Below are 72,089 nucleotides of genomic sequence, written 5' to 3'. Positions count from 1 at the left end.
TTAAAAGATTTTGAATGATTCAACTTTGCGTGTCATTCTCCACTGAACGGTGAAGAACAAAACACCACTCTAACGGGTATCTGTGGCTTTTAAATGGCTATACAAACATTAATATCTAGGATGAAATTAAATTTTCAATCAGTTTGCTTGCTTTGATACTTCAGGTGTGGAACTAAATATATGTTAATCTTCAGACAATGAATGATTGGCAGGTATGCATAAGATACCACATTTTCTAATATTTAATTACATTTGGATTCCTATTAATCTTCAAGCAGTAATACAATAATGCATGTTGCATTTGAATTTTAAAAAATAATGAAATATTTTAACTCCGCTAAATAAAACGTCTCTGTTTTTGTAAAGGTCATCTTTCAGATTAGCTGGTCACCGCAGAATGCTGTTAACCAATTTACAAGACAAAATACTCCATTTATTGTCATTTTTTCTACTCAGCGGGTTTCCTATTTCACAGATGCTAAGCAATCATATGCTCCTTGTGGTTATTAATCAGACTTGGCATCTGTTTCAAGCTAACAATTTCATAGGTACCCGTGTTTTCATAAGATCCACAATATCCATTATGAGAAAAAAAGAGAATTCAAAAGACTTTTATGTCATTTACAATACCCAGAGCTTAATCTGCTTTAAGGAACATGAAATTACAAAATACATTAATATTAAATATAGCATTAATTCTAAGACATTCATAAAAAAGGATATAGAAAGAAAATCCCACTAAGTATAATTTGTATCTAAGCAAAATTAGATTTACAAGCTGGACTGAACATGTGGAGGATGAAAATATCCAACTCTCTTGTGTGTCGCATGGAGCGAAAAATACAAGCGTTTCCCTGGGAATTTGGTTAGCACAAATAGGCGAATGCAATCTGTAACTGATGAAGAATCAAAAGCATCGATTTCTATATACTGCTACAAATGTTCTTATTTAAAGAACAATACTAGAATGACATTTCAGAATGTTTTATGATATCGGGACAAAGGGAAGACGTGTCAAAGTAAGTTTAGTTGTACTTAAGTCAGGCATGTCCAAACTATGGCCCTCCAGCTGTTTTGAAATGACAAATCCCATCATGCCTTGCACATTTTTTGCTATGAGGGAGTTCTGAAACTATTGCAAGGCATGCAGGGATGTGTAGTCTCACAACAGCTGGAGGGCCACAGTTTGCACATGCCAGATTTAAGTCATAATATAGACACACCTGGCTGCACACTGATTACACATTAGTGAAGTGATCTGGTCATTTGGTAAAAACATCATATCAAACTCATTTGGTATTTGAAGTAACTACAGAAAAATCGCGCTAATAAAAATATATATGGAATCCTATAAGAATAGGAATCTGTAATAAAAAATGAATATTAATTGTAAAACGATTCTACAAAGAGCTAAAGGTCTCTAGATGTGTCGTGTGTACACACCAGCCTAGCTTGCACCTGGATCTCATAGACTGCAGATTCAGGATTAGGTAGGAAGCAAACCAAAATTCAAAAAGGAAACACTGCGCTGATTAATAGTACTGGGGCACCATGGGTATAGTCACATATATAAATCAAAAATAAAATACTAATAATATTAAAGTATAAATATTTATTGCAGGTTAAATAACATAATTTGGCGGCCACCTAAAATAAATAAAACAATCACAATAACTGTACCACAAACATATGTAAGAAAATATATATATATATATATATATATATAAAAAATATAGATATAATTCTATACTTTAACTGAGCCTCTGAATTAGCCACTCACTTGTAGTGCTACTTGAGCGAAACGCATTAGTGGATATACCCAGCTTTCTGCACCCTTGAACTATCAGCCAACATGTATCCAATACTTCTGATCATCATTGGAGTGAGTAGGATATCTGCCAGTGTAGTGGTGAGAGAGAGAAAATGTAAGAGGTCTACTTCTTCTAAGAAAAATCTTTAATTGTATGCTGTGGTGTACAACACTGCTGACTGTTACCTCTTCTTGCAGAGGTAGGACCAGAGCATAGGATAGTCATCAATAGTGTTTCCTAGATCAGCTAAAGTGCGCCATGTCTCCTGTGCCACAGCTGAACATCACATGGAAGAGACCAGACTGCGGGTGCCGCTAGGAAGGGAGGTAGAGTGTGTGCTTCACTTTGGTGGTGATTGGTTTGTAGAGGGGAGGAGGGGACCTGTCAAATTGGTGCAGAGTTCCATGACTATGAGCACAGCCACATCCCCCGGTTACCCAGGGAGCAGATTTGGGTGGAGGACACTATTCAAAGAACTTTGGCACTTTTTGTGGTGTATAATTTCTACTACTACACCATACTGTATATACCTTTTCTCTTTTGTCCTATACACTCTGAATCAGAATGCCATTCATGCCATAACCTACACAAAAACAAGAGGAACTATCTGGAATCCCACAGTCGATTTTGGACTAGAATACGTATTTATCTTTATTTTTATCTGTACATAAAATACTGTGATATCGGTATATCAGAGTGATCGCTTTATATAGACTGTGATCTTCCTCCCTGGAGAGACTTCCAGCTGCACTTAAGGGACGGGTATGGAGCCATACATAATCAAGCCCCACCCACATTACAGAAAATGACAATTGACATGTGTATGTGAAGAAGGCGGTGCTAAAACTTTGCGATTTGTGTCATTTTAGTCTTTGTCCATTGGAGTAGGAAGATACAAGGGGGGTCCAAGGGCATGTGGGAGGCTTGCCAACCCTTCCGGAGGCAGAAGACGCAATTTTCAGGAGCCTGATGGCCATTCTGGGAGGGTAGGCAGGTATGTACTGAGACCATAGTCTGTATTGCTGCTCCCAGTGTGTGAAGTATGATATTCTGGAAAATCAAATGTTCTTGTTAAAATTACAAATGTTTCTAAACACAATTGGTTGTATATTCACAGAGTAAGAATTGCAGTTTTTTTTAAAAAAATGAACATACACTTGAAGTTGTGAAGCAATCCACCTGTAGCTGTAAAATGTTTCTCCTTCAGATTAAGTCCATGTTAGGGATTAAATTTTAAGCATACCTATAATTTTGACGCTTTGAATTCTTCCCACTGACTATAACAGCCTCCAATACGTATAGCTACAATAAAAGTATAAATGTGAAGGGATGAGCTGAAGTGTTAGAGGTGTAATTCAAAGGAGAAGCGAGTTATTACCAACATACATGAAAAATGTATCCATGTCATTAAACAATAAGAGTGGCTATATGGAGTTGGATAGCAGGGCAGCAGAATAATTCATATATTTTACAGCTGTATTTTCGGTCAGGTGAAAATTAGACACCTAGGGAAAGTAGTTTCTTATGCTGCCACACATCAGACCAACTTTCATCTAACCATCCAACTAGTTGGTTGGATGGAAAAAAAATATGGTACTGGATGGGAGCAAATGACAAAGGCCCTTATTCTGATTGACGCGTACTTTACCGCATACTTTCGGATTGCGTCTTTACGGCGTCTGCGCATGCGTGGAGAACGCCACGCGCATGTGCCACGCCTTGACTCCGTACCTGTTCGGGCAAATCCCGTACAAAACTGTTCACCGCAATCATTCGGGAAATATGGGCGTATTATGGGCGTCATGCGGAATGACACATGGGCGTAGTTTCAAAGTGGGCAAAACGGGGCGGAAACATGGGCGGACACGGGGGAGTACACTTATGTTGGGGGGCGTACATTCGGATACCACTCCGAATGCACGCGAACAAAAAGGAAAGAAATGTGCGGTGTCCAAAAGGCCACTATTGCTTTGCGGACACCACTCGTTCCTGCGGGAGGCGAACGGACCGCCTAATGACTACAAGCATTAACACCTGAACCCAATAAAATCGACTCCTTTACTCATTAATCACTAATAGGACTCTTGTCAGTGCTTTAATTGAAACCATTGCACTTCAATTGCTGTAAGGGTTAATGTGTGCAATGCATGTGTTAGGCATGCTTGTAAGGATATATTGGCATCTAATTGATTCCAATTCCAAATAAGCAATTTTTTATGAGGATAGGTAATTGAATAAGTGGGTCATGTGATGTATTGCAGAATATACATAATAGTGGGTTGTTTGGCGTAAATACTCCGCTTACGGGCGGTAGCACCGCTTGGCTCCCGTTCGGATGCGGTATTCCCGAGCATACTCTGTAATACTCTGTAATACCGTGCAGAATCTGAGTGTTTCCCCCGCACACGCATGGTTTGTATGTCGTCCGTAAACACGCCCTGTTCTTAAAGAGTGAGTCCGTCCGAATGCGGAGGACACGTGGGCGTTTCTACGGACGATGGCCGCACGCGGCAGAACACCGTGGCGTGCGGACCGCTCCGTAAGAATGCGGGAATATCCGCACCGATCAGAATAAGGGCCAAAGAGCAATTTGTTCACAAACCCAGGAAAATGGACAAAAACATTCAGTCAAATTATTAAATCAAACAGATACAACTAAATGACTTTGTCTGAGCGACAGATTTTGTCCATTTCCAAATTTTCGGAGCAAATTACTGAATTACAAATTACATTTGCTCCCATCCAGTACCAGATTTTTATTCCATCTAACCAAATAGTTGGATGAAAGTTGGTCTGATGTGTAGCCAGCATTAAGGATGGGATGCAGTCAGTATTCTGGAGTTCAGGATGTCCATTGCCGTCAGAACACAGACGCCGGAACTTTGACAACAGGATGCAGGAATACTGACAGCCGGCATCCTATATTTCAAATATGCAGGGAGGGTTAGGATGCGGAATTGTGTTTGCGTGGGGGATTGGGTGTGGTAAGCTACAAGGTGGGGTCCGGTTATGTTTAGGTGGTGAGGTATGGGGGGTGGGTAGGTTTAGACACTAGCAGGGAGGGTTAGTGTCAGGCTCCTGCTAAGGGGGGTTTGAATGGTATGGGGAGATAGGGTACATGTCAGGATTCTCCGTATAGGGATGCTGGGGTCAGCCGGCATTCTGAGCGCCAAGATAGTATATGTATCTCTTAGGGATATCTAGCACCATTCATCACAGTAGAAACCTGACAAAAGTTTATTGTTGGGTAAAAAAAATACATAAACAATTATGTTTTCAACATAATTCATTATACAGCTGAAATATTCAGGCAAAAACCCCAGCTGAGCGTGTACCTTATTATCAGTCTTAAATCAAACACAGACTTCTTGTAATCTTGTACTTTAAATGTGCTACTTTAGACTATATTTCTTGAATTGAGAAATTCAATTGAAAAGATGTTAATTAGTATAGTAATAAAGGACAGCTGAATATACAGAGTTTGGTCTCATAAACATGTATTTGTTCTGAATAACATCTTCATGTCTTCATGAAGAGTTGTGATTTTGCTTTTTTCAAAGAGAATGTCGGATAATGAAAATTCCTGTTATACCATTGTCAATCCACGTGAATTGATCAATGTGAATCACAATTAATAGCAACTGAAATGCCAGCAAATTCCACACAGTGAATTGTAAATGTGCAGAACCTTTGAGGCCATCAGTATAGTTTTGTAGACTTAAACGGAAGGTACAATGGTTTACATTAAAGATGCCATTCTTTAAATACTCTATCTACACAGGCAGCTCCCATTGTTCCTCTGTCTGAGCATCATTCCATTCTATTAGTACTGAGCATAGAAAACTACATCTCAGGTGAGGCATTAAAAAGGAGATGATTTATCCTTGAGGATTGACATTCACATGGTAATTTGGTGCCACGCATTGAGAATACCGGTGACGCTTATATTAAAAAAAATTATGTATGCCGCAATGAGCATTCTCTCAGGTATGAATATACTTTATGTACCATCACAGTGCCTTAGAGATTAAGCAACACAATTGTAGTATACATCAATACATGGCATAACATAATTAAATCAAGCAGCCAAGTAGGGGGTCACTGGTAGGAGACAGAGAGAAAAAATCTACTGGTGACAGGAAAAGTGCTAGATGGAGACACTAATGGAAGATGGCCCTGTGCTTTGAGGTCTTAGGCTAAAGATACAATCCGCTAAAGGTCATGTAGATGCCTATAAAGGCCTATAAGGGTCCAGTAAATGAAAAACCTTTTCACTTTACAAAACTTTTGACATGCTGAAATTAATAAGCAACTCATTGTCAGAATGGTCTGTGAATCGAACTCTGTAGATATTGTTGTGAATTCCACATGTGATCAGTCCCTAGACAGTTCATTTTTCTCTTCATTGTTTGCTTATTCGTTGAGGGTTTTCGGGATCTTCTGTACCTACTGCAACAGCACCTGCCCTGCTGTGGTTGGCAAGGGAAGGTGGATAGTCTGAGACTTGCTCTGTTTACTGCAGAAGCTCCTGCCCTGCTGTGGTTGGCAAGGGTAGGTGGATAGTTGGAGACTTACTCTTGCTGCTGCAACAGCTTCTACCATGCTATGGTTGGGAAGAGAAGTGAATAGTTGGAGATTTGCTGTGCCTGCTGCAGCAGCTTCTGCTGTGCTGTGGTTGGGTAGGTGGATAGTTGGAGACCTGCTCAGGCTGCTGCTGCAGCTTTTGCCCTGATGTGGTTGTTATGGGTAGGTGGAACAAGAATTGCATAAACATAAACTTTTGCCCGCCTTAAGACTAGTACTAAATAATATAAGAGGGAATCGAATAAGTCACATTGATTTACCCCAGCTAATTGTGCTATCCAATAAATCCTGAAGTGGAACCAATTGGGAACAGGAGCTGAGGCCGTGATAAAAGGACATGTCTCACACTGCAGTGCACGGTTATGATTGAATACTCTTATTAACAAACAAAAAAAAGATTGATGCGTTTCTAACTGAAGACGAAGATCTTCTTTCCAAACTTTATTTCAAATCCATTCATGCATATGATGGATCATAGGATGAAAAATAAAACAGACCTAATGGAACACCTTCACGATAAAATACATCATAATCTTTAATGTAGTACACATATGAACATATAGAATAAAATTCAACATAAAACAAAAATACCTTTACATGTGTTGGTTTCGAATAGAAGTGAAAAGCAAGACAGAATAAAGTTTGGGTAATCCGTGTCTTAACCATGCCATCCTTCTGCATTATTAAAAGCACCTATGGTGGATTCCCCGCCATAGTCCATGATAGCACCTAGACATTTTACGCTATGACATCTTACTCAATAAATGTTATAAAGGTTTAAAAAATAGAAACTGTAAAAAAACAAACAAAAAAAACAACGCAAACTACAACATATCGGACTCGAGGAAAACCTTCTATATAAACAGCCTCTTCCTTATTCTTTACCAGGATGTTGCAAAGTATGCATTCCATATGGAACCATGGTATCATTTAGAGTGAACAAGCTGAAAGCTGGAAGATTTCCTATAACGCGATGACATCCTGGTAAGCTGCTCAGCAGCAAACACAGCATCATGTAGGAAATTATTACACACATTAACTCTCAAGGGTTAATTTACTAAGATGAGAGTTCTATTTAAGATGGGATGTTGCTAATGGCAAACAGATTCTATTATCTTTTAGAAGGTGATAAATAAATAAGTAGATTCTGATTGGTTGCTGTGGGTAACATCCTACAATATCTTTAATAAAACTCCCAGTAAATAAGCCCCTCAGTAGTTATACAGATTTCATACACGTAAAACACTGTAGTGTATACAGCTCATAATGCTGCACCACCCTTAATACGTCCACATGGTTGGGTAAGTAGTTAAGGTTCCCTGCTGTTATGGCGGGTGGTTATCTTTAGGGAACTCATTTCCTAGCCCCATCAGCACCACAAATAATGCTAGAAAATTAATGCGGTTTGATGAGTAGGGTCCGGGCATTTTATCATTTTAGAAGGTGTTCCCTATGATGCGAACAGAAAGAGAGTCCTGGATAATTGCATGTAAGACTGGAATAAGGTCTCACTTGTAAGAAACTGCTGAAAAATCCACACTGACATGGAACTGAAATAAATTGCTATAATAGCTACTAATAGATCCAGCTAGCACTTGTGTTATTGGATTTATAATTGCTGAAAAACAGTGCAGATTTCTGGAAGCTCGATCGACTCGTTAAGGTCTTTACGGATAACAAAAAGATTAAGCGCAAGAATAGTAACATGCATGGAAGTAACTGCAAATATAGGAATCAGCAGAAAACCCCACCAGCTGAAAAGGGGTTACTGTGATAGCTATTTACGTCCTGTGTTTTTTAATGATTAGATGGCTCTTCATTTTACTTCATGGACAGCACCTAGACTAGAATGGATTACAAGTGCAATGAAGCCTACTTAAAGTAGCACAGAACAAGATGTACACTTGGCCTACACCACATATTTCCATGCATTCTATACGGCAATATATCATTTTAGTCATAAGGGTATTAATCTATGGAAGCAGTTCTCAAACCGTCTCAGCATGGGGTCATGACTCCATGTTGCTGACCAACCAGGTAATAACTTCTCCGATCTCTCAGTCAGTGATTCAAGGAGTCTGAAAAATCGGTTTAATTGGCTGTTACCTCAGAGACTCGCTTCATGTTGTGCCTCCACAATGTTGCCATTCATGTGCGGCTTCAGACTACATGTTTTGCGACCATTCTGCAGTAACTTGCTGGGGTCCTGTAATCATTTTTATTATCTGATGGGGTCCCAGGGCAAAATAGTTTGAAGATCCCAATCTATGATAACACTGTTACATTTCAGACTTGATGTTGTAAATGATTAATTGACAGTACAGTGTTTATTGTAGCGTAATTAATGCTGAAAAAAGTAACACACATAATTGCATTATATATTTTATTTATTAATATACTATTTATATTGAATAATTGCTAGATATATATCTCATAGGAGTATGTATCACACTGTTAAAGATATACATCCTTTTAAACCTCTCCCCTTTCCCTTATAATTCTTTGTTAACTTTTTCACAAATCTTATTAAATTATTTACTAGGTCCATCTGACTGCCTAAATATAAGATCATCTATATTCATTATTATCTAATATTTTTTCATTATTACTTTATATGTTATATATTTGTCATTTCCGGAAATCAGGAAATAAACTTCTTTTGATGCGTGGCATGGGCCAGAAATCCCGTTTTGATGCGTGTCAGTAGCCGGATATGAGTTTCTCTGCTCTCTCTCAGAGGGAACACATATGCCGACTGAGTTCTGTATAGAAGCCACCAGCTGGAAGCATAGGACTGGAAGCCGGAAGTCCATATACTTGCGGTGCCCACTGGATGCCGCATACTCTGTGCTTGCATGGCTTTCTCCCACCACGCCTCCCTCACTCTCAGGGTCCAATTAGCCCTCTCCTAACTATGCCCGCATAATAATGATGTAAAATAAAGTGATAATTACGCTCACCTTTTGGTCTAAATTTTGCGTTACACGGACCGGAAGTTGGACATGGTATGCGTGCCAAAAACCGGAAGTGGTGTGGAACTGCACCAATTTTCAAATGGATATATTTGCTTAAGTTTTTATTTTGTTTTTATAATGGACATACAATTCAGGTCTGCCTCCATTTTGGATTTTTATTATTGAGCAAATATTCTGATATTATTACTATAGAATTATGTAAGATCAATTGGGTAAGGATGCAAATGATGTAGGATGTACTTCCTGTCTTATGGTATATAAACCCTGATTCCATACAGAGGGGGGTATTCAATCTTCGGGTCACGGCAGACGAGCTTGCTCGCCTGCCGTGACCCAGTCCCGTTCTCGGTCAGCTCAACCGAGAACATGCAGGCGGGATTCAATGTCCCGCCTGCAGCGGACGAGAAGGGGGCGTGGCCGCGAGTTGCGGCCGGGAAGTGACGAGCTGCAGCCGGCAGCTCGTCACTTCCCGGCAGAACGAGCCAGACAGCTAAAGATGTCGGGCTCGTTCTGCCAGGAAACCCTGTTCAATGCTGTTGGGGAAGACAGCATTGAATAGGGCCCGTCGAGCATCTCCCCCACGGGAGATGCTCGACGGCGATTGAATATCCCCCAGAGTGTCACACCTTTGAAAAAGTTGTCAAGAGACAATGAAACACGTTAGCAGCACTCTTGTTGATAGATATTTGGGAACACTTGCATCCCACCCGCCTTGGACCAGCTTCCACCCCTACTTTTCATCCCCAGTCCACCGATTTGTCTGGATACAAGACATGGGAAACCACCACCTGCTGAATTCTGGGACTCCAACAAAAGGAAGAGAGCTTTTCTCCAACTGTGGATGTTACAATACAAGCCACTCCACCCAGTCAGGTTTATGGACACCCTACATTTCCAGCACCTATAAATTTGGACATTATCGCTCAAGGAAGCACTCTAGGAACAAGCGGGACTGCTATAAGTATACTTATATTCTACTTTCCATATATCCCGTATCTCTCAAATATTCCAAAGATGTTTTTTCTGTGATTTTATAATATTATTGCATCGCCTTGGCATTAAGTATATATGTGTCTTTTTAATATGACTGTATTTGCTGGCGTATAAGACTACTTTTTTCCCCTGAAAAACATGCCTCCAAGTGGGAGGGTCGTCTTATACATCAGGTGCACTTATATAACAAACTATATTTTGAGTGGAAAAGTTGAGGGGTCGTCTTATACGCCCAATCATCCTATACGCCGGCAAATACGGTACTTAATTTTTTTATTTTAATAATCAATAATTTCATACTAATTTGATACCGAATTGATCTATTTAATTTTTTAAGCGCTCGACTTAACTTTTGTCTATCTACACACACATAGCATATTTAGGTCTATAAGAGTTTAAGATGCATTCGAGACTGCATCAGCTGCAGATGTGTCTGCTTTAAGTGATAGATACACTAAAATTCCATATAAACCCATTTATTTTATGTGCAATAAACACATTTGCTATAAATTAAAATAACATAACTCTCTAATTGAGCAGAAATAACTCAACCAGCATATATCAAAAATAAAATTAAGAGCCAATTGTAAAATGCTGGTATCACTCACATTAGTTATATAAATTCAAATAAATTTTTTTTTGTGTTAAAAGAGATTACAGTATATTACCTATATAAGTTTAACATTGTAGGTCAACATGATGAATAAAATGATTGCTTGACGATTTTTACACCTATTTTGACAAATTCACTTGGCACTCAGAGTTAAATATATACACTACTCTTCAAACCTTTGGCTCACTTAGAAATTTCCTTATTTTTAAAAGAAAAACACTTTTTTTCCAATGAAGATAACATTAATTAATCAGAAATACACTTTATACATTGTTAATGTGGTAATTGACTATACTAGCTGCAAAAATATGGTTCTTAAAGTAATATCTTCATAGGTGTATTGTATAGAGGCCCATTTTCAGCAATCTTCACTCCAGTGTTTTAATGGTACATTGTGTTTGCTAATTGTGTTAGAAGAATGAATGGCTGAGAAACTCTTGTGCGATTATGTTAGCTTAGCTGAAAATAGGCTTGCTAGTTAGAGAAGTTAACTGGCCTTCCTTTGAGCTAGTTGATTATCTGGAGCATCGCATTTGTGGGTTCGATTATACTCTCAAAATAGCCAGAAAAAGGACTTTCATGTGAAACTCGACAGTCTATTCTTGTTCTTTGAAATGAAGGCTATTCCTTGCGAGAAAGTTGCCAAGAAACTGAACATTTCCTACAACGGTGTATACTACTCCATTCAGAGAACAGCCCAAACAGGCCCTAACCATAGCAGAAAGAGAAGTGTGAGGCCCGGGTGCACACATTAAGGCAGGTATTCAATGCTTTCTATGGGGAGCTGCAGCTGGAGCACAGGATGTGTAGGATTCGCTGCACTTTCTCCCCAATTCTCCATGTAGGGAGATTCGCCGGGCAGCCGCCCGTTCTCCCTATTCAATGCCTCTGGGGCTCTCTGCTCCTGGTGGCGAATTTTAACCCCCCCCCGGCGAATGCCGCCGGGGAGCTGGGGGACGGCTGCAGGCAGGGAGATGGAAGCCTCCCTGCCTGCGCCGGACACTGCGGGGGTGAAGGAGGGCTGTGGGGGACAGAGGGAGAGCCCCCAGTGCTGGCAGGGGGCTGCGTTAAGGAGCCGCTACACACTGGTCCCGATCGTGCATGTGTAATGATCGGGACGAGTGTGCAGTGAATATATGAATATTAATGAGCGGCTCCCGGCTCGGCCCCCTGCTGGTGAATGTGTAAAAAAACAAAAAACAAATATTGTTTTAAAAAAAAATTAAAATAAAATGAAAATATATTCATGTGCTGCAAGCACATGAATAAAAATAGCATGCCCCTTCACAGAAAAAAAAAATCAGATTTTTTGACACCAAAATAAAAAACTCTTTATTTTCAAAGATCACATTCCAGTTCTCCAGAAAAAGATGACGAATGTAAAATGGAGAATCCGGGGAAAATCACTGGAGAAAGCAGTTCTCCACTTCAGCATTGAATACACTCTCGACGAATTCCACTAAAAACCCCATTGAAAACCACTGGCGAATCGCGGAGAATCAAACAGAGAATCGCCAGACATTCGCTCTTCATTTGCAGAGAATTGTGTCCATTGAATAGGGCAAATTGTTTTTCCAGTGAGAAAATTCCCTGTAAACCCGGGGAATTGACTGATTCCCCAGAAAATATGGAGAATCAGAGGCATTGAATACTGGCCATTAACAATGTATAGAGTGTATTTCTGACTAATTTAATGTTGTTTTTATTATTCTCCCGGCCTGCATGTACATATCCTTGCCATATTTGACCTAACGTAGAATGCTCCTGCCACACACAGGCAGGCATAAGTGCAGAAGTAACCACTGTTTTGCACAATGCGATTCACACAAGGTAAAATAAGTAAAGATAACTGGGGTACTAGTAAAAGGCCCCCATACACCAGAACAACTTTGGGTCATGAAGGGCAGCCCTCAAATCAGATGTGTTGCACATATGATCCATCAGCTCTCATTACACTCATAAGCAGATCCTACACATTAGGTGGCAGAGGGCGGGCCGGCAGACAGGGACACTCGCGCATCCCATTGCTGAGAATAGGGCCCAGACGCACCCCAATCTGGCGCATAATGCGAGGCATGACAATAGTCGCAACAAGAGCGGCTCCATCTGTATGTGCTTTTTAGGCACATACGATCGATCATTCAACCACTCCACGACCTGCATACGATCAGGTCATCCTGATGTATGGCCAGCTTCACTCTGTATTAGCAATGCTTTTAATATACAAATGGACAAACTGAAAATTAGAGATAACCTTTTAGAGTTTGAGGCAAGTATATTTATGTTAAATGCATAGTATAATACTTTTTGTGTGTGTGTGTATAAAATCATGCCCTTAATAGAATACAGAAATAAACATGGATTGTGGTATAGGCTGTTGCTTAACTCTTTTAGTGCCAAGTAGACAAAATAGGTGTGAAAATTGCCAAGCAAACATTTTTATTTATCATAATGACCTGTAATTTTTACCTTTATATAGGAAATAAAAGTTGTGTACATTTTTTATTTTTGAATTTATATAACAAATGTGAGTGATTGGCATTTTTAGCAGAAACTTTGCATATCTCTCACAGATGTTAAAGGATTACATTACATTACATTAAGGCAGGTATTCAATGTCATTTCTTGCTATGTGCAGCAAATCCGGTTTAGGATTCGCTGCACATTCGCAGGGTTCCCTGAGGGCTGGAGCATTCGCTGCCAGCCCTCCCTCTCACCCTATTCAACATAGCGATTTTTAACCCCTGCGTGTCAGGGGACGGCGGCAGGCAGGGAGATGGAAACCTCCCTGCCTGTCCCAGAATGTGTGGGGGAGAAGGGCTCCCTCCCGGTGACACAGGCAGCACAGTGCTGCCCCCTGGAGCGGGAGCATATGTAATGAGCGGGGCCAGTGTGCAGTGAATATCTAATGAGCAGCTCCCTGCCCCAAATATGTAAAAAAATAAATAAAAATTAAGCAGAAAACAAATGAAAATAGCATGCCCCTTCACAAAATAAAATTACTGCTTTTTTTTACGCCCCCCCCCCCCCAAAAAAAAAACAAACCTTTATTTTAAAGGAACACATTCCAGTTCACTTTAAAAAGATGTTGAATGCAAAACAGGGAATCATGGCGAAAATCATGCAGTTAGAATCCCGGCGTTCAAAATCCCAACACTTTCTCCCTCTATGGGTGTCCACGACACCCATAGAGGGAGAATAAATTAGTGTGCGGAGCGTAGCGAGGCACCGGGCCCACTGCGTGGCCGGGATTTAGTACCACTCTTGGCAAATCCCAGTGAAATCCCCATTAACATACACCAGAGACTTGCAGCGAGCATAAAACCGAGAAAGGGCCGGCATTCACTGTTCGCTTTCGGCGAACAGTAGTAGTAGTAGTACGTTTATTTATAAACAGTGAACATTAAATAGGGTAAATCAGATTTTCAGTGAAAAAGATTCACCGCAGGGAGGGGAAACAGCCTGATTCGTCTAAAATAAACAAAAAACAGTGAATCTGGAGCATTGAATACTGCCCTAAATATGATCTGACCAACAGGCCTTTTATTAGAATACTGTAGAATGATCACTGTACATGATTGCATTTGTACTACCTTGGTTGCATTTGGTCTCAATACAATAACATAACCAGAAAACCATTGTTGTAATCATAAGCATCACATTTACCAATTAGCTTTAAAAGTAGGGACTACATTAGACTATGGAAAGTCATTACCAGCTCACATTACTATAATCATATTATGATAAAAGCCCCACTACGCGGTAAATAATAGAAAATGTAATTAAATCGCCTACTGGGAGATGGAAACAAAAGTGGTTTTATTAAAAAGGTGTATGTTACACGAACCTCCATACCAAATAAAAAGTAAAAGGTTACGGTTAAGATTTATTTGTTAAACCTGATCCCTATTTGAGCCCATTAAAATAAAATAACCAGGTTAAAATATAAACAATTGCATGGTCAGCACTTTAGGTTTTGTTGATGAGATCTTATCATTTGAATACTAAACAGCACTTAATGTGTAAAGCCATGTACACAGGGGGCAATTCTTCTAAGTGATTTTGACGTTACCTGAATCACCCCATGTCACACAGCATGGGCAATAACAATGTGGGGCCCAGCATAGTCGTTATCGCCCCAAACAGACACTGTAGGCAAGAATATTTTGACTAGACGCTGTAGCGTCTATTTGGCTGTACACACGGGATGCTGATGGGAATGGCCACCGGGTTAACTCCAGGAGCAGCAACATCCCGATTTTGATTAGTCAAAATCACCCAGCCTCCAGCGCATGAGTAAACCACAAACCCCTAAACAGAGACCTCAAATATCTGCCCTTTATAAAAGATAAACTCTGGCATCAGTTTTTAGATTTCCAAACACAAAAAGACCCATCTAGAAAACGATTGTGTATCAATATTGATCTGTCAAAGATGAAGCTTAAAGTTTTCCTTAGGAGACAAATGTATCAGGGGGCACCATTTTCAGTTCGTAGCGCATTAAAACAACATCTTCAGTATTCCGCTACGCCAGTGAATGTGAGATATTTTTAGTTCTTTAGTATTCAGTGACTTTAATTAGAATTTTTATTAACAAAGAGTAGTAACATTATTTTCCTATCTCCATGAAGAGTGTTTGATCTAACAACTATAAATCATACAGTATTTATAAAGTTGAAGGTCTTGATGCAAGCAGAACGGACAGGGAGTTCTCCAAAACTAGCTCATAAAGCGATGACGCACTGGCTTCATGCTTATGTATTCTCATATCCCCTTTACGACAAAAAAAGATGCCCTTTTGTCTCAACTGCACAGCATGCCTAGGTGCAGTGCCTTTTTTGGGAATATATATGTAACACTTCTCATTTCTATTTATCCACATTTTGTCTTCGGAACGTTGTTACTATAGCAACGGAGTTGCAGGGTTTCCCCTACCATCCCAGGTTCCCTAGAAGGAATAAAGACAGCTCAGCTTGGGCATTTTTCTTGATGGTAAAGTATTCCTGTGGGATATATCAACTCACATGAGCCTGGCCAAGACAAACACTCTTTATGTGTATATATATTTGTGCTTATATTGCTTTTTCCAAGTTCTTTTTTATTGCCATTTTCCCCATGCCTTTGTTCATCTTGCATTTATTGTTTCGTTCTGTAAATATCAGCCTATGTGTTTCAGGATATAGCAAAGCTTCAGTCTCTGAATGACCATGGCTGACCTTAATATGGCTCCTACTAATGTTAAACGTTGGGAGCTACCCAAACGCATACCTTCTATTAAACTCAATACTGAAATCAATGCTGGATTATTGATCTTGCAAAACATTTTAAAGAGGTTCATGCTCCTCAATTAACTGAAGGTTATCTTACGTTTTCAAAGTTCTTAAAAATAAATTGCCAGTGTTACCTGCAAGCCCAATTTAATTGATTATTTGAAGATGGAACTTACATTGAACATTTACATTAAACCTAATGCTGGCAACAAGTCACCTAAATAAAGATTACAAATTTACAGCTGTGGATCCCATTATAGTAGGTACTAAGACAAATCACATTCTAAAAGAAATTAGTGATCAATAAGCAACAGTCCTTCAAAGAAGACCATAATTCCATCCTGAATATAATGTGACATAATTAATACTGATCACTATTTTCTTTTTGCAACATGGCTTTGTTCTATTTTCGAATGGTTATTTAGCTTTGCTTTCTAACAATATGGGGTGAATGTAAAAGACTGCGAGAATAAGGCATTGGCGGGTTCCTAACTCCTGCTTGAGGGGCAATCATATAAAATGCAAAACCAGGTTGGTTTTACCTTTTCAAATTACATCCATTTGTAATCATCAATGAAACTATGCCTGCATCTCATATGCTACTACTAGAATGTCCATGAAACACGCTTTAAGCAATACTATTTGCCACTTTTTTTTTTAACCCTATGAGTGCCACATCTGTGGGCGATGTGCAAAATATCTGCAAAAAGTTCCAGCGTCGCTCGCATTTGTTTTATAAATTCAAAAATGCTGTGTAAAAAAAAAATATAAGGCAAATATTACAGGTCATTATGTAGAATACAAAAGTTTATTTGGCAACTTTCACGCCCATTTTGACAAATGGGTTAAACACCCAAGGAAAACCAGTTTGGAATTTTTCTGCTCTGAATTCTTTCTTTTAACAAAATAAACTTGTTTTTCAATCAAATTATTAATTATTTAGTACAGCAAGAGTCGACCAAAGACGTGCAGACATGAAACAAAAGTTAGTGATGGCTGAGCTTGTGAGAGCATACACTCACTCAGCAGAGAACAATACTGATGCAATAGGAGCTAGGGGGACTCAGAGGACCAGTGCCAGGATACCGAATGCCATCCTTCCGATTGTAAGTATGCTGGGGAGGGTTTTAGTTAGGCACTAGAACCTTGACACTCCAGCATGCTCTGCATCAGATTTAGCATGGCAAATATCAAAACTGAAGCAGAGCATGCTGGGATGTGTAGTTCAACAATAGCTGGAGTGTCAAGGTTAGCCATCATTAGTCTTCAAACTGTGGCCCTCCAGATGTTGTGAAACTACAAATCCCAGCATACCTTGCCACCGTTTTAACAGTCCCTTATAGCAAAACTGTGGCAAGGCATGCTGCGATTTGTAGTTTCACAACATCTGGAGGGCCGCAGTTTGAAGACCCATGCACTAGAAGAAGGGTTAGGATTAGGCTGTGGAGTGGGACGGTTAGGCACTAAGAAAGCACAGTTAGGGACTAAGGCCCTTATTCTGTTTCACTCAGATCCCCCATGCATTTGCAGATACATTTCTGCGGATGTGCTGACATAGCGTGCATGCAGCCACGGTGAACAGGGTGGGCGGCATGGGCAGATAGTCGCGCCCATGGGAACAACCCGCATTTCATGGTCATCGACCCGTGAAGTGGGTGCGGGCAGCTGACATCACAGGATGTTAGCTGACCGCCCACTTCCTGGCGAATATGTACGCATATATAAGGTAACCTTAGATATGCATGCACCTTCCACTTCACACAATGGTTAGCGATCATCAAATGATTTGGTTGTCCCCCACAGCCTGCGAATGGATGTTTATGTTAAACATCCATTCGCAGCCCGTGCAAATGTACGTAGTGTACGAGAGGGGAGGGGGGCTTACCGGCATTTGATATCTGGGGGACTCAGAAGGTTGCGAATTCACAGCCTTGCTAATCAATCTGAATAACCCCCTAAGGGGGGAGGGATAAGATTAGGCTGCAGGTAGGGAGTGTTAGTATACTTTCCTATTAGGTGTTGGGATCTGGAACATCGGGATGCCGCAGTCTTCCTACTGCATGGCCTCCCGATTGCAGCCCATCTGATGGGAATGTTCAAATACATTGCAGTGGAATATACGTGCGCTATATAAATAAATCTGGAGATCAAGCATGTTGACACAAAAAAACAAAACAAAGTTGTGAAACATTTCAAATGCATTTTATTTTAGGGTGGGGAGGGAATCCTTTCTATCCTTATGATCACAAAACATCTTCACATTTGATGCAAACATGAGAGATTAGTTACAAAAGTCAGTGTTGTGAGTGGCACAGCTGTAATCTTATTACTACTAGAGGGAACATAGACGCATTGCTTTGCAAGGGGCCTTTCGTCCACCATGTAGGAAAGGAAGTAAACATAAAATAAAACAAAGTTAAGATTTTATAGAATAATTCTGTAAAGCTCTAACTGCACTGCAGTTGTGAAAACACAAATTATGTTGTGCCACAAAAAGAAAAAAAAAAAAAAAAACAGCCAAGCTGATCACAAGCTTAGAACGCATTGCATATTTTAGCATCTTACTTTGCAATTGCTCAGATACTGCCGAGCTATAAACATAATTCCTTACAAAGTCTTCTATTTTCTCTAAACTAATAAATATTAAGCTTTATGCTTGTATGGGGTTCTAGCATGTTGATATTCAGCCATCATTTTCATATCATATTTTACAAGGAAAACAAGCTATTGGTTTTTGTTAGGATGTTGCTTTTATCGGGTCCCTGCTGCATTGTGGATTGATGGCGGGCTGTCATGCTCTGACAGGAAGGAAGTGGCTGCAGAGGCTTCTGGAAGAAGAGATGTGAGGACATGACGGCAGACAGGACATGTTCCAGACTGCAAAAAAAAAAAAAAATCAAATACAATATAAACTTTTAAAGGTGATGCCTATTTTACGCATAGGTCTTCATCACTTCTGTTTGTCTTGTAACCTGGTCTTGTTTTAGAAATGGGTTTTGTCCTCAATAGCAAAGCACATTGCAGTACGTGAATGCTATATAAATGTTAATATGTTTTTTAGCCTTTGCAAAAATGTAATCTCCAATTCTACTATGCAGGATTGTAATAATGCACATGACCAATCATTTACTAGTGTAATATAAATGTAATGAGTTACAAGTTTAAAAAAAACCCACTCAAAATAAAAAAAGTTAAATATGCATAATAAGCAATGATAGTTTGAGATTAAATTGCAGGCGATCTGCACTCTGTAACAGTTAGGGAATGCACAATGTGACCATGATTTCCTTTGCCACCCACCTAGAAATGCACTGGAAATTCAGCAATGATTTCATACAGTATTCCAAGAGAACATGTACAGTGTCTAATAGCACATAAATCGAGAACTGAACTGTCCCCATACAGTGTCAGTAATCATTGATAGGTAGCAAGCATTGCAGGGAATACTTTGTATTAAATAAAAAATAAACTATTTTAGTGCAGGTGTAGAAAGCAATATTACACATAACTGGAGAGTTGATTCTGGTCTAGCAAGACTGAGGGGGTTATTCTGATTCACTTGGAAAGGCACAATCACTCTCTAATGGACAAAACCACATGCACTGTAGGTGGGGCAGATGTAACATGTGCACAAAGGGTTATTTATGACACTTACTTTTTGTAACCAAAGTGTTACACATGGCTTATGGAAGAGGTGGTGACATGGGAGCTCTGTAAGTATTTCATCCTTGATGTACTCACTACAGCATATGGCACAGCACTGTTCCTGACCTACAACTTAAACAATATGTATATTAATGACTGTTAAAAAAGGGACATCATACAAAAATGAGCAGTTGTTGTAAAATATTCCTATATAATAAAAGGCTAAAGCTGCGCCTCATCTCTGTGTGGGATTTTGAGTGAGTGTTTTGTATGCTGGTGGCCACTAGATGGCGCCCAACAGAGCAATTCAAGGGTTGAGCAGGCTGCCGGCGCTGAAAGAAACGGATTATAGTTACGATAATTCCTTTTCTTCTGAATACTTCATGGCAGTTATACAATTGGTTCATCCCTCTCTCCCTCATATAGTAGACAGGTAGTTGGGGGGGGGGTACCAAAATCTAGGCTGCCATGAAGTATTCCAAAGAAAAGGAAATATCGTAAGTATAGTCCGTTGCTTTCTTCTTCTTAATTCAGGGCAGCCATACAATGGGAAATACCAAAGCAGTAGGGAGGGCAGTACTTGTTTCCTAGCACGGCGCCCATCGCATACCATACTTAGTGGTGTGTGATTGCGATTTTTAATTGTACAAGCCTTGTACAAGGTACGGAGGACGCGTACCGTCTCCCCTCGCACGCTCGCCACGCTTCGGGTTGGCGTTGATAGTGGGGGTGGTGTTGCCAATGGGGGGTGCATTTAACATTGAAAGCACCCATCAGGGTGCTTGTACAATTAAAAATTGAATCGCATCACATGCCGCTATATTGAATGCGATGCGATTGTATAAGATGTACTACAATCAAAAGATTGGGTGCCGTGCTAGGAAACAAGTACCAGGAGGGCTACAATACCTTAAAACAATGCTTGTCGTAAGACCTTGCTCCCAAACTGTTCCTCCGACACATGTCATGCACCGACGACTATGATGCTGCTGGGCATATGTCCTGGATTGACACATTAGCCTCTCTCGCCCAGGAAACCGCCATTGCTGTAGCCGAGTGTGCCTTTATACCTTCCGTGACTTGGCAACCCACTTTCTTGTAGCTCGCCCACTCTCCTGGCCGAAGTGATGGCCACAAGAAAGATACTTTTCCACGTTAGAAATTTCAATTTGGCCCTATCCAATGGCTCAAATGGGGCAGCCATAAGGCCATATAAAACCAAATTCAGATCCCACGGGGGAACCACTGACCTGATCCTTGGACGAATTCTCTTTACTGCTTGGCAAAATCTTATTAAACTATTCTCTGTAACAGAGTTGCTTTCAGGGTGGCAAACCCTAACATTTATTTAGCACTATTTATTTTCACTATTATACTTTCTAGCACTACACTTTTTAACCCCTAGCTCCTGCTTCTTTCTTATTAACACACTTTTATAGCTTAGTTTTTCACTTGTGTGCTGCCCTAGGGTGACTGGCTTATGCTGGCCTTTTTGGGGTTCCGCGCCCCAGATTCAAACTTAGTATTAGGGACCCACCAGAAATGAGGTCACCGTGAAGCTGGTTGGTGGGCAAATATTTCTTGGAAAATGAATATACCAAGAACCTCTATTATTGATTGATTTGATTAATAATATGGAGTGTGCATCTGCACCATGTGTTTTTCTTTGCAGAAATACAAGTCCCAGCATGATAGCACCTCATGTAAATCTGGTGTGCATTCTAAGATCCTTCTCCCCCCAAAACTATTCTCTAGTAAAGCGCTCAACGCAGAAATCTGCACCTTCAAAGTTGAAACCACCAGGACTTTGTTAAATCTTTCACAAAGGAACTGTAAGACATGCTTGTCATCAGCTTTTGGAAATTCAAATTTTCCTTTAGCCCATTCAGCGAAGATCCTCCAGATCCTATGATAGATGTCAGAATAGACCTTTTTTCTCGCTTGCAGAAGAATATCAATGACTACTGTAGATAGGCCTTTATCCTTCAGTTGCTGCCTCTCAATCTCCAGGCCGCTAACTGTAGTTTTTGTGGGTATTGACACAATACTGGCCCCTGTCTCAACAGGTCGGGAGACACTGGGAGAGACCATGGTTCTGCCACCGCCATGGTCTCTACCATGGGAAACCAAGCCCTCCTGGGCCAGTATAGAAAGATGACTGTTCCTGGTACTTGCTCTGATCTTCCACAGTACCCTGTGAATGACTGAAAATACGTACACTAGAGGAAACTGCCAACTCCGGGACAAAGCATCCACTCCGCAGGACCCCATGGCTGGAAATTTGGAGAAGAACTGACGAGTCTTCTTGTTGGTTGCTGTTGCCATGAGGTCTATTTGTGGCTGGCCAAACCGTTGTACGATTAGTTGAAACACAGACTCCTCCAGCTCCCATTCTCCCAGGAGAATGCAATTTCGGCTCAGAAAATCTGCCAGCTGGTTGTCCTCCCCTGGCACATGGGGTGCAGAGATGGACAAAAGATGTTCTTCGACCCATAGCATAAATTCCTAGAACCTCTTCTAAGAGAGACTGACTTTATATCCCTCCTTGCCTGTTGATATAAGAGACTGTAGTGGCGTTGTCTGAGAATACTCGAATATGCGACCCCACGATGTCTGAACTGAAGAGGTCTATTGCCATACGGACTGCCTTCAATTCCCTGTGATTCGAAGACATTTTTTTCCTCTAGAGGGGACCAGACGCCATGACTGGTTCTGCCGAGAAAATGTGCTCCCCAGCCTGAGGCACTAGCGTCCGTTGTCAACACCACGTACAATGTGATTTGATAGTCCAATGGCACTTGGTCCCTTGGTATATCTGAGGAGATTTCACTGTAGAGCCCTCATGTTCCACCTGGCCCAGGGAATTACTTCCGCTGTCTATGCCATCATCCCTAGCAGACTCACTGCCAACCTCAGTGTCACTTTTGTATCTTCTTGTGCTATGTGAACCAGTTGCTGAATTTTCTCGCATCTATGATCGAACAGTGAAATCTCGAACTTTACTGTATCGATGAGTATACCTAGGAATTGGAGCCTCTGTGTTGGGACCAAATGCCTTTTCTCCCAATTCACCAACCAACCATGGTCCTGGCGAAAGTGAATGATGGTATTCGCGGCTAAGATAGCTTCTTGCTCTGATCTTGCAGAGGATTAACAAATCGTCCAGATAGGCCCATATTGAAATCTTTCTTTTTTCTGAGACATTCGATAAGACCAGGATATTTGTAAACACTCTCGGTGAGGACGTGAGACCAAATGGAAGGCATGTAAACGGCTTTCTCCCACGCAGAAACTTAAATATTTCCTGTCTCGCACCCCAATAGGGACATGGAAATAAGAGTCTCTGAGGTCTATTGTAACGAGGTAATCGTTTTCTCTGAGACCCATCAGTATGGATTTGGCCGTCTCCATGTGAAATTTTCTTTTCCACATACTGTCGTTTACGTTTAAGTCTAATATTGTTCTTAGACCTCCTGAACTTTTCTTTATCACGAACAGGCGTGAGTAAAAGCATAGACCTTTTTCTGCTTCTGGGACCACTTTGACTGCTCCTGAGTCTATTACATCCTTTACACTTGACACTAAAGCTTCCCTCTCTGCACCTGGGCAGGGGAGCCTTGAAATTATAAATCTTTCCCTTCTGGGTTTTGAAAGAAACTTTAGCCGATATCCCGTGGAGATCACTTCTAGCACCCATTTGTCCCGAACAGTTTGCTTCCATTTCTGAGCAAACTTTAGCAGTCTCCCTGCTACTGGGACCTTTCCCACGGGTCACGATCCGTCACTGTTTCTAGGTGCCTCTTAAATGTCTGATGCATATCTGTCCCAAAATGGCCTACCAGGCCTATATATGACCTAGCCTGTCTGAGGCTTTGTCTTGGGAAATAATTCACCAAATCTTTCTCTTTTATCTTGAGGCAATCTGACGGATTTGCCACCAGACATATGTTGTATCATTTGGTCCAATTTACTCCCAAAAAGAAAGTCACCTTCAAATGGGAGGGACGCCAACTTGTTCTTAGAGTGGGAGTCTGCACCCCAGGACTTAAGCCACTGGGATCTTCTTGCCACCACACCCCTGAGGTGAAGCCTCGCAGATATAGTCCACCGCCAACTGGATCTGGGCCAACTTTTTGCTAATTTGCTCCCTGGCCACCTTCTCCTGTAGATCCTCTTGAAGAGAGGCAACACCAGATTCTTAGAGCTCTAGCATAGGAGGCTATGGCTACTCCTGATCTTATGGATACGGAACCAGGGATATGCAATCTTTTTTAGTGAACTCTCCAATTTCTCCTCCATGGCTTCTTTTAAAGAGGCACCATCCTCTAAGGGAATGGTTGTCCTCGTGGTGACTTCGACTGCAGCATCAATTTTGGGAATACCACACCATTTCAAAAATTGGATACATACGTTCAACATGCTTAACTGAGCCAATACGTTTATCCGCATTAGCCAACTCCTTTGTAAGTATATCCTTCACCACTTTATGTACTGGGAAACATCTCCCTTTTTTCGACCTATCTTCAAATAGGGCATCATATTCAGACTTAACTAGCTGTCTATAATTGAAAGTCTTATATAGATCCTTAAGGACAACTTCAACCAGCTCCAAATTAAACACACGCTCCTCCTCCACAAGTTTGACAGATTCTGCACTAGAAGCAAGGGAACCTTCTCCCTCAGACCCTGTATCCTTAGAATCAAAGTCCAAGTCATACTTAGGCTCGTCTGTGACCTAGATCTCTTATTGCTGTGAAACGCCTCTTTAGTCACAAAATTCTTTTTCATCCATGACATAAGTTCATTCAATTGAGATGATGTACAAGCACCAGCTGTAGAACTTTTAGCACAATCCTGACATAAGGACTACAAAAGGGTATATCAAAAGATGGACATGTCCTAGCACATTGCTTTTTCTTGGATGCCTTTTTCTTAGTAGCAGAAGGCACACTAAAATGACAAGAGAAAGAACTAACTAACCTACAGTATCTTCAAAAAAGAAAAAAACAGAAAGAAAAACAGTCCTCATATATGAGGACTTACCTGGGCAGCGATACTCTGGCTTTTTGGGAGGCTTCCTCCATAGTTCCTTGCTCAATTCTTGCACAAAGCAGCCTGAGCGCCTGTAACACCGGCCAGGCGCTATATACTGAGGCACTTCCGCCTCTTGGAACGCATACGTCCCGTCGCGTCAGTCGGAAAGGACACGGCGCTACTACCAGCACTCAGATTTCCGGCTTTGCCGGTCCCTGCTTCTGCCACCGCACAGGAGACCTTGAGGACGCCTGCCTTAAGCCGCAGCATCCCGCAACAATATGCTGGAGCCCGCGCCTCATGTTCTTTATGCAGGAGGGGGGATAGTCCATGCCGCCGGCCCAGCCCTGCCGCCACTGGGGTGAAGCGCCGCCAACCCCATGCTGCCCAGCCCAGCAGCATACAAGCCTATTGGAGGTAAGAGAATAAAAATAACACCTGCACTAAGAAGAGGGGCGTGTAGTAGGGAAAAACTACCTGTCTACTATATAAGGGAGAGAGGGATGAACCCATTGTATGGCTGCCATGAAGTAAGAAGAAAAAATTACTGTTATTTTGTTCCGTCACTTTGATGGACTGTAATTAAGAACAGTAAAACACCAAAATCCTTTCATTTCCAACTACTTTACTACCACAATGGTATTGCAATAAATGTGTAGGCTGGATACAGTACAGTAGAGGAACAGGAGAGGAAGACAAAAAGGCTTACGTTCTAGCCAAATGCACTTTTTACAATTCTTTATAATTTGGATTAAATCAGGATTAGGATTATAGCAACACTGTACATGCCAAGCTAGCACACACACACACACACACACACACACACATTACTCCATACTTAGTATCTTACTATTGGGGTCATCTGTGATAATGATCTGAGGAAGACACTCAATGCTTTCCTTTGTAGCTGGAGGGTGAGCCTGCTCCACATCTACTGCCAGGGACTCCAAATGTGCCAAAGCAGTCTGCAATCAGATACATCAGATATCGTATGACAGCGTTTTAAATGTAATTTGCATCATTTTGGAATTTATAAATCACATTCAGTAATACTAAGAAGACAAAAGTTTATTTTTGTTTAACGAACCGATGTCAAATTATGAGCAATAATCTAAAGACACAATATATTGCATTATGCTATTCTTAAGGTGGCCATACACGTTACAATTATTGTATACAATATTGTATACAATATCGCATCTCATCCGATCTCGGTTTTGCGATGACATCAGATGAGATGAGATCTAGTACAAAAAGTATGTGCAGCACGTACTTTTTGTACTAGATCTCATCTAATCTGATGTCATCGCAAAACCGAGATCGGATGAGATGCGATATTGTATACAATATTGTATACAATAATTGTAACGTGTATGGCCACCTTTAGAAAAGAATAGCAAAATGCAATATACAAAACTGCCAGTTACATATCATGTGCCCAGTAGTGCTGTTACAGATGTCCTCAGTAGCGCTTTTAGCAAGAATTTTTTTTTCACTTTCTGGAATTTATGGTTTTTAGAATAATTTTGATAAGGGATACTCAAACTCTAATAAATCCCATTAACATTAGCCCCCAACTTTTTAGTAGTAAAAGAAAGCCTGTTGTAAAACACCTTTATGATACACAAACTAAAAACTTAATAAATACCTCCATGGCCTGTGCAAGACGCTCTTCAAGAGCCATATATGTAAGAAACTGAGGATCCATATAGGACATGGCTTGGGCCACACCAATACCATCACCAAAGTCATCAAGTAATCTGAGAAGAAAATTAGAAAAAAAAAGGAAAAATTAGTTATAACATTTCATACAATAAACAGGAAGATCCTATACCATGGTGAGTCAACAGAGACACAACCCCGACCCAACTAGCAAACGTGCAAGTTTTAGATGTTTCAGGGCCTGTGAGATTTTATGCCAATGTCTATAAGCAATACAGCAGGCATTCCCAACCACGGTCCTCAAGGCACACCAACAGTGCAGGTTTTAGTGATATCCAGGCTTTAGCACAGGTGACTTAATTAGTACCTGAGTGATTCTGATTAAACCATCTGTGCTGAAGCCTGAATATCACTAAAACCTGCACTGTTGGTGTGCCTTGAGGACCGTGGTTGGGAAAGCCTGCCATACAGTGTGAGACACTCGGCATAACTGAACCGATCATAGAAGTGTAGAGTACCATAGTTTTGTTCACATTTCTTGTGCTAGGCGCATTGCCTAACAATGTCCAAAGTATGCACGCTCCTGCATCATTGTTTCCAGCAGATGAGCAGCTTTGTGGACAGCTTTCCATAGCACTGCATTATGGAAAGCCGTCTGCCCCCCGCTGACAGCGCTTGGCAGGGGTAAAGCCGCTCAGTGTGTATGCACTGAGCGGCTTTCCCTCCCATCGATGACAACGACATCGCTGTCCATACACTCTGGGCAAAATCGCCCAGTGTGTTTAGACCTCTATACTTCAAATTGAGCATTATAATCTAGCAGAGTTTGGGGTCACTTCCATTTGTTTTATTTATGTGAATAAGACAGGACCTCGGACACCAACAAGGGCCGTTTGGCGTGACTGAAGCCAGTGTAGGGCTTATCTGTACGTTGTACACTCATTAAAGATATGCAATTCTTCATCTCCATTCCCATGTGCATGGAATCGCGCATCGGACCCGATGGGATGTCAATCACATCCGATCCATCGGAAAAGGGTTAAATTGTCCCTAATCGGACCGTATGAGGACCTTTAGAAACAAGTCTCTCCATCCTTCCACATGCAAAGTAGCAACAAGATGAGTGTGCACGTGTAAGTCTTGTGTTTGCGGTTCTTCCGTTATTCAGTGCTCAAATACACAGCAATGTTTTACAAGGATGATTAAAAAAAAAAAATTCTACAGTTTAGGTTCTGGAGGACCACGAAATGCAATGGACTTGACAATCATACAGTACCTGCTAATAGCTGTGTAACTGCTCTGGTAATTGGAAAAGGACCTCCTGGGATCGGTGTCTTTGAAATTAAAGTAGTTTAGCTTAAAAGCATAATGATCATTAAAAGGTCAGTATGTTTTTTTTTTCTTTCATTTAAATCCCAAATGGATTATCAGTTAATTCTTCCCTCCCAAACTCTGCATGATCTTGCTCAAAATGGCTGCAGTAGGTGAGGAGTCATGGACCTGTGACAAAATGTATGGCACTGCTACTACTACCGGTGATACTGCACTGGAAAGTGCAAAATAAAAAAAAGGTGCAAAAGTGCTCACTACTCTGGGAATGGATATAGGACTAAAAGTCTAATGGTGTGTACACACCTGAGATGTGCCGTGCGATACGGAAGCGTGCATAGGGATCACAAGGGTTAAAACCCTTGTGATCTGCATGTGATACCGATGCGATTCTGACTATATAGTCAGAATCGCAGGGTGATTGTAACAAGTGTGTACACACCATTAATATACCAAGATCTGATTAAAGCAAACATACCACCATTTTATTACGTAATTCTAATTTTCATAAACATAAATAAGAAACATATAAAAACGTACATATAATGCCATAATAAGTACCAAATGCTTACCTCCATTCAACTTCTAAGTCCTCACTCATACTTGAATCATCTTCCAAATTATTATTGCCATCCAAAATGAAAAAACCTGGAGGTAAGTAGTGAGTGCCAATTTCATTTTCCTCATCTGTGCTGCTTTCAATGTCCTCATGATACTGTAGCCAAGGGATTTCCCCATCTTCTAAAGAGTTTTGTTCCCTAAAGAATACAGTACACTTGTAAAAAAGCAGGGCTCTGTAAGATGTGATTAAAAAGAAAAAAAAATGAATGTGGCTACTGGACTAGGGGCCAGATTCTCTAAGCTTCAAAAGTGATAAAATGGAGAGTGATAAACAGCCAGCCAATCAGCTCCTACCTGCCATGTCACAGACTGTTTGAAAAATGTCAGGCAGGAGCTTATTGACTGGCTGTTTATTACTCTCCATTTTATCACTTTTGAAGCTTAGAGAATCTGGCCCTAGGTGCTGGAACAGTGGTCATGTATGTACAGTGATCAAGCAAAAATCTAAGTTTTGTTCCAGCACCTAGTCCAGTAGCCACATTCAGAATAGAAAATAAGATAAAGTCAGCTGCTTAACAGCTGTGTGGAAATAATTACGCTACATACTGAGTCACATAAGCAGATTAAAAAGCCATTAAACAAAAAAATAGATGTAAGCCGGAGAGCAATATTCATTGCATTTCTATTGAAAATAGGCTTAAACACCTTTACGTAAATATATATATTGATTATACCAAAATATACCAATGCTACAGAATCATTTTCTTGTTCTGTATGCTGCAAGCACTTTCTCAAACTAAAGGCAGTATTGAATTAGTTAGCAGTAATATATCCCCAGGGATATTCGATTGTCCCTGATGCTGGCAATAATCAGGGATTTTGTTTTTTTTGCCTAAGGCATGAAAAGCAGAATCCCCAATAACCAGCTCGATCAGCTCAGTTTTTCTTTGCAAAAAACACATAGATCTGGAAACTTATCCAAGATCCTACAGTATGTGTTTTATACACACACACAAAAATGGAATTGAAAAGCTTGAAGCAAATCAATCAGTCAAAACATCGGAACAATGACATTTTTTGTGGGCAAAAAAAAGAATTGAACAATTGAATACCCCAATAAATGTGTTTCAGGGCATTTTTATTTAACTTTAACAACTCCAATAAAAGCTAATCAAGTCAGCACTGACTGGAATTTAATGTCAATATGAAATGTGTTTGAGAACACTTGCCTAATTCAAACAGTCAGCTGCTCTGTCAATACCATTCTCTGAAATCTCCATTTGCATAATGTATACTACTGTAGATAGTAATATACAAATAAATTAATAAGTAATGACTGGTAAAACAGTGCATAAATAGAGTGCTGAAGAGTGCACTCCAACTCAAGTAAATTTTATCTAATACTGAACTTGAGCCATTATTAAAAATGTTACTTTCAATGCAGGTTTTCTATTTTTTTTTTTACCATTTTTAAATCTGTATGCAAATGATAATTATTTTGTTTTCAGATAAATCAGGCCACAGGAAATACTGCACCTTGATCCCATCAGTAGCACTTGAGCTATCTAATTTGGTATCAGAAATTCAGGTCACCATACTAAACTACATCAGGAGTAAGAGCAGGAAGGGAAAATGTACAAATTCACTTACAGGGCCAGTTGCAGACAGGCAATAAAAAATTCTGTAAAATTAGCTCTGATTAAAATATTCAGAGTTTTGTGGATTGCAATTCCAAAATACTGCAATCAATCAAATACTAGTAGAAGGATTAGAAAAAACACTGTTAAGAATGTTTTTCATAAGATATGCATTTAGTTTGTAATATAACAATTTTCAATAGTGCTAATGGGTAATCAGCCACAACAGGAAACAAGATCAGAATCAATTATGTTATACTAATGCATTTTCTTCTGCAATTAAAAGACAAAGAACACAAAAAAAATCATTAGAGATGTGGTTCCCAAACTGTGTGCCTAGGAACACAGTGGTGCAGTGAGACTCTTGCAGAGGGGGCCTCAGATTGGTGAACATTGACCAAATCAAATTATTGAAGGGCATTTTCAAAATGTATCAATTAAAAAAAAACAACAAAAAAAAAACCACCAAAACAATTTGATCATAGATGTGCCGCAAAAAAATGCTGATACTCTGGTACCCCTTTCACACCACACAAATAACCCGGGTCTCTGTGTGGTGTGAAAGCACCATATTGAAAAAAACCTGGGTCCAGTAACCCGGAAATCCGACCCGGGTTAAAAGAAGGGTTTTACCCGGATTGGAGCCGGGTTGCTGGGCAGTCTGAACAGGTAACACAGATCAGTGCTGCCTCCTCCCCTGCACCCACATGTTGCACGCTATTACACCCCACCCCCTTAGATGAAGTCAGCGACCTGTCAATAAGCCGGGTCGCCGACAGCCACAGCTAGCGGAAATGCCGGGTCACCACCGGGCACCACCAGTGCCCAAATCCCGGGTGCGACCGGGCATTTGCGATCTGAAAGGGGTATATGTTGCTGTGATTCATTGGGAAACAGAGTGTTCTTTTAACTACAGAGCAATCTGTCCCCAACAACTAAATAACCAATTAGATTGAACATAAACCAAACAGGTCACAGCTATATTTTAATGGTGGACAACTGGTCACTGTAGCAAGGTTTTAGAATGCAGCAACAGAAGAATGAACTTAAATTGTAACTGCAGTAACCCATTGTGACTATATTTAAGTTTGAATGTGCAGACCAAGCGTTTTAACACACCATGAACGATCCTTCTCTACAGTTTGATATCCACATAAAACACAAGAGTTAATGTCACAATGTACCGTTCATCGGAAATATCAGCAGAGATTTGTATAGGTATAAACATGGTGGATTGTCAGGCAATTTAAAGCCAGAGCTTTGCAGAACCTGAATGAAGTGAGGCCTGTATGCTATATTAGCACTGTAACACATGAGATGCACTCAGAAAAACAAGAATTGCATGTGAAACCCCTCGTCAAAGATATATAGATCTATTAATTGTATATCTATATTTTTATTTCAATATCATCTCATAACCATCTTAGTAACTAGTATTTCTCTGGTTAACTAAATTCCAGATGATCGGAGATTATGAAAAACAGGATATGCTATGTAATGTTGCATAATCATCAGTTCCTTCTAGAATAATCTTTGCACACGTTTTCAAATCACAAGACAGGTTTACCGTCCACCAGAACTAAAGGTTTTGTGCTAAAGTTAAATGTAGTTAGAAAACACTATATATGGACAGAAGGTATGTCCAATATAATGGGTCAGCAAGCCATAGTAGGAGTGTCTACAGAATATATAATTGGCTGTAACAACCACACCCAGGCCAGAGTGGGGCAGTATGGACGGTGGGTACTTGTTTCCTAGCACGGTGCCCAATTTTTTTTTAATCTTATGCCATTGCATCGCATGCCATATAGCTGCATACGATGCGATAAGATTTTTTATTGTATAAGCACCCACTATGAACATGAACCTGAAGTGTGGCGGGCGCAGCAGTACGCGTCCTCCGACCTTTTTTATACCCCCACTATCCACGTTGGCGTGGAGTTGATTTTAGATAGTGTAGCGAGCGCAGCGAGCCCCGCGAAGGGACGCGTATTACTTTACATGTATTCCGCAGATGCGGAATACATGTAAATTAATACGCGTCCGCTCGCCACGCTTCGGGCTCGGTGGCTCGCCACACTATCTAAAATCAACTCCACGCCGACGTGGATAGTGGGGGTATGAAAAGGTCGGAGGACGCGTACCGTCGCCCCTCGCGGTCTCGCTGCGCTTCGGGTTGGCGTTGATAGTGGGGGGCATTTGACATTGTAAGGACCCATCTGGGTGGTTGTACAATAAATAAATCGTATACCATCGCATTGTATGGCATAAAATGGCATACAATTTTTTATTGTATCGCATACCATATTTAGTCTTATGGTATACAATGTGATGGGCACCGTGCTAGGAAACAAGTACCAGACGGTGTAATGGTTAGCATTACTGCCTCACAGCACTGAGGTCACGGGTTCTATTCCCTCCATGGGCCTAACTGTGCGGAGTTTGTATATTCTCCCCATACTTGTGTGGGTTTCCTCTGGGTACTCCAGTTTAGTCCCAGTCTCTGTAAAGCGCTGCAAAATATGTGTGCGCTATATAAGAAATGGTTAATAAATACATTTATATTTTGCCATCCAACAATTAGGAGCTGTGTGACCTAACGAGGTCTCAGGATGTGGTATTGTATTAAATAAATAATGATTTTAAGAATTGTACTATAGCTTAATTTCTTTCTTCAGCATCACACTGGCAGCATGGAAATAAATGTCAACACTTTAACACCTCCTTTAAAACAAAGAATGTTTATTTACAGTGTGAGTGGGAGGAATACGTTTACCAACTGTCTGTAATGCCATTACATTTGTTGGTGTCCATATTCTACAGTTCTCTTTGTTCAAATAGGACTAGGTAGAAATAAAGCCATGGTAACTTGCGTATACAAAAAGGAGTTGTAAGGCCATGGTGAGTCCTTCCACTTAGCAAGAAATCTAAATTTCAAGTGCAAAGTCACTGATGACTTTGCATTAGCCATATTTAACCACTGACCTGTGAGTACAATTTATTGTGGGGTTGCGGGGAACAAATAGATTCTGCCTAATGGACCTGATACAGTATAGATTGCATATGATAAGCTGCTGCATACCACCTAATGTCTGCACTTCTAATGCTGAAAACTGCAATGCGATCATAGTTTTAGACAACTGATTCACTGTGCGACTGCAGCCTAACTTTACTCGGGCTGTCCGTTGCACGTTGCTTGTGGGGCTATAGAAACTGCGCCCCGCAACGCAATCTTTAGTCTAGCCATCTATGGGTGACAAGCTACCATTGTTTGGGAAAAAACGGCTACCCCTGTCCCTTCCTCCGAACTACCCTATTAATCATGCAGAAACTATCGCAGAACCTTGAACTTGGCCCAAAATGCTTAATACAGTCAGTTTCCCAAGCATGCATTTTAACTCACAATGGTCTTCACAGCTCCTGAACCTGCAAGGAAAGGGGCATCCTCAGCGCTGAACGCGATGGGGATGTAGGACCTAATAAACTTTTTACAATTTTTGTTATTGAAGATAAATGTTCGACATTATAAGAGTGCTGGAGTCTAGAAATGATTCTCCTGATCTGTTAACATACATTCAAATGAGCAGGAAGAGTTTATAATACACTTTTTTGATCAACAAATTAGACCAATGAAAGCAAAGCCTGAATGTATAATGGAGTTCCTGCATGGTCAATTTTAAATTTGCAGGACAGTAATCCCAAAATCACCAACAGGTTGAGAAGACCAGACTCCACTGGAAACTAGCAAAGAACATTTGCAGCCAAGGAGTCTTCACATGCAGATGGAGCAGAAGGTCATGCATTGTTTAGGGCACCATGCCTAAGGCTGAAGAGGAGAATTATGCTATTCCACGTCTAACCACGGATTCATTTAGCTGGGAAGAGCCTTGCATATTGGAGGTAAATGCAAAAACAGTGTGGTTCACTGCAATAAACTACTCTATCGAAATCTAATAGAAGCTAACCCTGCTAAGGGAGAAACAGCAACATGTGTTCTTGCATTAGTTCACTTTATGGTTAGAGTGAAAGAACTGAACAGGGAATCTTTCAAAAAAATGAAATATCTCTGGATGTAATGCTAATCAGCAAGGCTAGCAGGAAATCTATTAACTTCTGTGAAGGGAGTAGATACTCACTCGACTTGGAAACAAAACTCAGAGTTCTCCTCTTCTAGACTGCTGCTGTTGCTCTGAACCTCATGCTCTTCTTTTCCCGGTAGAGTCTCCCAGCTCTCTTCACCAGACGAAATATCTTTGTCACCAGAAAAATATGAAGGTAAACATGTAGACCATTCCCCATCGCTGCAATCAGAGCTGTAAGATTGTGGACAAAGCAAAAAGGAACATCAGCTTGTTTTATTTCTAAATGACTCCCGCTAAGGGCAGAACTATGCAGTTCTGCAGTAGAGATTTGTAGATCAGGAAATCAGACTTAGGTACTGTATGTCCACCATCTAGGTTGAGCAGCATGCAAGACATTTTGCTGTGATCATCTATGACACATGTATAAAGTTGTGAGAGGAGAGATTAAGACTAAAGGTGCCCATACACTAGGGAGATGTATATGGGTATCGGTTACTTTTTGTGTGACTGCGGAAATAAATAGCATAAAAAGCAACCAAATAGCATGTATTTGACATCAGGCCCCATGCGATGTGAGGTATATGTTGCATCGCAGCCAAGCAGGCTTGGCTGGGAATGCATACAATACACATTGTATGCAAATAGGGCTGTATACTGTGTATTTTATGCAGTTCTGCCTCCTGGAAAGTTTCCAGGGCAGTTTAAGGGGGGGAACTTAGGTGACTTTTTTCCTCTGACATGTTGCCCTAATGTATCGCCAGCTTTAAAGGGAGGTATATTAAGCCTTAAAGAGAGATAAAGTACCAACAAATGAGAAACTATATCGACGACCCCAGAATCAACACATGTGTACCCACCATAAGGTTACATTATCATCTACAATATTGGTTATAAAATCTCTACACCAAGGGTAGCCAAACAATCAGAGGCAATGAGCCCAAAAAAATATGTTATGGCAACACAAAGAACCGATGCCATGCATAAAATGGGCGTGGCCTAGCTCCCACAAGGCCATACCCATTTTTAAATGGATTGTGGCCTAGCTGGAACAAGGCCATGCCCCATTTTTGTGTCTTTGGAATGATGTTTGTAGGAGCATGACCTGGTGTCAAACCTCAGTTTTTAGTTAGGCTGGGGATGAAAAAAAAGCACAATTTACGTAATCTTCCTAATACAAGTAATAATAATAATGAAAAACTATTCCCTTTCCACTTTGCCGTAATTTTGTTTATTAGTGGGACATTGACTATGCTTGTTTTCAATATTTATTTTAAAAATTCTGGCTCATATGCGGTTGAAGCTACTCTCAGTAATTCTCTCACATGCTTCTAAAGGCCCATACACACTGGGCGACTGAGCTGAAAGCAGCTCAGTTTACTCGTCTGAGCTGCATTAAATTCAAAAGCCGCCCAGTGTGTACGGGGCAGCGATGAGCGGTGATCACTGATGCACACTCCCCCATCATCGCTGGCCCAGGCGTCTCCTGGGGAATAAAAAAAAAAATTATATAAGGTCCCCCCCTGCTAAAAAAGCTCAGTGTGTATGCACGGTGTATTTTTCAGCCCAGCAATCTTCTCCATCATAGTTATCCATACATGCTGGGCAAAAATGTCCAGTGTGTATGGACCTTTAGAACACATCAATGTTTTGAATTAACTTGTTTCAGTGTTGGGGGGGAAAAATTCAGCAGCACACCTGCTCTGCTGTTCGGCCGCTGCGCCTCGCCTGTCACCCCTCACGGTCTTGGTTCCCGCTTTCCAATACTGGGTACAGCATTCCACTCCCGAGACATGGTGTCATGACATCACATCAAGCACACAGAAAAGTAGTGCATAGTCAGAGGAGATGTGCAGCAGTGCCGCTGGTCAGGAGCCAGATCACATTAAAGAAAAGAGCCACAAGTTGGCCACCCCTGCTCTACACAAACTTCAGTTGACACAAATAAACGGCTATAAATCCATTTTGTAGATTGTAGAACAAGAAATGGTGGTTTGCTTATGTGATGGACAAGAATTAAGATGAAGAAGAATTAGGAGTGACATTCCTTCATGCAGCTGGATCGTCATCATAATTTTTCTATCCAAGGAAGCCTGACGTGCTATGTATACCTCCAATACAGGCATGTGCAAACTATGGCCTTCTAGCTGATGTGAAACTACACATCCCAGGATGCCTTGCCATAGTTGTAGCATTCCCCAATAGCAAAATTGTGGCAAGGCATGCTGGGACTTGTAGTTTCACAACAACTGGAGGGTCATAGTTTGGACATGCCTGCTCTAATAGAAGGTCTTGTGCAAAGTTGACCCTATAACTCCAGCTGGAAGAATTGAAATCGGATTTCCTGAACACTTTAAAGACCACTAAGGCATTGTCAAACTACCTTCAGCTAACATTGCCTGACTGATATGTCGTCAAGTATTTGTATTAATTTTGATCTACATAATAATAATAATAATAATAATAATAATAAAATAAAAAAAAAAATTAAGCCTTATAATCTATTATTACCTATAACTACTTGTACTACACACAACTTTTCTAAATTATCCATCTTGCTTTAAAATAAATTTTAAACTATGAAACCAATAATCCTTCCACTTTTTAAATGCGACAAACATTAATATAAACATTTCCTGATTTTTTTTTTTTTACTTTGTCAACGCACTTTGAGATGAGAAGATCAAAAACTTCATTTTGAATTTGTAAAAAGATTTTCCTCACAAAGCCTAGGTTATATAAATAATGGAAAGGGCATAGAAAACATAGTACAATTACACCACTCACCTTTATCTTAAATCGCTATGGCGATTTTAAAATATGCTAGTTGTGTATTTTTAATAGATTAAAATAAATAAATGAATTTACATAGCCATAATTTAGAAACGGCATGATATATTAAACAAAATTTGTTTTTGTTTTTTTAGGTTACATATATATTCTCCATATACCAAATGTGAACAAAATCTTAGCTGGCAAGTTAAAATTTTAGCAAAAAGTGTGTCTACTGTATTTGACATAAATGCCCCACGACTAAAATAGCTTTAAAAAAAGGAAGAGGTCATAATCAAGGGAGACTATGTTGTTGAAAGTGCAAAAGACCCCTCCTAATTTACAAGTGTAAAATTTCTAAATTATTTAAAGGGATTCCTCAAGCAATTTGTAAAGGAGTCCACTAGTAAAGATGCAAGATTTAATACTCACAAATGGAGACACTATATCAGACAATAACGGGCCGCGGATGCGTCATGAATGGGACGACGCTCGCATTGCCCCCATTCAAAATTTATTAGCCGCCAGGGGGTGGCAAGCTGAAATCCACAAAGTCACCACTTACAGCACTCAAAGTGGACTTTTTGTGGCATGCCCATTAGTTTGCATAGTGTCTAAACCAGACCTTAACCGCTTCAGTGGTTTTTTTTCTTTTTTAGGGAGCGCTCCCCACTGGGCGAGTATTTTCTGGGGAGCGTTCCCTACAAAAATATTTTTAAAAAAGCCACCGCTGTGTTCCCGGGTCCGGGCAGCACCGATGAGAAGTCAATCAGCCGCTGCCCGGCCCTGCACCCCATCCCTACATGCGGCAACCTGGCTTGTCATAATGCAACAGCCAGGGGGGGGGGGGTGAGCCGGGGGCGCGGCGGTGGAGAGGGATCAGGGCAGCGCTGAAGCCAGCTGAGTTCAGAAATTAACTCAGCAGCGCTGCCCAGCGCTAATCACTGGCAATACCGAGAATTTTCTGGGCTTGCCAGCCTGGGCATTAAGGCATAGCCCGGAAAATTCTCGCGATTACCATTGAAGGGGTTAAAAAGAGCACAGTCACCATGAAAACAAAGATCAAGTGCGTATCGCCCTGTGATCTGTATTGCTTTAGATAGGAGATCTGGTGCGATATGACATTTTTCACTATAGAAGCAGAGGTTAGGCAGCAAGTACAGTCATGAAAAAGTTACATGAAAGCATTTAAGAGTAGAAAGTCCTAAAATAATTCACAAAAAAAGTTCATAAATCAATGGGACCAGATACAGATGAGATACATTCAAGAATATTAAAAGAGCTAAAAGATGTGCTGGTAAAACCATTAATACAATTATTAAGTCACTAGCCACATTACATTAGAGAGAACTGGACAGGAGCAAATGCTTTACCACTGTACAGAAGTGAAAGCAAGGAAGAAACAATTATCTACAGATCAGTAAGCCTTAAATCCGTAGTAGCAAAAGTAAGGCAAACCAGAGTTAAGGGCCCCTTACACTTGTGAGACCCCCATACACGGTCTGTTAATCGGATCCGTTGTGTGCTTAAACAGCACACATCGGATCGAATCCCATCCCTAGTGCATGCACTGCGATCCGATCGGATGTATAGCTAGTACAAAAAGTATGTGCAGCACATACTTTTTGTACCGTACTATTTGATGCGCGGGAGCACGCATCGCATAGTACAGAACGGAGCCATACACAACGGACCGTGTATGGGCTCCTTAAGATTTGATCCAATTTGAGTCAATTTATCTGACAAGATCTGATGTGCCTGTCTGACAAAATGTTATGTGCCTGATGTGTAGGACACAATCCCTTGCCATTGGGTATAACCAAGAGATCGGATGAGATTGAACCTCCTGCACATAGGATAAATCACGAGTCAATCAGGTTCAATTTGTTGAACAATAAGTTGAACAAGTGTAAGGGGGCCTTTAGAGTTACAGAATATTTGAAATGAAGCAATTTACACAAGTAGTGTATCTACAGATTGGCAAGGCATTGGATACAGTCCCAGGCTGCTAAATAAATTCTAAAGTGCTGTTTAATACCTTTGTGATGATATTGCAAATGGTATTAAAGGCAAAGACACTCCGGAGATTTAAACAAATGATTATCTAAGTAGACTTGAGCAATAGTCAAAAAGGTGGCAATTACAGCTTAAGGTACTTCTGTAGTACCCGGGAGCGCCCAATTTACATACGTACGCTTGCGCAAGGAAATCGCATCGCACGTCCCGTTTTAGTGCCGCGTGCGATGCGTTCTCAGTAGTTAATATGGATGGACGTTTGTTAGTTAACATAGCTATGCTTTCAGAATAAGCTTAAGCTACGGAAATAGCGTAGTCAGTCAGAACTTGTGTAAGTGTTCCCGTTCCCTGTCAGAATCATTCTGAGGTGATTAGCTGACAGTGATGGCTGCTTCTCTGAGTTCTCAAATGTGACAGAGGTGACAGGTGTGGCAGGTGAACAACTGTGCTGTTTTTTTCAACGACACGAGTTGCGTGAATGGCCATCCAATGCATCTGTCCATGAAGGAAAGCATGTGGCGCTGCCACATTAAGTCATGCAGGAAAAAGGTCAGTCTGCGAGCGGCCCACTGGTTCCCGGACTGTATTCAAATGTTTTAGCGCCAGCAGCCACTAGAGGGTGCCCAATGGAGCTATTCAAATGCATCTCCGTTCGGGAGTGTCTGGCGCCAGTATTTCAGCTTGCATGCCCTGGGGTTGACGAGCTGCAATTCTGAGATGTCACACATTTGAGCATTCAAACTTGACTTTTCATGGCGTACCCATTAATGAGCACAATTAAAATCAGAAAAAAAAAGGAACAATTGCATATAACCCAGGGCGCGACAAACTCCAGGGGCCAGGTCGCCACGGCGACCAGATTTTCTTGGGGAGGAAGCAGAATCTGGTCATGGCCGGGCGCACTTGTGACCATTAATCAACCCAGCAGTATGAGAGCTCCAATGTTAATCAGATTCCCTAAAGAGCAGGTCCGCCACGGCATTAGGAGCCAATCACAGTTTGCGGTTCTGCAGCCAATGAGGAGCGGCAGCAGCAGCTCCTGATTGTCAAACCGCTGTGAGCTCCTATCATGTTTGAAATTGCCACAGCGGCAGTGGTTTAACTGTAATGCAGCAGCTGCTCGTGCCTGACCTGGCAGCTCTGCGGCAAATAGGAGGACATACACAAACTGGAGGGAGGTAGGTTCAGGGGAAATGTAAGAACAACAATTACTTTATAGAAAGGGTAGTTGAATAGACACTTATCAGAGGTGGTAGAGGCCAAGATGTAGAGCAGGATGGATGTGCAAATGGAGGCTGCTCTCATCCTTGCTGCCAGATTGCCATCCGCAGGTTTCTGTCGGGGAGGAAATCGGGCAGATGGGGACTGGTTGTGGACAAACGAGCATCTCACATGCTAGCACGTCTGTTGCAGAGAATGGGGCGCATAGCCACGATGGGAGCCGCTCAGAAGCAATTATAGAGTACTGGAAAAAAAGCAAATGTTTTACCACTGCACAAAAGTGGAAGCAAGGAAGAAACAAGTAACTACAGGCAGAATGCCTTAAATCAGTAGGTCTAAGACGCCCACATTGAGAGTCAAAAGATGCTGAAAACCCGCTGGAATAGCTGTATACCCAACCATTGACATTTTCACCATCCCCACGCCAGGTGCAAATTCCCTGCTAGAGTATGGTCTACATAATGAACGATGTGTATGAGATCGCAACCAGTTATGTGACACACATCCAATACTCTCCATAACACAGTATCTCTGAAAAGCTAGCTCCAAGTCATCACTGAGGAATGCCCAATACATCTTCAATACATTTCAATTGCTACTGCACCTATGCATGTATAAACCATGGGCTGCATGTGACAATGTGTTCGTTTCTAGAAACTTCTACAATTATGTTGAAAAAATACCTAAAATACTCCCAGCTGAATACAATACAATCCAGTCCTCCGGTCAATTTAGAATATTTAATCCATTGCTATGTTGAAATTTCATGCGTTGTAGAACATTGAGGCACACATAAACACAGGTATAGGTTTGATAATGGAACATTCTGAAGAATACACTTTAATGTTGTAAGGGTTAATGTAAATTGCAATTTGTGTGTAGAAGCATTAAATTGATTGTAATTGAAAGTAATAGAGACCATAGAGTTTAGCTAATTGTTTAATGGGTTAGAAGCACGAGTTCTGTGCGGAATTGTGCTTTGCTCTGAAAAAAAAACAACAGAGGGCGTTTGGTCGCCTGCGGCTGCTCGGATGCTGGAAGACCATGCAAGCTTGTTGCTTTCCATCCATACACGTTAGTGTGGATGCAGACCGACGCCACTCCCTCATGGGAATCGGTACATCTGTCAGACCAGACTTAGGTCTACAGTCATTAGGTCGACTGGCCCCAAGGTCGACATGGGCCAAGGTCGACAGTCATTAGGTCGACATGAGGTTTTCACTGTTTTTTTACCCGAATGTCGACACAGTCGACATGGACACAGTTTGAGTTGAACCGCAGCCCCTCGCATTGCTCGCTATGCTTCGGGCACGGTGCCTCGCTACGCTCAGAACACTATTTTATTCTCCCACCACGCCCTAGTGGATGGTAGAGCATGAAATACCGCCTGTTGGCACATGTCGGCTCAAAAAACTGTGAAAAACTCATGTCGACCTAATGACTGTCGACCTTGGCTCATGTCGACTTAAGTCATGTCGACCTTTAACCCTGTCGACCTTGGGCCAGTCGACCTTCCGGGGTGTTGTCCGTCTGACAGATGACAGTTCCCCCCCTCATGTGGTAGTCCGTCTCAACCGGACACGGTAGACATGTAGGCATGTGTGCGCTCGCAGTAACGGTCCTATCCGAACGAACACAGATCCGAACGAGTGAACCAGAATAAGGCCCATACTTCTCCAACCCATGTAGGCTCATTCCCTCTGGTTTCTTGATAAAAGGACACCAACGTTTGGTTGTCTGACTGGGCTAAAACATTGAGGCCTACATTTTAATGCCTACAAAAACAATAAAAAGGCCTGGTTAGTTGCTTTATCTTCCAGTGTTATTTAAATGAATCAGAAGTGACGGTTTGATTCTCTGTATCTGTGTTCCAGCTTGCTGAAAAGCAGAACTGTAGGTTTCTTTTGGCCCATAGGATGACTTCTATAGTGGGGCTTTCAAGTAGTCCATCACTCTGACATCGCAGATGTTGCCAAGCTGCCTTTCTGACAATCACATCTAGTATTAACATCATTTTCAAGTGTTGAAAACACTTTACCTATATGGGGGCAATCGTGGGGAGATATGCAATTCATATTTTTACTTACACTAATTGCACTCATTAAGCTTGGGTTTAGCTGTGCACAGCAACTTAACCAGACCAAACTAATGGGCGTACATCAAAAGAACTGTGTGAGCACTCAAACAGGTGACTTTTCGCAGATGCCGGAGTCAAACGTGCATAAATGGAGCTACATTTGAATCGCTCCATTGCCCGCCCCCCCCCCCCCCTTCAGTGGCTGCCGGCGTTAAAAGATTTGAATACGGCCCTCTGAAAGTCGTTCACTGGGGTCAGATGTAGCAACTCTACTGACAGCAAATATTACATCTCTATACAGTAGTTCAATTTTATTTTAGGAATTCAGAAAATCTGTAAAGAACTCTGTCCAGAATGTTATTAGGCTCTAAATAATAATCTCCCTAGCCTGTAGAGACCTGCAACCCCTATGTGAGCTACAACCCCCCTTATGCACCTCTAGAACCCTGTTCTCATACATCTATCCTGAGGCAGCCACTTGATATGCAACCAGAGAGTTTAGAACTGAAAATGTCCAGCTTCTGACCCAACACACACATTGCCCTTCAAACTGCTACAGAGTGTGCCATAATGTTGTAAGACAGTCTGGTTGCCACCCAAAAGCAATCAAAAGCAATGTACGTATCTTGCACATTTCTGAGAAAAGCTCACTCCTTTTTCTTGTAAACTGACCTAAATACTCTTCATTGTCCCTGTGGTAAGCAGGACAACAACAAAACTCCAGGTAGTCTATTTATTGCAGTATCCCTTATTTGTGGCATGTCCCAGGCCATAGTCTCATTAGAGAACCAGTACATACAAGTTAGCCTGTTCTGCATTTTGCCTAGTTGCTCAGAGAAAGCGGTGTTAATGAGAAACTACATGCTCCATTTGTTTGACCCATGAAACTGTGCTTTTTCAATGCGCTATACTTTACAGATTCGCTATACTTTTCCTAGATCAACTTTAATTAGATTATAGATGGCTTTCAAAAATACTATTAAAATCAACATTAAAAATTGGATTCTTGTGAAACCTAAATCAAAGAATTCAGATTCATCAGAATACATTTGCAGCACACCTGACTCTTGTTGTTCCTCCTAAAGGTCATCACTTATGAATTTTAACTGGTTTGAATCTCTGCTACATAAGCGTAGTATCTGCAAATGCTATCATCTACTCTTAACCCATTAAGTGCCACCATCTGTGAGCGATGTGCAAAATATCTAAAAATTTCAGCGCTGCTCACATTTGTTATATAAATTCAAACAAAAAATGTGTAAAAACGCATGTTTCCTATATAAAAAAAGGTAAATATTACAGGTCATTATGATGAATAAAAAAATGTTTGCTTGCCAATTTTCACACTACCTTTGACAAATTCTCTTGGCACTCAGAGGGTTAAGGGGGGTATTCAATCCCCTGCCGCTATTCCCGAAGGGGAAAATAGCGGCAGGGCCCTACTCAATGCTGACTTCCCTGACAGCATTGAACAGGGATCTCGACAGAACGGGCCCGACTTAAAAAGCAGTCGGGCCCGTTCTGCCAAGAACGGCCGGGAATTGTTGAGCTACGGACCACAGCTCAACGATTTACGGCCATATCTCGCGGTCACGTCCCCTTTTCGGCGCTCCGCAGGTAGGACATTGAATCCCATCTGCCGAGCTGCAGTCTAGCCGGCCAAGAACGGGACCAGGTGACGGCTGTCGGGGCAGCCCGACAATGGTGACCTGGGATTGAATATCCCCCTAAAGGGGTGGCAGTTTTTTTTGCTCAGTGAAACGTACAATCATGGAAAAATCCTTAGTCAACTTCTGGTTGCAAACGGTACATACTGTATCAGGGTATTTAACTTCATAATGTATTTTTCAACTATACCTGTAGAATCTCTATTCGGGTTGAAGGGAATCTTTCAATTGCTTGTTAGCTCCTTGGGTAAAAACAGCTGAGCTGTATGGCTGCATAATGGTTAAACTAGACATAGGAGGTATTCACAACACCTAAATGGGGGCTATTGTAACCACTTACACACTCCCCTTGACATAACCATGCCACATTGCGCATGCACGCTAATAAGGAGAGCCGTTAATGCTGGGCATAACGACTCTCCCCTATTTATGCTGTATTTTATCAACACACCCTGTACGTTACCTTGCAATTTGTTTTTGTTTGCTATGTACGGCGCTGCGGACACTTTGTGGCGCCTTATAAATAAACGTACTACTACTACTTCTCTCCTTATCGTCACTGGGGGGGGGGTTCATACATTCAGCTGCTACAGGAGCCCGCTTCTCCACATTATGCAGGGAGTAGCAAGACCCGTTATTTTAAAAACATTAGGGGCAGATTAATACATCTGCAATAGAGATGCCATGTACATAGTCTCACTGCAATGGTATGAATTGCAACATAACCTAATTTAGAGTGCCGTGTATATTAAGAGTGCCGTGTATATTAAAGACTATTTTCCCTAGGGTCTGTGACAACTTGCCATGTATGTATGTATGATAGAGATATATATATATATATATATATATATCTCTATCTTAAAGGAACACAGCGGCGGCACTCAGAGACTTGTGCAAAAAACAACTTTATAAATCCATCAGATACGTGCAAACAGAGACCGACGTTTCGGGGTGAAGCCCCGTTTTCAAGGTCACTTCTGCACCTTGAAAACGGGGCTTCACCCCGAAACGTCGGTCTCTGTTTGCACGTATCTGATGGATTTATAAAGTTGTTTTTTGCACAAGTCTCTGAGTGCCGCCGCTGTGTTCCTTTAAGTTACCTTTTGTATTGGAAGGCACCGGAGCAGCATATACGCTTGGGACTGAGTGCCGGTCCGCCCCACCTCGCTATATATATATATATATATACATACACACACACTAGTAGATGACCAGAACTCCAAGAAAGATTAATTTATGTAGCCAATTGTGCAGACTCCAATAACAATTACAGACATAGCGGCATTCCCTGTACTTGAAAGAAACAGACATCATTGTCATCTACATACAAACATAAGCAGAAAACCATGTGGAAAAACAGGTGGCACTCCACAAATGGTATAAAAACATATATTAAAGTCATCAATAGGTGCCAAAAAATACAGTACTTAGCTGGTTCCATTGTCTCAAGGTTTCAAGGCATACTGCCTTTTCTTCGCTAAATAAATATATACTGCTGAGATGTATAGATGCAGATCTCACTGGAGCCTGAAAAAACCCTGCAGGAATAACCAGGAATAACATTGTAGGCATAACTTGCCGTACCCAGCAACCCGGTCGCTGTCATCATCAGGAGGAGAGCGGGGCTGAGCAGTGGTGCATCAGACAGGGGCGGAGGCAGCACTGAGTTGATGCTGCTGCCTCATTCATAGAAGTGAATGGGACCTGGGTCACTCCACCCAGGTTACCTGTTCACACTGCCCAGCAATAGTACTTCTATCCAGGGTCGGATTGTCTGGACTCAGGATAGACTGCATGGTCTTTTCACACGGCAACCCAGCAACAACCCAAGATAGACCTGTGTTATTTGAGCGGTGTCAAAGGGGATACACATTGCCTACTTCAGGAGTCAAACTATTTTGCTCTGGGAACCCATCAGAAAAAAATAATTACAGGACATGTAATTACATCACATGTGTGGTCAGCAGACAGCACATGCATGGCAGCATTGTGGATGCACAAAATGAAGCTGGCCATACATATTCAGATCGATTGTCAGATTGGGCTGGTTGGAACAAAAACCTGGTAATGGATGAGTAAATGACAGTTGACCATTTGCTTTGAAATGCTGGAAAACTGCCACTCATCCATTACCAGGTTTTTGTTCCAACCAGTCCAATCTGACAATCGATCTGTAGATGTATGGCCACCTTTATGTGAGGAGTCTGAAAAATTGGTTGAATTGTCTGTTATTTTAGACTCTTTTTAAGTCTGTGAATTGCCAACTGGTTATTCCTGCAGTGGGAGAGGTGGAGGGATAAATATTTGGAAGTTCTTAAAAAGGTTAAAAAAAATTTCAAGTTTAAACATACTTGGGGAAATTTACTAAGATGTGTATTCTACTTCACATGTGAGGTTGCTATGGGCAACCAGTCAGAATCAACTTATTTAGCACCCTCTGGAAGATAGTAGACAGGATCTGATGGTTGCTCATAGCAACATCACATGTCAAGTAGAATACACATCTTAGTAAATTTCCCCCACTGTATTTTGTGTTGGTATTGTGTACATATCCTACCTGTCTTCGTCTTTCGTAGAATCCGTTAATTTCATACCATAGACTTCAAAATCATCCCAAAAAGTATCATCCACTAAAGGCTTATCTTCTTGCAGCGTTGCATTTTCCTTATTAGCCCTTTTTATCTTTTTTCGGGCCCCTTCAACGGTGGTCACGTCTTTAACATTGTGGTTCTTTTCATCCATCTTTTCCACACTAAATATGGTTTCCCTGTTTCCTTTTCTAGAACTTCTGTTTTCCTTCCCAATTTCCTCCATTGTAAGTTGGTCTTTTCCAGTAGAAATTGAAGGAACCGATTTTCTAATCTTAGGCCTGACAACAGGTTCATTTTCATGTTCCATCTTGGCACTACCTGTATTTATTTCGTTGCAAAATCCTATATTGCTTTTTTGCACTAGTTCATGTTTAGGTTTCCATTGTAGAGATTCACAAAGATCCATATTGGCAACACCTGTGGCTTCGTCCTCTGACACAGAGCTTGCAGACAAACTCCACGGTGTCGTGCATAGGTCTATGTTATACTGTTTGGCTAAGGATACAGGCCTCACCTGAGATAAACTGTCTTTGGAAAAAGTGTGATTCAAGCTGGAAAATTCTGCAAGTATTTCAGTGGGAGATTCTTTTTTAAAGTCAGAGAGCATGTGGTTTATAGTTTGATTTTGGTTTTCAATCTCATGGTTTAAAGAAATATCATCGTGATGGCTAGCAGTCTCTTCCCCTTCACTGCTGTCTGGCTCAAAAGAGTCAATATTCACAAAAGAAATGCTGTTTTGAAGGGAGTGGCGTTGGTGCTCCATTGAAGCATGCCTGATGAAGGTTTTTGTGCTTTTCACGCAGTCAGTGCTATTATTCAATGTCTGACATCTTCTTACATGTTCTGACATTGAAAAGGGGGACACGATATTTTGCTCGGCTTCAGTAAAAACAGACAAACTATCATTAGCATGAAATGTTCTGCTTTCTTCCTGAAAATCTGCAGTTAAAACATTGCCAATGGTGAAGAGCGTTGAATCAGGACTTTCAGCCAAAACTAAAAAAGAAAATATGTGTCAAGAATTAGGCAAACTATCATTCATAGTCGATTTGTTTAGAAACACAACATTGCTTTATAAGACACGGGGTGTGGGGAGGGGATAATCTACTATTTATTTAGCACCTTCTTTACAATAGGTAGTATCCGATTGGTTGCCCGTAGCAACATCCTATGTGAAATAAAACTCCTATCTTAGTAAATTTCCCCCATTGTGCTTAAATCAGACAATGCTACAGTATCTAGGACTTTGCTCATAATTCAAACCACCTAATAAAATATTTAAAGTGGCAACATCAACACGTAGAAGCAAAACATTCTTTCATATACACTGGGAAAAACGCCTCCTAGAACTCTGATTGGCTAGAAAAACTACTGCAATGCCACCGCACCCAACATGATTAATATGGCCTTTTCATTTGAAAGCTACAGCTATTAGGTGAGGCAGCAAAGGTCAGCCATTTAAATGGGGTGGTATTCAATTATTGCTGATATTTCCCCCTAGGTGAAAAATTTGCACTATTCTCTTTATAAAGAAAAAAAACTAAAAAAAAAACACCTGTATTGGCAAAATACCCACCAATCCATGTGTTTGACACTTTCCGGGCGAAATTGCAGCTGTGCCGCTTTTGGGCCAATACCTTTATGCCCTCTCCCCCCAAAAAGCCAAACAAATGCCTTCAATAGCAATGAATCGGAAGCAATTGAATAGTTGGGGGAGTGAGACTTGTTCAGTTTTCCCCCCTATGCAAATAAACTGCACTAATTGAATACCCCCTAGGTCTGAACATTCAGAGTTCTATTACTGTAAGAATCTCTCAGCATAAGACCACAACTGAATAATCATACATCAATATGTATTAAATCCCATTTGGTATACATCAGATAATAGCTTCCTTGTGAATAAATAGAAAGAATGCAAAGGTTCTACACACAATACCCCATAATGATAACGTGAAAAAAGAATGAGCGATTTTTGCCAATTTATAAAAAAAAAAAAAAAAAAAAAATCACACGCATATAAAAATATTCACCTTTGCTCAATACTTTGTTGATGCACCTTTGGCAGCAACTACAGCCTCAAGTATTTTTGAATAGGATGCAACAAGCTTGGCACACCTATCTTTGGACAGTTTTGCCCATTCATCTTTGCTACACCTCTGAAGTTCTATCCGTCAGTGAACAGCCATTTTCAGATCTCCCTAGAGCTGTTCAATTGGATTCACGTACGGGCAGCTCAATGATATTCACAGTGTTGTCCTGAAGCCACTCTTGATATATTGGGTGTGTGCTTAGGGTTGTTGCCCTGTTTAAAGAGGAACCGTTGCACCAGACTAAAGGCCCCCATACACTATGCGATTTTCGGCCGATTTCATCCCGATAAATCGGGTGAAATCAGACCAAAATCGCATGTGTTTGACATCTGATCTGATGCGCGGTCCCGCACGCATCGGATCACGGCGTCGGACATGCAGAACATAAGATATATCGGAATCTGAGCCATCATGGGTGCTTTTTAGCACCCACGATGTTCAGATCCGATCGATCTTTATATACAGCCCCCCTGTCTTTACTAGCAGCGCCCCCCCCCCCCCCACATTGACGGCTCCCGGTGGAGGTAGTGCAGGCGGGCACCACAGGCGTCGCAGAGCAGAGACCGTCGGCGCGGCGGGAGAATAGGAAGAAATCCTATTCAAAAGACCGGGCGGCCGCTGATTGGCTGAGCTCAGTGGCCGCCCGGTCTTTTGAATACGATTTCTTTCTATTCTCCCGCCGCGCCGACAGTCTCTGCTCTGCGACGCCTGCGGTCCCCGCCTGCACTACCTCCGCAGGGAGCCGTCAATGCGGGGGGGGCGCTGCTAGTAAGACAGGGGGGCGCTGCGGGGGACACAGAGTTGGCAGTACAAGAGCCGGGCAGGAAAAGCTGTTAGCGCTGGAAAAAAAAAAGCCCCAGCGCTGGAAAAAAAAAGCCCCTACAATGAATGGGCAGCCTGTGATTGGCTGAGCGCTCTCTCAGCCAGTCAGCAATTGGCTGAGAGAGCGCTCAGCCAATTACAGGCTGCCCATTTATTGTATGGGCTTTTTTTTCCAGCACTGACAGCTCCCGCCTCCCCCTGCCCGGCTCTGTTACGGTCCCCCGCAGCGTCCCCTGCACGCTGCTTTAGCAGCGCCCCCCCCACCAGCAGCCCTGTTCTGCAGCCCCCCCCTGCTCCCCGGGTTTACATGTGATACATCGAGACGATGTATCACATGTAAAAAATGGCACATCAAGTGCCAATCTTATCAAGCTCCCCCGGGGAGCTGCCGGGGAAGCTCAGGGGGAAGTCGGGGGCGACTTTTCCTCAGGACAAGTCGCCCTAGTGTATGGGGGCCTTAAGGTCAAAAGCATGTTTCAACCAGGATGTCTCTGTATATTGCTGCATTCATCTTGCTCTCTATCCCGATTTGTCTCCCAGGTGCTGAAAAACATCCCCGCAGCATCATGCTTCACTGTAGTGATGATATTGGCCTGATTTCCTCCAAACATGAGAGTCCTTCAGGTGCATTTTGGCAAACTCCAGGCAAAGGTCCACCCGGGTTGTTACATCTGAGCCCCCCATATGCTCCATAACCGGCCTTTGGTGAAAGGCCAGATACGGTACCAGGCTTTGTTTATTTTATATATACTGTGTGTTTTTACATAAATAAAGTGTTTGGTTGATTACGCTATGAGTGTTTCCCTTATGTATCTCTGAGGAAATTAGGAAAGGATTGGATCATTGGAAACATTCCTGATTTATTAAGTGACCCCAGGTCTACGCCTAAATTCTTGGCCTAGAGGAGAGGCCTGTATACGGTACGAGTACCCTTATTCCCCCCCCCCCCCCCTTTTTATGACATATGTGTATTGAACATCTAAGGAAAATCTGCACCATAAGATTTTCTCTATCTTCTTTTTGAGGTGAAATAAATTGAAGAACCCTATACGAGGAAAAAAATAACTGTTTATCATAGAAGGAGATTACGAAAAGAAAACTACCATCTTTGCGTTATTCTATCTACCCCAATAGGTAGCGCAGGGTTCCTATTTTTCTTTTTTCTGGCATATACATGTACCTGCCTCACTCGCCATGCTTCGGGCAAGGTGCCTCCCTGTGCTCGGTACACTTTACCATCCACGTGGACGCCTAATGGGAATGGTAAAGTATAACGAGTAAAAAAAAAAATCTACCATGCGCCTATGTTGACCATGGTGTCCGCCTATAGACTGTCGGCTTAGATTAAGTCGTCCTATGGACGGATACCTACAACTGTCATGTTACACTACTGTACACAAACAGGAACAAAGAATGGCATATCACACACTTAATTCCTTCTCCTTTTGCACATTGTCTAACTCCAGCCCTTCACTTTCTCTTCCATGCTGAGCTGAAGTTCTGTTTGGACTCTCAAGTGATGGTCGAAAGCTGATATAGGCATGCCTTCTCCCGTACCTTCGCCCTGTGATTGTTTGATAGCCTCCTGAGGGTTTAGGCCAGGCAGCTTTACAAGCTTCCTGACCCATACCTGAAAAGCAATAATAAAACTAATTAAAAAGAAGAAGAGATTTTTAGTTAAAAAATAATAATAATAAATATACATATAAACACACACACACACACACACACACACACACACACACACGAGATTATATAAAAAGGTGTGTACACGTATCGATTTGATTTTACTCAATTCTGCCACATTTTGATTTGGCCTTTGCTTTCACATTCAATCTGCACTTTCGATATGGAATTTGATTTACATTCAAGGTACAGTATACACATTTGATTTACTGGTACAATTTCGACATTTCCTTGCACAGTGTATTTTTCTTTTCGAGAGAAAACGGGAGCGTGCATCAAATCGAAAGGGTCTTAAAAACCATTCGATTTGGATTCGATTTTGCTTCTATAAGCGAAATCGAAAAAAAATGTCAAAATCGAAGCGTGTATACACCCCTTTAAAAACTGTCCTTGCTGGGAGATAGCACATTAAAATGGTAGTGTTTCTGTCTCCGCCATTGCCCTGGTACTGCCATGATGAATGGCAAATTATCATCATTATGTAGAGGATATCAAATGGTTTCCACAACTAAATGACAATACTATTGTAAATGTCAAAAATTATTTTAAACTTTAGACCTGATATTTCACTGCTGTTAACCTGTTTGACCACATGCATCGATAATGGCACAAGGTAAAACTCAGAAAAGGATTAATCAGCTGAACTGTTTAAAAAAAAAAAAAAAAAACCTTATTACGTGTGTGCAATAGTAAAACAAATATAAAATGGCCTAACAAGAGATTAGCAACTTTTCTTTTATTGCACATAATTGAGGTGCGGCTGGGAGGAGCACTGAAAGCAGCAGCGATGAAGAGATATGGTAAGGAGGCATCTGGTATAAGTAGCAAGCGCGATTCACTGTTGCAGCCTAGGACGCAACATCGGATCACTTGCTACACTATTTGTTGGTGCAGCCGCTGCAGTCCCATCCCAATGGCTAAACGGGGGTGCACATAAGCATCGCATGTGGCTGAACACTGCGATTCAGAATAACATTTTTATTCGATTTTTACTATATAGTCAAAATAGACAGCCAGAATTGCACCTGGTGTCCACAGCTTTACCCTTTGCTATTCAGGTTTGAGCGGCAGCAATGTTTCAATTTAAAGGCACACAGTTGCCTAACCAAAAAAAACCTAACAAGCAATTTGTTGCATGAAAGCATTTATTTACTTTTTGGGGGCACATAATGTATAAACTTCCTTAAGTACGAATTTGTGATGTAAGCCAACTTTTTCTGAGATTTTCCAAACAGTAAAATATAATATCATGTTTAGTGTAGAAGTATTACATTTTTTTATTCCTTCACTGCTCGAGTGTGTGTGTGTTCATATGCTATATATGTAACCCATTTGCAATGTTCTAAATTTATACAAAAAGGAGGAAATTATGAAAAAGGTAAAATCCGAACTAGATATTGCATCCCGAGACGCTCTTACCTAAGTATCTTATGTTATTTGTGGAAAGTGAAATGGGAGCGATACTGCTGAAGCGGCTATATGAAGGGAGCTCATTTACATGACAAAGACATACAAATATTTAACAAGCAAAACAAGCCTGGTTAAGCTGGCCACACAGAAACAAGACAATTCTTCCTCTAGGCGTACACGTCTGGCATGTTAATGCGATTGCAAAACAACACTCAAAAGTCAATAGCATTACATTGAAAGAGATAGATAGAGATAGAGATATAGATAGAGATATAGATAGAGATATAGATAGAGAGATAGATAGAGAGATAGATAGAGAGATAGATAGAGAGATAGATAGAGAGATAGATAGAGAGATAGATAGAGAGATAGATAGAGAGATAGATAGAGAGATAGATATATTTCTGTGCTCTGCAGGTGTTAATCAGGCCATACACGCAGCCATAAAGTCTGGATTACCAAGTGAGATTTGCACAGGTAGTGGTAGTAACACAAAAAAAAAAAAAAAAAACAGTAACACTGGGTACACACTTGAAAGATTTGCCAAACAATGATAGAGAGCTTAAAAAGGTTCCCAAGATCATCAGATTTCTATCACACCCACTACACAATTATGAACCAGAGAGGAGTCATTGCTGATGGACACACACTGATGCCCACAAGGAAGACCTTTTATTATTTAATTTTGTCTGCGGATGCAGCTATGTACCCTGTACTTGTATACTGTCCTGAACTGTTGTAAGTCACGGTGTTCTTGTTTTGCTTATTTATGTATTCCGTAACTGGGTGCCGCAGATCCCTTGTGGTGCTATATAAATACAAAGGATGAGGATATCAACAACTATGGACCAGAAGCTGACCCCGATAATTGAAACTCCATACACATCACATTTTCAGCCGGACAATGTACAACGGTGTGTGATATTAAGAACCCCTCATTAGAGACCACTGAATTGTCCTGGTCGATCACCACACCAGATACTCGTGCCGAGCGGTTGGATATTAGCAATTCTGACAACAATAAGCCAGGTATATTTACTGTATATTCTTAGCAGCTTTATGGGTTAGATTTACAAGTGCGGAGTAACCTAATCCATGCAAACTCATGCTTCTTGCCCTATTAAATCGCTCAAAGCTGCAAATAGTCAATGTTGAAAAGCAAGCTGTAGTATATACCCCATTATTGCACGGATATTATTTCACAGTGTTGACACTGTTGAAATGTAGACATAGAACATGTTGACTTATTGCAGGGAGCGGAGGGTTAGGTTTATGCTGTGGTCAGGCTTGTATTATTGCTTTTTGGTTTCAGTCTGGTAATAAGCTTGTTTGTTTATGCATATAAATCACTGTGTGTAGACCAGAACGGCCTGGTCAGATAATTAAGAGCAGTCACTCATCTGCCCATGCCACACATGCAGGAGCTTCTAAGCAGGGCTGCTGAGCGGGCGATGCGGCACGCCCAACCCAAGGAATACGTGGGACCCCTACTCACTTTGTCCTCCGTATTTTGGGAAACAGGTCTGCTCCAAGTGCCCGGGGCTGGTCATACTCGTGGGGGGACCACCACGCCATTTTTTTTTACATTATTTATTTTTCTATTATAGACAAAGAAGATGACACTCCCCCCAGGCTCTACTCCTACCCATTACTTTTTTTATTCCCCTGAAGTCAACTATGTGAGAGATTTGAATACTGAATCTCTCATTATTAAACTCTGGCACAAATATCTCTGTGTGTGGGCCTATTATCTAAGAGATTAAGTTTAAAGGGAAATCTCTCATGCTGAATCTCCCATTATGAATCTCTGGCACAAGTCTCTCCATGTGTAGGGCCCTTTGTCATGGCCGTATGCACACGCGCAGAATTGCGGCTGTTCATACACCAAACATGCGAACTGACCAGAATAAGGTCCCACATCTCAATGTGGTAGGGCATGATGGAAGGTTTAGTTATACAGCATCAGGAATACCAGAGGTTGCCTTTCAATGTTCTAGGACAGTGGTTCTCAACCTTGGTCCTCAAGTACCCTCCATTCTCCACACAGAATCACAAGTGAAATAATTAGCTCCACCTGTGATCTTTTAAAACGAGTCAGTGAATAATGAGTGCACCTGCCGGGTGACCTGGAAAAACACGTTGGGGGTACTTGAGGACCACTGGTCTAGGATATAGGTTCTCAAACTCGGTGCTTGGGACCCCACAGAGTGCATGTTTTCCAGGTCTCCTCAGAATCACAAGTGAAATAATTAGCTCCATCTGTGGATCTTTTAAAATGTGTCAATGAGTAATGAATTCACCTGTGTACCCGCCGGGTAACCTAGGAAATGTGAACTGTGGAACAGAGGACCGAGTTTGAAAACTCCTGGTCTAGGATATGGCTTAACACAAGTTTAGGTCAACCATATTATTCGGATTATGCAAAACAAAGAAACAAATAAAAATCATATTGTTTAAGCCTGATTTTGCATATGTAAATATTGGGAAGCATGCTGTTTGCAGTACATAGGAGGAATGTAGCTTCCAATGAGCTCTCATTTATAGAGGTAAACACTAAATACATTTTTTTGTCCAACTTTTACACTCAATTAAGAAATTGTACAACATCAGAATAAATACGCATAATATACTTAATATAAATAAAAAATGCAATCTGAACACTCATAACTTGAGCAGGAATGGATCGCTTGACAAAAAGCAACAAGGTCGACACAACTGATGGTTGACAGGGTAATTTCACTTTTTCCCCCGAATGTCGACACAGTTGATATGGACACTAAAAAGTGCACCGTGTGCGCTCGCCATGATTCGGGCACGGTGCCTTGCTACGTTTGGCACACTATTTCATTCTCCCACCACGCCCCTAGTGGATTGTAGGGCATGAAATACCACCTGTCAGCACAAAAGTAAAAAAGTCAAAAACTACCTTTTGACTGTCGACCTATTGACCCTTATACCGAATAACCTGGCAATAACCCAAGTTGAGAGTGCGGTCTGAAAGGGGTATACGAAACATCTAAGGGCTGCGACTGCAGTACGAAATAGAGGAACCACAGGAGTTATTGGAGATATAATTGCAGTCCCTTCATGGTAAATTTGAAGGATACTTAATATTGGAGGGTAATCCCAAAAAAATGCTGTTTTGGAGGAAATATCCCACAAATATTATTTGATAAATAGACTGCATATTTTAACAGTGCTTCTTTTCTTACAGATGGGTAAAAATTGTTCTCCAGATAAAGATCCTACAACCTGTATGTCAAGGTTTGTAGGAAGCAGAGATAATTATACTTAGTGGTATATTTTATCAGTATTTTAGCAGATGGGTTAGTGGCCCAGATTAACCGGTGTATGTGGTTTTGATACAGTTGACAATTAGAGAGGATCAGCTTTCAGAAACACTAATGGTTCCTACACACGTAACAATGTACCGGCATTTTCTAAGCAATTTGACTTAATTTGTCTAGATCGTTTAGAAAATGTCCCAACATTGCTATGTTTGTAGGGGAGATAGTGATGCCCGGCATCAGGCGATTAACAACCAGAGTGCTGGTTATTAATCGTCATTGCCAGTGTTCTCTCAATGGAGAACAATGGTGCTGACAGATCACTCAGCACACATCTCCCCATGTGTGGGCCCCATAACCCAAGACAATTATACCCCTTTCACACCAGAAAATGTGTGAGACTTACCCAGGAATACAGTCCAGGAACAACCAGGTTTGGTCCCTGCATTTTTTGGTGTGAGAGCCTATGTGCAGCGGTTGGCGGACAGCAGGGTCCAGACTGCGGGGATCCGTGCAGCGGCGGCTGGGCGATTGTAGTGCTATTTGATGGGCAGCTGGGCGGGATGTGCTGCTGAATTTGAATACATTTTGAAAAGACTGGCCAGACGCTGATTGGCTGAGAGAGTACGGCCATTCTTTTCAATATTCAAGGGTTTTCAGACCTTCACAGGTTAAACACTAACTAGCAGCCTATATGTGCACTATTTGATTCTTCTGTTTTCCTTTTCAATTCTTCTCAAATCAAGCAGCAATTCCCGCCCGCTGCCGAACAAATAACACTACAAGCGCCCACTACAGGATCCCGCTGCCCACCACCCAGATGCTTTCACACCAGCCAGTAACCCAGGCTGGTTGCAGCTAGCAGGGTTGAAATCACAACAAATTTTCCCAGGAATTTGGCCCGTGAACCTTGCACACCAACGCTAGTCGCAGGTTGTTCCCGAGGCCAACCCAGGAATTTGGGCTGTTGTGAATGGGGTTTTAGAATCAAGTTATATTTTCATGCACTGTTTTACAAGGTCTTCTAAGGCCCATACACATTGGGCTTTTTTGAGCTGAAAGCTAGTGTGTACGGCCCAGCTAGGAGCACTCATGAAATTATATTATTTTGGTGAATAACTTATAATCATTGTGCCATATTAGCAGGTGTTAATCCTTTTTTTCGTAAATTTAAATAAAAGCAAATCTGCCCAAATATATGGGTTATCTGTGGGTCTTTGCACTGTCAGTGAGGAACGAATGCACCACATCTTTTAAAAGCCGTCAGTCATATCACTTCCGCATCACAAACTCCTAGCCCGACCATGGATTTTGAACCTGGGATAGCACCCCTTCACACTGCACCTCGACCTGCTAATTTTGGCGATGGGTATTAGACTTGTAGTTCCCAAACTGGATGCTGTGGTGGACTTGCAAGGTACCAACAGTTGGTAGTCCAGGACCTCATCAAAAGTTTGGCAACCACTGAACTAGTGCACTGGATGCAACCACATAAAGGGAATTCCTCCACCCCAAGTGCGACTCCCTTCTCTGTTTCTCCTAGGGTGGGAGCCATTTGCACATATGCATGTCAATATCAGAACATGCTATTCTCAAATATTATACAGATATATACACCTGTGCACAAGTCTAGCATATGTGGACTGTAAGTAGCCCTTAAGGGTTGAGCTTGGCCACCATTGAAACTAAGTAACATACTGGACTTCTCTGCTCTAGAGACAAACATACAAAGCCCCAGCATGCTGCGACCTGTAGTGCCCCTCTAGCTGGAAAACCAAGTTGGCACAGCCCGTCACCTGACCATAACACTGGCGCGCTGCCTAGTACATAATAATGCCGCAAGAAGATCGCAGCATGTGTATAATGTTTGCGTGTACTATATGGTGTTGTTATGCCAGTGACGCTGCGGTCCCGCCCCCTCTCACTGCAGGCCTCAGCAAAGACCCCGGATCATACACACACACAATTATTTCAGCGCCAGAAAAGCACCGAAACCGCATGCATTGTGTACCTTCCTCCGGTAGCTCCCCGTTACCTGCCTCTCGATAACGCTGAAGACCCCGGGGCCTCCAGCACCACCGACTGCACGGTCTTCGTCACACACCGAGCGTCACCGTGCAGCAAGCGTCACCGCCTCAGCCAATCACCGAACTGAGCCTCTCCTCAGCCAGCCAATCAACGATTGAGAGAAGGCGGGGAAAAGGCGCGCAGCAGCCAATCATCATCTTCATCAGCAGAAGCTGCACATATATCACTTTCACAGGTATATGCAGCAGCTGCCTTATACAACCTATGTGCTGTAGCTGTCACTACATTCTCTCTCTTTCTCTCTCTCTCTCTCTCTCTCTCTCTCTCTCTCTCTCTCTCATATAAACAAGAGTTGTTTTGGTACTTCCTCATCTTTGCAGCCACCGCTTACGCCAGTTACATTAGGCGCTACGTGGATCGCAATTTTTCGCTCGCCACGCTTCATGCTCGGTGGCTCGCTCTGCTTTACTCACCACGCTTCGGGCTCAGTGGCTCACTCCACTTCACCCGCCACAACTTTACCGAAGGTGCCGTGGATCCCGAAAATAACCCTTGCGGCTTGCCGTGCGCTATGTATATTCGGTAGCATAAGCGGTGGCCGCAAAGATGCGGAAGTACAGTTATTTTTAATGCTAATCTATTGTATTTGTTATATTCATGTGAAGGGCCTGATTCAGAATTGATCGTTGTGCAAATTCGCAATCCTATCAATTATCGACTGACTGCGCATGTCTGCAGATTGCAGGACGCATGCGTGCGTATAAATAATAGAAACATTTTCTAATCTCAATCCCCTCACAATTTGACTGACAGGAAGTCGTCGTTGGCAACTGGCCATTTTTTGGGAGTGTCCAAAATGTCTATCTGTCTATCTATATTGGGCATTACAGTGTGTGGTATAATGTGTACTGGGCAATTCAGTGTGTTGTATAATGTGTAATGGACTTTACATTTGAAGAAAACAAAACAAAAAGGCACTGCGGTTTTTTTGTGTGCTGGGGGGGCCCGAACCATATTTTTGCACCTGGGCCCACAACTTGCTTGTTCCGCCTCTGCGTTGTAGCCAGGGTTTGCGCATTCACAGTGAAGCTGTGGCACTGGTCCCAGTGCCTGTCACCTTCAATATGTAGGTGCCAGGACCCGGCCAGCAGTGGCAGGGGCTTTCCTCCACCAAGCCATGCAGCGACAGTCCCCCTACTCAAAAGGTAAGAGCCACTGCTGATTCTTTATAGGAAGAGAAGTATTAGAACAGGAGGACATGCACTGAAACTGAAGGGAAAATATGAGGAAAAATAACTTAACATAAATTTAAGTGAATAAGTAGAATAGCCTCACATCAGAGGTAATAGAGTCTAAGGCAGTGATTTTCAACCTTTTTACCTTGCTGCACACTAAATACAATTTTAAAATTGTCAAGGCACACCATGAGATCCCCAAAGGGCAAAACACATTGGCCCCCACAGGAAAAAACCTATTGGCCCCCATATAAAATAAATCACACTGGTCCCCACAGGTAACAAAAATAAAATACATTGGCTCTTTACATGAAAAGAAAAGACCGTTAAATAACAGTTGAACTGGTGATGGCTGTAAACTGGTTTAGGCATCTCTAGATCTGGGGGCACACTTGAGAACAGCTCAAGGCACACTAGTGTGCCAAGGCACAGTGGGCCAGATGTATCAAGCTTCAAAAGTGATAAAATGGAGAGTGATAAACAATCAGCCAATCAGCTCCTACCTGTCATTTTTCAAACCCAGCCTGTGACATGGCAGGTAGGAGCTGATTGGCTGGTTGTTTATCACTAGAGACAGGATTATATGCATTTGCATATTTGCATATGCATTTGCATATTTTGCCCATTCTCACTGGTTATTGCATATTTTACCTAAAATCTAGTGATGGTGCATATTTTAGGCCCAACCCTCTTCCCACCCGCGAGTCACAGCACTGCTTTGCCCTGCTGCTGCTGGCCAGGTAGTGGTAGTGTGCAGGCTGGGGCAATATGTGCACAGTGTGGGGAACCTGGATGTACCCTATGTCTGACACTGCTCTAGGCTGCCAATCCATGTTGATAAAAGTCAGTCGGGCGGATGCCATTATGAAGCTCCTGAACCTTTGCCTGCCCTTGGCCTGGGACTTTACACCAAGAGACAAACTTCTGCAGCAGAGGAGGCGGGCGGAAGGGTTGTGATATCACGCGGCACAGAGGAAATGCTGTGTCACAGTGAGTATGCGGCGTAGGGAGGAAGCCTTCCACTGCGCCGCCCTCACACGCTATGCTGACATTTGAGCCATCGGGGCTGGAGATGAGGGTCCGTGTAGTTGATGCAAGAAGAGCTTTGGACGCTGCAGTCTGCTGTAGCAGCCAGGAAGAAAAAAAATCATGTGTACAGCACTAGACATCTGCAGATGCTGTGGGCCTATTTTTGAGGTTTATTTGCTACTAATTGTATGCCGATTTTTAAATAAATAAGTTAAAAATTACTGTTTTTTATTATTTAATGTAGCATATTTTAACACTTTTCATGCATATTTTAGGTATTTTTCATGCATATTTGCATGCATATTTCAAGCTTTTTATGTTGCATATAATCCTGTCTCTATTTATCACTCTCCATTTTATCACTTTTGAAGCTTGATACATCTGGCCCAGTGGTTGAAAAACACTGGTCTAAGGGATAAATTTACCTGTGTCTCTGCTGAGATGCCATTCGGCTGCTTATGAATGCATAGAGGTCTATTTTGAAAATAATTCCCAGTTATTCACTAAGCTCCTGTGTTTGCAGGATTAGTGTTTTCCGATGGTGAAGCCAAGCATAAAGAATGCACAGAATAGTCAGATTTGTGCAGTGCTTCTGTGTGTAAAGGTGCCCATACATGGTACTGTGTGATGCAATGCCCGCTATCACACTATGTATGGGCACCTTAAGAAAGAGCTAACAATGGCCCTTATTCTGATTGGTGCGGTAATATCCGCGTGCGTTCGTGCCGCCGATGTTTTGTGTCTGCGCATGTGCAGAGGCGTCTCTGCGCATGTGCGAGCAGGACGCACGGCCAGGGCCGGCGCTACCCGCTCAGCGGGTCCTGCAAAGCAGGGAGGCGCCGTGCTGAAAAGGCGCACTCCCTTGCTCTGCGAAAGTTGCCTGTGCCGCAGCACAGGTCCGTGCTGCAAAAAAAAAAAAAGCGGCACCTGTTTTCCCCAGATCGCGATCAATGACAGGCACTTAGGAGCCGGGCGCCCTCAGTGTCAGCGTGGACTCTCGGCGGCAGCGTCGTGGAGATCAAAGCAGTGGCGTGAGGAGGAGGACGGGAGTGACAGGGAGCTACAGTACTGCTAGCAGGAAGCAGCTCGGAGGAGAGGCTGGGGGAGGAGCACGAGTGTTCCCAGGTTAGTGCTTGTATTTCTGGCTGCCTCAGCACTGCTGCTCCTATCTGGTACTGTGTGTAGGCAGCAATGTGATGTAGTGGTTTTTTTGTGCATACAGTATGTAACGTGGCACTATCTCTAATGTATGTTTTTAGGTGACCCATGGGTGTATCTATTAGACCTGCCTCTGCCCCCTGTTTTTGTGTATGTGTGTGTGTGTGTGTGTGTGTGTGTGTGTGTGTGTGTGTGTAAGCTGGTAGTCACCCCTGTGTGTGTGTGTGTGTGTGTGTGTGTGTGTGTGTAGGCTGGTAGTCACCCCTGTGTGTGTGTGTGTGTGTGTGTGTGTAGGCTGGTAGTGACCCCTGTGTGTGTGTGTGTAGGCTGGTAGTGACCCCTGTGTGTATGTATGTGTGTGTAAGCTGGTAGTGACCCCTGTGTGTGTGTGTGTATGTAGGCTGGTAGTGACACCTGCGTGTGTGTGTAGGCTGGTAGTGACCCCTGTGTGTGTGTGTGTGTGTGTGTGTGTAGGCTGGTAGTGACCCCTGTGTGTGTGTGTGTGTGTGTGTATATATGTGTGTGTGTAGGCTGGTTGTGACCCCTGGGTGTGTTTGTAGGCTGGTAGTGACCCGTGTGTATGTGTAGGCTTGTAGTGACCCCTGTGTGTGTGTGTGTGTGTCTAGGCTGGTAGTGACCCCTGTGTGTGTGTGTGTGTGTGTGTGTGTGTAGGCTGGTAGTGACCCCTGTGTGTGTGTGTGTGTATATATATGTGTGTGTAGGCTGGTTGTGACCCCTGGGTGTGTGTGTGTGTGTGTGTGTGTAGGCTGGTAGTGACCCGTGTGTGTGTGTGTATATATATGTGTGTGTAGGCTGGTTGTGACCCCTGGGTGTGTTTGTAGGCTGGTAGTGACCTGTGTGTATGTGTAGGCTTGTAGTGACCCCTGTGTGTGTGTAGGCTGGTAGTGACCCCTGTGTGTGTGTAGGCTGGTAGTGACCCCTACTGTGGGCATATGAAGGAGTACTCAGGGCATTACATTTAGCATAATGTGTGTCAAGGGGCATCATGATGTATGGTATAATGTGGTATGGGCATTAGTGTGTAGCATAATGTGTAATGGGCATTACAGTGTGCTGCATATTGTGTTAGGGGCGTCAAGATGTCTTACATAATGTATAATGGGCATTACTGTGTGTGGTATAATGTGCTATGAGCAGTATGATGTTATTGGTACTTTTATGTGGCCACACCCCTTCCACATGAAGCCACACTCCTACATTTTTGCTGCGCGTCTTCGGCGCGCACTCTCGCTGTATTGACTGGTGGGCCAGTCAACAATTCCCTTTCTGGCACAGGGCACCAAAATGGCCAGATATGGCACTGGTGCTGTATAATATGAATAAGATTGTGCTACTGTGTGGTGTAATTTGGAATGGGAGTACTACTGTATGGCCATGCTCCTTCCTTGTGAGTCCACACGTCTTTCTTTCAGTGTGCGCTGTCCCTATGTAAAGTATAGAAGGGCGCAAATTTATAGTTTGCAGGAGGGCGCCAAACACCCTAGCACCGGCCCTGCGCACGGCCACATTCCGCATGAAATGTGTACACTACGAACAGGGGGTGGAGAGGGGTGTGAAGGGCTGTTTGGGCTCATTACCATATGTTTACACCCCGCGTTTCATGGGCGTTCCCATGCAAACGCTGGGCGTACGTATGGTAATGCGGCCGTGACGCACGTGTGGGGGGCGGACATATGACATTGCCGGATGTCAGCTGCCCGCCCAGATCCCTGCTTTTGCACGGAGAAATGCCCGTGTGGTCTGAGGTTGCGGAAGCTGCCTGGCCATTCGGTCCTGCATTCGATGGTCTGCGACCATCGAATGATGGGGGAGGTTCCCTGAGATGGAGGAGGTGTATTCTTGAGAAATACACGTGCGGTCCGTTCGGACAGCTTCTTACCGCGTACGGACGGAGTTGGCGATCCGTATGGAAGGTGGGGTTTAGGACGCACGGTGCTGGCCGCATATTCGGATCCAGCCGCACCGATCAGAATAAGGGCCAATATTACAATTGTGTGGGCTCCTCTCTCCCAAGATTAAACAGCCCAGGGCTCTTTGAGCCGATACTGGTTCTAAAAATACAAATGTATGCCTCCAAATTTAATGAACCAGCATTGAGCTCTGGAACCAGTCCTCAAGTATTTTCTAAACCAGCACCAGGCTCTGTTATTCAGTAAGTTAAGGCCACAGCCAGGAACCTGTTTATAGTTTTCCCTGCAAACATAGCATTATCCCCCAACTAGTTAGCCCTGGTTGGGGTCCCTGGGGAAGTGGGAGTTCATAGCATTAAGTGTAAATGTAATAATTAATAATGTAATATACCTGTGGAACTAAAGTCTCAACAAGACACCCCAGCATGCTGGTACTTGGAGAATCCACTTAGGACAAGTAGGCCTAATGTATGAGGGCCTTTAGAATCAGCCCCATAATATCACGAGGCGCACACAGGATTATACATTTAGCTAGTTAGATTATTTGTGTTCTTTATTTTTGCATAAATATTTGTAGAGGCATACCTCCCAACTTCTACAGCTGCAAATGATGGTCACGCCCCTGTTTTCGCTCTCCGTGTCACAGAATAGACGCTGTGCACATGCGCACAGCGTATATACCCTTCAGGCTGGCGGGATTCAGAACTGCACCCACCCCACCGCAGACAATGCCGGCCCCAGGCAGGGGGCAGGGCCATCCCAAAAAACGGGACGGTCCCGTAAAAAAAATGGGACAATTAGGAGGTATGGTAGAGGTGATTTCTTCATCAGTTAGCACAGCAGGAAAATAGTGTGTTTTACAGGAAAGAAGTGTACTGTGGCTTTGCTTACATTAATGATCCAGGTTGTCATTGCAAATTAGACAAAAATAAATTAAAATAGTGTAGTAGGTATAAAGCTGTTGAAACAAATTCACATACGTATATGACAAATCAATGCTTGATACTATGCTATGACTAACTGGTATTTTATTCAGGCCAAGATCTGGATGAACTAATATTATCAGCCCTATTTATGAAGCAATGTTGTATGAGAGCATGATGTCCAGGATTTAAATAGATCTGGCAGGCAACTCTTATTTCTTCACTGTTTTCTCATTTGTAATTCCAAAATTATTTAATATTAATAATAACCCATCTTGTTGGTGTAGAGTACCCAGCTGTTTGTACATTCTGCATGTTGGCACAGATTTACCATAATTCACCATTTTCCCATTTTAGGGCCAGAGAAATGTATTCAGACATTAATTGCAGACATCCTAATTTGTACACAGTCAGATGTTAAAACCATTATAAACAGTAAATCAAACTAGCCTAGCTATCAATTTCCATTCAATATCAATGAAAACGTAGTTGGGGTCTATTTTATTTTTAGTAATGTAATCCTTTGCATGCCAACAAGGCTTTCATTAGTCATAGATTTCAACCAAATATATGGACAATGGGACTCATTTAGGTTGACAGGCAGATTAACAGAAATTGCTTTCAGTCATTTTTGGTAATCTGTTCTTACGTGCATGCATGCGAGGTCCTACAACTGCAGTTGCCTTGAGAAGAAGCGACACGTGTAGTCTTGGTGCGGTCCAGACGTCGCAAAGCTATCCAGACCGTTTGCGGAGTGGACTGTGGCAGCTGTGTGACATACACAGCCGCTGCAATCCAAAACAAGGCAGGCTGGCTGCGGAGCCAGGGCGCTACCCTTAATATGTTAGTACTTTGCTATATAGCGAAGCGTTCGCATAGTAATTATGCGACTGCCTACTAGCATTGGTGGTAACTCAAGTTTAGGCCTAATACCTCGATCCAATGCTTGGTTATGTCATAATGCTGAATAATTATCACTAGTTCTGTATATACAGTACAGGCTGTGATATGACAGTTGATATTAGTAACTTGGTATTTATCAATCAAAATGAATAGGATCATTATGTTGGATGTTTGTAAATGTAGTTATATAATGTTAGCAGATGGCCCCAGTCAGCTGTGTGTGAGGTCATATACCAATCGACCAACCACATGAACCAACTTTAATGACATAAGCATGGATTGGGCTCTAGGGATTAAACAGCTGCATTGCATCCAATTTGACAACCTACTGTACCTTGGTGATGGAAATAAATATCAATCCTATCGCCCTGTACTCGCATCAAGTGACAATATCAGCCTATAAAGTATGTTTGCTCAGCGTTACAAGTAATGTAACCCTTCGCATCAAGTGACAATATCAGCCTATACAGTATGTTTGCTTAACGTTACAAGAACTAAATATATTGAGCTGTTATGTAATGTTCCTCGCAGTGCCAGAGAGCAGGTCCCAGGCTTTCTGATGTATATGTTTTTCTCGTGATTCCAGTTTGAGCCTTTGGTATGATAGCCCTTCCATCCTGCTGAATTATCCCAACTTAGGTTGCTCCACTGAAATGTTATTGGAATGCTGCTTAAACTTCATTGTGGGAATTTCAATAAGAAGAAGCAGGAATGCAGAATCATCAGTGTAATCATCATCAGATGTCGAGCAGGACAGCTGCAGTAGAGATTTGGGAGTGGTAAATTTAATGCTGAGCCATTATCTGGGGGCATGCGAGTGAGCATATAGCGCATCAGCATAGAATTGATGTGCATTGTTTTCATTCTGGCTGGATATTCTGGGTTTGTGTGAGATCTTGCTATTATAACTAGATCTTCTGTGCCGCCTCTAGCCAACTGCCGCCGCAACCAGGGGCGGAGCTGTTTCTACTATGGTGAAACAGCATCAACATGCAAATACAGATGGAGCGCCTCTCGTTCAGCTTCAGGGATCGCCAGAATGTCCCCACTGGCGATCGCCGGTGGAGAGGCACATCATCTGACTGGGATGCACAAGTGCATCCCAGTTTTTTGGCGCCAGAGGAAGGGAACCCTGCCCATCTCTGCTTCAGGGAGACGGGCAGGGTCAGTGGGGTTTCAGGGAGGTGGCAGGGAACGGCGAGGAGGCGGCGGGGCCTGCCGGGGAGCTCAGTCAGAAGGGGATGCGTGCATCTCGTGCGCGCGTGCCCCCTTCTGACGGCTGGCGGTTGACAATCCGACCGCCAGACTCCCGCTAGGTGAGCCGCACTCTGTATATACATGTGCAGACACGCTGTGCGAACACTTTAGGCGACTATCAAAATCGGCAAGGTGTTCGCACAAAGAGGGGGGGCGGGCTGGCGTATGGGGGCACCCAAAATTTCCTGGGCGTGTCCACAAAAACGGTGGGTACACCCAGAAAAATGCTGGGCGTCCCCATGCGAATACATGACACTAGCTGCCTGCCCCATCTTTGGCTAGGTCTTCATAAATAAAAGTCAGCCTAGACTGGGGATTTGAGGGGGGAGTGGGGGGCTGGCATTCATTTACCCGGTGGGCGGCGTTTACCTGCTCGCTCAGCAGCGAATGTACGCTGCTTAGCGAACCATGCTAAAGCAGGCTGTATATACAGTATTTCTATAAACTGACATCTTACTTACAGCTCACACCCTGGAAGTTTCCGTACTGGCCAAGGGTTAAGTTAGAAAATTCAATATATCTTTATTCTTTTCAGATTTCCTATCACTAAGTCAATTAGCCTTCAGTTCTATTGCCACCTTTCCACCATGTTTTCACACTTCCCCAAGCATTCGCACCTATACTGTAGCTGTCATTGTGGGCCTGAAATATAGGATGAGATTATTCATTAAAAACATGGTTGGACAATGAGGGAATCATATAAACACAATATAGAAACATAGAGATGATTTAACTGCAGACACAGAACATTTTTGAAAACCATTCATATTATACTTAAAGTTTATCAGACATATAATAAAGGAAGCTCTGACTAAATAGCTGTATCTGTATTCATTCTGACCAAATACATACAATTATAATTTATGTTGCCATCCAAAGACAGGCGCATGTACAGTAGCTAAATGGTGCTGGACTTAATCTATGGGACTAATTCAGCAAGGATCGCAAATGAATGCATGCGCAAGTAGATCATATTTATTATGCATGTTGCAAAATTGCAAAAACTAATGACAAACCCCCAATTCACAATTATACAACCAGCAAAAAAAACTGTAAAGGTCCCCCATACACAGGTCCGATTTGACATGTTTTCATCCGATTCTCTCCCCGTTCTGCAGCTCCCGAAACCCCCCAATCCTCCATTGGGCGGGCAGGAGATTTCAAAACTCCTATTCGAATGAATGTTCAGCCACTGATTGGCAGAGAGTTCTCTCTATGGGCATTTTGATAGAATGGCTGCAGGCTGTAGGGAAGGATAAATGTAATAGTATCAGTTGCAATCAAAATGACTTATAACTGAATCTGTAATAATCACACTATATTTACAAAATGGTTATTAGACCTTTATGCAGCAGCTTCCAAATAGTACTCTGATATACTATAGTAGAATAACATAAAGATTAGTACAGGGAGTGCTATAGTTAAAAGTCAATCTCTTACATATTTCCCATCTGTTATTTGTCTGTTTGACTGCCCGGGAGGCATTCGGACACTGTTGGACCGATTCGGACGAAACCAATGTGAGGTGGCTTCATTGGGTCTAGATAAGATTCTCAGCCCCATAGGGGTTCCGAGGGCCCAAAAGGGGTCTGGCCTTTACACAAAATGGGTCAGGGAAGCAAGATATAGCAAAGTTGCATAACATAGAGGGAGTAGAGGACATGGGGTGTAAGAAAAAAATGTCGTCAGATCCAAAAGCCGATCCCAGAGAGTTGTATACCGAGCATACCATAGTCATGAAGGGGATGTTAATGGCCTTCCGTTGAACAGATGTCAATGAGAACTTCAGATGACACCAGGCAGCCACCTCCTGGGTCTGTCAAGCTTGATACAAGAGAAGGATAAAATTCAAGTAATGCTAATTGCACAACCAAACCTGAGCAACGCCAGGTACCTCAGCTAGTATTTTAATAAAGTAATATTGAAAATATATACACAGTAAAAATAATATCGACAAGTAATGTACTGTATATCACATTGATTGGAATTATCACAGTTCTTATTAGTTCTGTTCAATAAAGTGCAATTATGTATGTTCTCTCCTTAGTATGTGGACATAGTTTTGGCAGTGAGCGCTATGCCTGACCTCCTTTGCTAAATGCATTGTCTCCCCACAGATTGTAGTTTAATCATAAATGCGGCTCGCTTAGTCCAGTGTTGATTACAGATGGAGCGCCTGTCAGCCACCCTGCAGGATCACCAGATCCCTTGAACTGACGCAGGCTGGCAGGTAGGAGCTCCATCTAAAGAGGATGCGCAAGCGTCTCACACATTCGCGTGTCCCCGTCAGCAAGGCTTTTCCATTGCAGTACCAAACAGCAGCTGTGTAGCTAGGTGCCACAGTGCCCGGAGCAAGGGCACAGTTCGCCCCCCTAATAACAACAACAATATGACCCTACAGGCTGCTCCCCCTGTATAATAACAGAACACCACAGTTATTTGTTTTTCCATTGCAGTGAATGGGTCCCGGGTTACCCATTTACACTGCACCGCGATTTGGGTTGAATCCAAGGGCCCCAGCTTATGACCCCTTTTACACAGGCGTCCCTACCTGGCATAATGCCGGGAGAGTGACGTCACTGGGGATGGGACCTGTGCTGGCACAATGAGATGAGAGCATCTCCCAGCACCGCCTTTTCCATTGCAGTGAATGGGTCGCGGGTTACCCGTTTACACTACACGGCGATTTGGGTTGAACTTGTGTTCAACCCGAAGCACTTACCGAGTTGATATCCTGGTTCTCACAACCTGGGTTAGACCATTTATACCACCTGCAAACCCGGATTTTTGCATGCTCTAATGCAAAACCCAGATTATTAGGGCTGGTGTAAAAGGGGTATAACAGATGTAGCAGCACCCTCCAGTGGCTGACTGGGTGTCATCTGGCCTCATACTGGCACCCACCTTGCATATGCATTCCTCCCACTTATGATATTACTATAATCGTTTGGTTTCTACAGTAATTTTGCATTAATACACTGATAGTTGTAGTGTTTGCAATTGGTCCAAAGTGTATTTACATAGTTACATAGTAGGTGAGGCTGAATAAAGACTAGTTCAACCTATGTTTATAGTAGCTAATCCCTTGTTGTATAGTATGTTCTGATATTTTACAGGCAGATTGTTACTTATTCATACCCGTGGATGTTTTTAACCAATAAATGTTTATCCAACCTTATTTTAAACGTATTTGTAGTGTCTGCCGACACCACTTCTTCAGGAAGAGAGTTCCAAAGTTTGACTGTTTTGACTGGCTGCCTGACTACTGAATTTACCCTGCTTTTTGGATATATCCATTCTATTAATTCCTTACAGATTGCGACCTCATTGGAGTGGGACACTCAAATAATAATAGATTTATCTACTTGAATATATGTTGTATTGTATTTGTTTTTAGACTAATTTGTTGTCTAAATCATATGTAAATCGTTTTTTATTGTGTGTTTTATACATAAAATTTAATACAAAAATTTCATATGTGTCTGGATATCCTTTTGTTCAGCATGGTTCACAGGTTATTTTATTAGATCCAGCAGCGCAAGTGCAAAAACCCTTCTCTGTACTTCTGTGAGACATAGCAGTCTCATTTGCATCTGCTGCAGCTGTTAATCTAAAAACAAATTACTTGTATTTTACAAGGCATATATAAAGCCACATTTATTGCTTACTAGCGCCAGGATCTGTGAACAGGGGTGGACTTCCGCTAGAACCCTCCCCCATTCATAGTTTTTTCTTCTTGTTTTGACTGTAAAGAAATTTATTTTTCTAGATGAACAAAATCTTTTTTCTTCTAATCTAAACTCGTGCCCTCTCGTCCTAGATTCCTGTCTAGCAGAAAAAAGGGAGCTTGACAGTTCCTTATATTGGCCCCTGATATATTTGTACATGTTGAGCATGTCCCCCCTTAAACGTCTCTCCTCTAGTGTAAATAGTCCCAGCTTGCTTAATCTCTCCTCGTAGCTTAAAGTCTCCATTCACCTAATAAGCTTAGTTGCTCTTCTTTGGCTTTTTTCTAATTCTATGATGTCCTTTTTATAGTGTGGGGCCCAGAATTGTACTCCGTATTCGAGGTGCGGTCTAACCAATGATTTGTACAGAGGCATAATTACTTTTGAATCCCTAGTTTCCAAGCCCCTTTTAATACATGCTAGAGTTTTATTGGCCTTTTTAGTTTTAGTTGTATTGAATACATTTCAATTTGATCTTGTAATAGCGATTGACTTTTTAAGTGATTTGAACTTAACACTGTCATTTTTGTGTTAACACCTTGTTTTAATTTATTCTCTTGATTCTCTTGATTCATTTTGCATATTCTGCCTAATGCTATATGAGTTCCTAAATTGCAGAAATGTGAACAGGCACAAGTTAAGTACCTATGAAATATTATTTCTATGGATAGTCTGAGTAGGATCCCAGAAAAAATTATGAGGTTGTTAATTGGCTTGTTCCTAATAATGAAAATGTAATGCTGCAGGTTATTCGCTTCATATAAAAACATTGTAACATAATTGCTTCCTTTGAGATATATAATTTTATGCCTAATGATCACAGCTGAAAAATATTGTGATATTAACTTTAAGGAAATACTGATTAGTAAATGCTTTATTAAAATGGTGACATCATCTTGAGGGTTCCGTCCATCTAGTCCTGTAATCACAGAAATCTGGAATTTTTTTGTATTGCTATACAATTGCATCTGATACAGGCTAGGAGGACTTTATTCTTAACTTTAGAATTTCATACCGACCTTGATCCAGAAGCTGATACCAACTCTAGAGATTATTTTTTTTAAATGTTAAAGAAATTTCTCCCAGGAAATGCATTTTACAGTTATCACACTATTACTGTATGATAAGTAACTTCTCAAACAGGCTTCTAAGGATGACAATATTTTTTATTCAGCAAAAAAATATTGGACTCAATTTCATTGCCTTTATGTAAACACAAATAAAAGTATCAAATTGGCCTGGAAGACATTTTCTAAGTATATAAAACTCAAAACATTTTGCATGGTCCTGTGACCAATTTTGTTTTATAAAAATATATTTTATTATGTCGGATGGATAATTAAAGCAAAAAACAACACAACTCACTAATTGGCTGCTTTAAACTTTTTATTTTTATAAATGTTTTTTTTTTATATTAAAACACCATTCAATACATCAAGGTATTAAAACACATTTTTTTCCTTTAAATTTCAAACAATGCATATTCAGACAATACATGAACAATAATTGTGCGAATAAACAGGATATGTAGAATCAATTAAAGATATTATATAAAGAATCCTGCTTGTGGTTGTTTATGTACAGTCAAACAGGTCTCGCAAAGTGTCCAGATCTCCAGATTTATCAGGAACCATATACAGTTCTAACTGTTCCTCCAGTCGAACCCTCATGGTTTTGAAGAGAGCCTCAGGGGCCAGAAATCAACAGAGGGATCCCATTCCACTGTAGCACCATCATGAGACAATATCAACAGGGGGATCCCCTGCAATTAATCTCATGGTATACCATTGAGTGCGTTCTAAAGTGCTTTAAACTTTTTAATGATGGATTTAGCTCATTTTAAAGGGATGACAACTTTACTGATTGTAGTAGTCTTGCAAAGTAGGATCACGGGGTACTTACTGCTGGATAGACTGGGAAATAAGTAATTTTAAAAATATTTCTGAGATTGGGGCATTCCCAATAAAGTAGGTTCATATCAAGAAGTTCAGTTAACCCTCAAAATCTGGAAACATTTCTACATCACCTGTGGAGTGAATATTATTCTTTTATTCTTTCCATTCAC

General features: G+C 41.9%; 1 protein-coding gene across 6 annotated transcripts; it reads right to left on the bottom strand.

The window, feature by feature from the left end:
• Positions 1–18,426: 18,426 nt before the first annotated feature.
• On the bottom strand, positions 18,427–58,002 carry PJA2 (praja ring finger ubiquitin ligase 2). 6 transcript variants are annotated; one of them, XM_083151683.1, is made up of 9 exons: positions 57,868–58,002; positions 50,879–51,079; positions 46,504–47,533; positions 34,251–34,427; positions 28,489–28,674; positions 26,574–26,685; positions 25,764–25,890; positions 19,902–20,017; positions 18,427–19,123 (listed from the first exon to the last, which is right to left on the bottom strand). In XM_083151683.1, exons 2-9 carry the CDS (start codon positions 51,075–51,077, stop codon positions 18,998–19,000), a joined length of 2,073 nt encoding a protein of 690 aa, XP_083007809.1. In that variant the 5' UTR covers positions 51,078–51,079; positions 57,868–58,002; the 3' UTR covers positions 18,427–18,997. The 6 variants fall into 6 exon arrangements, with proteins under 6 accessions (XP_083007809.1, XP_083007808.1, XP_083007811.1 ...); XM_083151682.1 differs by having other exon boundaries at positions 57,844–57,997; XM_083151685.1 differs by having other exon boundaries at positions 19,902–20,023; positions 25,776–25,890; positions 57,844–57,997.
• Positions 58,003–72,089: the final 14,087 nt, after the last annotated feature.

This window comes from Crinia signifera, chromosome 1 (genome assembly GCF_055691185.1).
Source record: "Crinia signifera chromosome 1, ASM5569118v1, whole genome shotgun sequence".
Taxonomy (NCBI): Eukaryota; Metazoa; Chordata; class Amphibia; order Anura; family Myobatrachidae; genus Crinia; species Crinia signifera.
The sequence above is the reverse complement of the archived record's forward strand: the minus strand, read 5'-3'. Positions and strand labels throughout refer to the sequence as shown.

Bases quoted from the DNA above. Each gene is read 5' to 3' on its own strand.
- PJA2 (XM_083151683.1), bottom strand. From the start codon at position 51,077: ATGGGTCAGGAAGCTTGTAAAGCTGCCTGGCCTAAACCCTCAGGAGGC. The intron at 34,428-46,503 runs GTAGGATATGTA...ACAATCTTACAG, and splicing joins TCTACGAAAGACGAAGACAG to CTCTGATTGCAGCGATGGGG. The intron at 25,891-26,573 runs GTATTTATTAAG...ATCTGATTGCAG, and splicing joins GTCTTGCACAGGCCATGGAG to ACTGCTTTGGCACATTTGGA.